Below are 72,089 nucleotides of genomic sequence, written 5' to 3'. Positions count from 1 at the left end.
ACAACCCCCAAATCTTGTGTCTAATTTCATACATTCATCCAACTCGAAATTGCAAAGGAAGGTGATAAAAATCATACCTTAGATGCTTTAAGAGGAAGAATTTGCCTTGGTCCTGCTGTTGCAAGTGAAGGAAATAGGAGAAGCTCGATTGATTTCAATGGAGTTAGGAGGGGTAGGGGTGGCAGTGTTGCGTGAGTGTGTGAGGGCAGTGTATCTGTGTGAGTGTTTTGTGAGGAGTGAAGTGTTTTAGGTTAGGGTTTTATGTTTTTGTTTTGTTTTGGGCGTTTAATTGAGGGAGTTAGAATCAAATATGGGAACAAAAATTAAAATAAGCCTGACAAATACTTACCTGGCGCCACCTGCATGATTACCGCGCCCTAGCCCTCGTGACGCGAGGCCCTACGTGAGCTAGAGGGCTTGTTGCGCGAGGCTTGTCGCTTGAACCATCTGGCCTTTTACCTGGCGAAGCCAGATATAACGCTAGTTTCAGCTCACGTAGACCTATGCGAGGCGAGATCTATCGCCTGTTATACCTCGCCTCAACCCATGCGAGGCGAGCTCCAATACCAGGTTTCCTTCAGGCGACGCACAGTGCTCCGTACGGCATGCCAAAATCATGTACAAACTTGTTAGTACCTAAAAACGAAAAGAAAAATTCTAACTACACTAAAAATCAACTACGAATTTGGTTGCCTCCCAACGAGCGCCTTAGTTAATGTCGCGGCACGACGAATACAACATTACAATGGGTTGCCTCCTATGAAGCACCTGATTTAATGTCGTGGCACAACACAGTAATCACACTTAAGGTTCGCTCAACATTGGTGGCTCGAGCAGATGAGCCACCATCACTACTTTCGCATCATCCATGCCCAAATAATGTTTTAACCTGTGCCCATTGACTCTAAATGTGTGAGAGTCATTTTCTGCAGCAATCTCTACGACACCTGTGGGGTGAATCTCTACCGCACAAAATGGTCCTAAACATCTTGACTTTAATTTGCCCGAAAATAACCTCAATCTTGAATTGTATAGCAATACCATATCTCCGGGTTTAAAACTCCGCTCAAGAATATTTTTATCATGCATCATCTTCATTCTCTCCTTGTATAGTCTTGTGCTCTCAAAAGTGTGGTAGCGAAACTCATCAAGCTCGTGCAACTCTATGACTCTACTTGCACCCACAACTTCTATATCGAGATTCAACTGCCTCAATACCTATAAAGCTCTATGCTCCAACTCCACTGGTATGTGACACGTCTTCCCAAACACCAATTTATACTGCGACATGCCAATTAGAGTTTTGAAAGCGGTACGATAGGCCCTGAGTGCATCATCTAACTTTCTCGCCCAATCCGTTCTTGTCGCATTCACAGTCTTTGTCAAAACGCTCTTTATCTCTCTATTCGAGACTTCCACTTGCCCACTCGTTTGTGGATGGTATGGGGTGGCAACCTTGTGGCGTACATCATACTTTTCTAACAACTTTGCGAAGGCTCGATTACAGAAGTGAGTTCCTCCGTCACTGATTATTGCCTTTGGAGTGCCGAATCGAGTGAATATATTCTATCTCAAAAAACCAATTACCCCCTTTGCATCATTTGTAGGGCACGCTGCAGCCTCCACCCATTTTGACACGTAGTCCACAACTACGATTATGTACTTGTTTTCGTATGAGCTGACGAAAGGCCCCATGAAATCGATTCCCCGTACATCAAACACTTCTACCTACTGAATTGGGTTCATAGGAATCTCATGTCGGCAGGAAATATTTCCAGTTCATTGGCATTCGTCACAACCCTTCACCCATAAGTGTGCATCTTTGAACAATGTCGGCCAGTAAAAGCCCGACTCCAGCACTTTCGCAGCTATCTTTACTCCCCCGAAGTGGCCACCATATGTTGACGCGTGACAATCCTGCAAAATAGAAGATTGGTCTATCTCGGGGATACATCTCCGGATCATGTTATCAACACAAATCCTGAATAGATAAGGTTCATCCCAATAATACATGCGACAGTTACGAAAGAACTTTTTCTTTTGAACAGAGGAAAGGTCATAGGGAACAATACCCCTTGCCAGGTAGTTTGCAATGTCTGCATACCATGGCGCTACCTCAAGGCTTGTGGCTAGTAGTTGTTCATCCGGGAAAGTCTCCACAATCGCTTCCCCCTCAACCTTCTTTTCGGCTCCTTCCATCCTAGACAAGTGATCAACCACTTGGTTCTTCGTTCCCTTTCGGTCACGGATTTTCAAGTCAAATTCTTGCAGCAGTAGCACCCATTGAATCAGGCGTGACTTTGACTCCTTCTTATCAATTAGGTACCTGAGAGCAGCATGGTCAGTATAAAAAATTACCTTCGAGCCTATCAAGTATGACCTGAATGTGTCAAATGCGTACACCACTGTTAGCATCTCATTCTCGGTCACTGTGTAATTTAGCTGCGCACTACTCAAAGTTCTACTTGCGTAATATATTGGATGCATGGCTTTGTCTTTGCGCTGCCCAAGTACTGCTCCCATAACATAATCGCTTGCGTCACACATCAGCTCAAATGGTTGCTCCCAGTGAGGTGAAACTATGATAGGTGCCGTTACTAGCCGCTTCTTCAATTCCTCAAAAGCTACCCTGCAGTCATCAGAAAACACAAAAAGGTGATCATTTTCAATTAATTTACACAAGGGGTTAGCAATTTTGGAAAAATCTTTTATAAACCGTTTATAGAACCCGGCGTGGCCAAGGAAACTTCTTATTGCTTTGACGGAAGTGGGTGGTGGAAGATTTTCGATCACATCAACCTTTGCACGATCTAACTCAATGCCCTTACTCGACACTAGGTGCCCCAAGACTATACCTTCCTGTACCATAAAATGGCACTTTTCCTAATTGAGCACCAGATTAGTCTCGATACATCTTTTCAGCACTCTTTTCAAATTCCTTAGGCAATCATCGAATGAGTTTCCCACCACCGAGAAATAATCCACAAAGATCTCCATGATGTCCTCTACCATATCCGTGAAGATGGCCATCGTGCACCTTTGAAATGTGGCAGGTGCATTGTATAGGCTGAACGACATCCTCCGGAAAGCGTAAACGCCATATGGACAGGTGAATGATGTTTTCTCTCTATATTCCGGGGCAATGGAGATTTGATTATACCCCGAGTATCCATCCAGAAAGCAAAAGTGGGACTTCCCGGCCAATCTATCTAGCATTTGATCAATGAACGGCAAGGGAAAATGGTCTTTTCGGGTGGCCTTGTTCAATCTTCTGTAGTCCATACAAATTCGCCATTCCGTGAATGTTCTTGTTGGTATCAACTCATTGTTCTCGTTTTGCACTAAAGTCATCCCAACCTTTTTAGGCACACATTGGACTGGGCTGATCTAGTTGCTGTCGGAGATGGGGGAAATGATCCCCGTATCTAACTACTTTATCACTTTCTTTTTCACAACTTCCTTCATGTTGGGGTTCAGCCTTCTTTGATGTTCTCTGGAAGGTTTGTGGCCATTTTCCAGTAGAATATTATGCATACAGAAGGCCAGGCTGATCCCCTTAATGTCTGCAATGGTCCAACCAATTACAGTTTTGCACTCACTCAGTACCTGCAAAAGCTGTTCTTTCTGCACATCTAACAAACCAGATGAGATAATAAGAGGTAAAGTTGAGTTAGGTCCGAAGAAAAAATACCTAAGGTGAGGTGGTAGCAGTTTCAATTCCAACTTTGGTGGCTCTTCTATCGATGGCTTAGTTGGAGGAATTTTTCTTTCTTCTGAGTGTAAAGGCTCAAATTCGAGCTCTCTTTTCCAAAACCCTTGGCCTTCAAGAGACAACACCCACTCCACCAAATCCTCTCTATTTACTTTATCTAAGTTCAAGAGACAGGTTGCTAGAGGGTCTTTAGCATTCAAGGTCTCATCTTCCTCCTCCAAAATTACATCCACGACTTCTATTAGAGAGCAGTTAGCAAATTCACTTGGTTGCCGCATAGATTTCTACACGTTGAATGTTATCTCTTCATCATTTAGTCTCATTTTGAGCTCTCCAGTTTCACAGTCAATTAAAGCTCTCCTAGTGACCAAGAATGGTCTTCCCAAAATTATGGGAATCTCCTCGTCAATCCGACAGTCTAGAATGACAAAATCTGTTGGGAACACAAACTTCCCAACCTGGACTAATACATCATCAAGGATACCAAAGGGCTTTTTCACTGTCCGGTCGGCTAGCTGTAGTAACATGGACGTGGGTCTAGCTCTTCCTATGCCTAACTGATAAGTAGGGATTTTAACCTATTATTTGCTATCTTTTACTTGTGTTTAGGGCCAAAAATACGTGAAGGTATTCCCAGAAACTAATGTAATATGCTTGCCTGCATGGATTGTTCAAAATGAGCCAAAGGAGTCATAATCAACTCATAAAGGACTCAAAACTTGAACAAAAGAACAAAAAAACCAAGACTAGGCAAAAAGATGTGAAACGCAGACCGCACAAATATTGTGCGTCCGCGAAAGCTACAACGCGGTCGCGAGCACTATTTCGAGGGCCGCGAAAGGAAGATTCAGAGAGATGGATTTTTGGGCCAAAACATGAACGCGAACCGCATCAGAAAGGTACGGCCACAAAAGTACCTGTGCAGCCGCGATTGGAATTACGCGGACCGCGGTTGCTGAGGTTCAGAGAGATTACATTTTAAGTAAAAACAAGAAGTGCGGTCCAAGTCAAGATTATGCGGCCGCGGAAGTCTCCTACGCGACCGCGATGAAAATTACACGGTCCGCAAAACCATGCTCAACCCAGATCTAGAAATGAAGAACGCGGATTGTGATCAGAATTACGCGTCCGTTAAAGCAAGATTGCAGCTGCGCTCAGAAGTACGCAACCGCGTAACCTCCGCAGGGGTATTTTTGTCCGAAAATTTCAGCTTAGTATAAATAGAACTTTTTGTCATTTTTAGAGAGGGGTGTGTATTTGCTGAGCACGTGAGACAGTTGGAACTTCCCTTTTGGGCAATTTTATATTAGATTCACTTTATAACATTAGCTTTTCATCTTTTAATCTAGTATTATGAATTTTATCTTGTTTTCATCTTTGATTTCTACTATTTCTATGAGTAGCTAGACCCATAGCTAGGGTTGTCACCCAACCCTAGTGTGGGTATTTAATGGGTACTGAATTTTAGGGCTTGAATATTTATGGGTTAGTGATATTTAGCTCAGTTCTTGCTAGAATTGTAGAATTAGTGGTTGCAAACACTGATTCATGCCTTTATGACTTAGTCTCTTCTTGAGAAAGAGGGACTACGTCTAGGAAAACTAGGCTAACAAGGAATTGGGGTGAACTCAAGAAATTGATAGCCCCAATTAAAGGGTTACACCTAGAGATAGTAATACCCGACCTGAGCTAATATCACGTGACTTGTATGAATACCCATTTGGACTTGAGAAAGCCAAATTGAGCAAAATCACTCAAACTATTGAGAGGTATAGAGTGAGTACTTGGGTGTGATAGCTATATTACGACCCCAAATTAATCAAGCTTGTCCTAGATTCTTGCTACCCGTTAGATATCCACCTAGGTGGAAGTCACTACCCTAGTCCTTTTAAACACTTGAAAACCAATATCAAAAAAATATTGTACTTAGCTTTAATCATTGTATACAATATAATAGAATTAGAAATAGAATCAAAACCAAAATGTGTGGAAGCGTAATTAGGAACAAAACACGTATCTAAACTTAGATATAAACCTAATTCCAAATCAATTAACTCACTGTGGATTCGATCCGGACCTTGTTGGGTAAAACTGCATCGACCATCCTCGCTACTCAATAGTAGTGCAGGCTTGGACCCGATCACTAACTTTTTGTAGATAGCCAAGGGCATCAAGTTTATGCTGGCCCCTAAATCACACAATGCTTTAGCAAAAGCATAGATGTCAATCATGCATGGGATTGTGAAACTCCCTGGGTCTGATAACTTCTCAGCTATGGGTCTCGTCATGACTGCACTACAAGTCTGTCAATGTAACAATGGACATGTCTTGGAAGTTAAATTTCTGAGACATTAAATCTTTCATCATTTTGGCATACCCAGGCATCTCTCGCAATGCATAAATCAGTAGAATGTTCACCTATATTTGTTTCAACATCTCCATGAATTTCTTATATTGATCGTCTTTCTGATATTTTGCTAATCTCTGCGGTAATGGTGCTGTAGGTCACTTCTTTCATGTGATTTGAGTTTTATCTTGCTCAGGCACTGCTTCTACTATTGCTTCTTGTGCTACCTCATTCTCCTTCGCAACCTCTTTTTCTTTGCTTGTGCTCTCTTGTGCATGTTGTACCGTCGCCTCAGTTAACCCTGTTAAATAATCGATCTCAATGGGTACTGACACAAATGTTTTAGTAGGTCAACTTTCGCGATCAATCTATTGCTTCAGATCTAGGTCTCTACCATTTCGTAGACTCACTGCCATAAGTTGTTTCAGACCCTGATCTTTTGGATTGATTTGTATGTGTGCATGTAATGTCCCTTGGGGATGATTGTTTAGAGCCATAGAAATCTATCCTAATTAAACCTCAATACCCTTTATCGCTGATTCATGTGAGTCTACTCTCTCTTGCAATTTGAGTAGTAACGGACTCAATGTGATGAATTATGGTATTTTGCTGTTTCAAAATACTATATTGCCTCTGAATTGATCTATTTGGAAACTGATATGCAAAAGTGTTTTTTGCACAAACTGATTTTGTGAAGAAGATGGAATTAGGAGTTACCTTAACTGTAAAGCTTTTATTTTTAACTTAATTTTGGTTATAATTGGATTTATTCAGCGGGTTGTGCATGTTACATTGGCTCGTGCAGCCACTGGATTAAATGAACTTTAGTAGACTTCAGTATGCTAGGGGATATTTGAAATGAGCATGCTTGCAAGGCTAAAGCTTTTCCTGTGTAACTTCTTATTTTGCTTGTTTATAGTATCAAAATGTTACATTTTTTATCTTATTCGTATTCTTCTTTTTTGGGTGTATCGTACAATTTATTCGCTGGTTATCACCAGATAATTAGTTGACTGAAAACTGCTTTAGTTTTTCACTGTATCAAATGAATCCTTCACTATGATTTTCACTTCTGCAGTTTCTTGACCTTAATACACCAAACTTGCTGTTGTTTCCAGATCTTTCCAATCTTTAAAGGAAGGAAGCAGTGATGGCATGTCTTAATTAGTGAGGTTGTTAAAATATTTGGGGTCGGAGATGAAGCTAGCTGCTTTGTTGACTTCTGCTGGTGTCAATACTGCAGTGTGCGTAGTGCTGTTCTCCTTGTATTCGGTTTTAAGGAAACAACCGAGCTTTGTAAATGTTTACTTTGGCGCGAAGATTGCTCAAGTGCGAGCAAGACAACAGGATGCCTTTCGCTTTGATCGATTTGTTCCTTCTCCAAGTTGGATCCTTAAGGCATGGGAGACTTCTGATGAAGAAATATGTGCTACTGGGGGATTGGATGCAGTAGTATTTGTGCGGATGATTGTTTTCAGGTGAAATTGGAATTTTCAGCACTTTATTAGTTGTTAGATTTTCTAGTGTTCAAGAAAAGTCAATTTAACTTCTGATACTAATTTTAATGAATTAGTCTAAATTAGCTTCTACCCAATTTTCTCCCATTTCAAGTATTTTCATCATTTGCAGGGAAAATTTCACCAAGCATGTAATTTCTAGTAAAGGAACTTGCATATTTTTTAATGGACGATTAGTATATATGCATAATTCATTTTTCTGTATTGTCTAGTGGGAAGTTGCTTACCTATTGCAAAAATAGCAGTCAGGGCTTACTCTCATTGCCCTGTCATTATCCCCTTAGAAGGATGGATGATTGGATTTCATTGGGGAGCACCGTAAAGGAAAAATTAACAAAAATAAAAGGGAATCTGTGTTCTGGTCATTAATGATGGCTTAAACAACTGTAAGGATGGCCAAATATATATGTGCTATTTAAGTGATTTTGATTGTCTTTCCTGGTGATAGTGGACCTGTGTAGCTTGTGTAAAGTGAGTCATGCATTTGTGTGCTATTATGGGAATGTAGTGACCGAAGAAGCTTAGTTATACTTTTTGTGAATATATCGAATAGTACTACCTATAACAGTGTTGCACTTTTTGTCTCATTGCCTGTAGAAGTCATGATAAATGTTACTTATAAAAGAAAGTACGGTTAAACATTTATATCTCTGCTTAGTATTTTGTTGTTCAACTTCATTCTCTTGATAATTATTTTTACCTTGGCTTTTGTATCACTGCCAACAGTGTTTAAAGTTCATCTTGAAGAACCACCTTTCTGTTGCACTTTGTTATATCTATGAACCATTGCTCCATTGCAGTAGACTTACTCTCCTGCTGCTTATTGTGGGCAGTTTCCGAATATTCTCCATTGCAGCTATTGTATGCAATTTCCTTGTGCTCCCACTTAATTATTTTGGAAAAGAGATGCAACGTCACCAAATTCCAGCTGAGACATTGGAGGTATTCACTATTGTGAATGTTGAGGAAGGGTCAAGATGGTATGAAACGTGTACAAATTTGCTGATAATGATTTAAATGCAGTTGATTAATCTATTCTCTTATCAATGGACATACTTTAGATACATATCGCAAAAGGCTCTTTTACTCACATTTTGGAAATACAATGAGAACTATAAGCTTCTTGTTTATTGAAGTGTCTACAAGTGGGCAATTTTATATTAGATTCACCTTATAACATTAGCTTTTCATCTTTTAATCTAGTATTATGAATTTTATCTTGTTTTCATCTTTGATTTCTACTATTTCTATGAGTAGCTAGACCCATAGCTAGGGTTGTCACCCAACCCTAGTATGAGTATTTAATGGGTACTGAATTTTAGGGCTTGAATATTTATGGGTTAGTGATATTTAGCTCAGTTCTTGCTAGAATTGTAGAATTAGTGGTTGCAAACACTGATTCATGCCTTTATGACTTAGTCTCTTCTTGAGAAAGAGGGACTACGTCTAGGAAAACTAGGCTAACAAGGAATTGGGGTGAACTCAAGAAATTGATAGCCCCAATTAAAGGGTTACACCTAGAGATAGTAATACCCGACCTGAGCTAATATCACGTGACTTGTATGAATACCCATTTGGACTTGAGAAAGCCAAATTGAGCAAAATCACTCAAACTATTGAGAGGTATAGAGTGAGTACTTGGGTGTGATAGCTATATTACGACCCCAAATTAATCAAGCTTGTCCTAGATTCTTGCTACCCGTTAGATATCCACCTAGGTGGAAGTCACTACCCTAGTCCTTTTAAACACTTGAAAACCAATATCAAAAAAATATTGTACTTAGCTTTAATCATTGTATACAATATAATAGAATTAGAAATAGAATCAAAACCAAAATGTGTGGAAGCGTAATTAGGAACAAAACACGTATCTAGACTTAGATATAAACCTAATTCCAAATCAATTAACTCCCTGTGGATTCGATCCGGACCTTGTTGGGTAAAACTGCATCGACCATCCTCGCTACTCAATAGTAGTGCAGGCTTGGACCCGATCACTAACTTTTTGTAGATAGCCAAGGGCATCAAGTTTATGCTGGCCCCTAAATCACACAATGCTTTAGCAAAAGCATAGATGTCAATCATGCATGGGATTGTGAAACTCCCTGGGTCTGATAACTTCTCAGCTATGGGTCTCGTCATGACTGCACTACAAGTCTGTCAATGTAACAATGGACATGTCTTGGAAGTTAAATTTCTGAGACATTAAATCTTTCATCATTTTGGCATACCCAGGCATCTCTCGCAATGCATAAATCAGTGGAATGTTCACCTGTATTTGTTTCAACATCTCCATGAATTTCTTATATTGATCGTCTTTCTGATATTTTGCTAATCTCTGCGGTAATGGTGCTGTAGGTCACTTCTTTCATGTGATTTGAGTTTTATCTTGCTCAGGCACTGCTTCTACTATTGCTTCTTGTGCTACCTCATTCTCCTTCGCAACCTCTTTTTCTTTGCTTGTGCTCTCTTGTGCATGTTGTACCGTCGCCTCAGTTAACCCTGTTAAATAATCGATCTCAATGGGTACTGACACAAATGTTTTAGTAGGTCAACTTTCGCGATCAATCTATTGCTTCAGATCTAGGTCTCTACCATTTCGTAGACTCACTGCCATAAGCTATTTCAGACCCTGATCTTTTGGATTGATTTGTATGTGTGCATGTAATGTCCCTTGGGGATGATTGTTTAGAGCCATAGAAATCTATCCTAATTAAACCTCAATACCCTTTATCGCTGATTCATGTGAGTCTACTCTCTCTTGCATTTTTCTAGAGGACCCAATTAGTTGTTGCAATATTCTATTGTTGTTGTCCAGCATTCCCTTAAGTTCAGGGAACCCATCATCTTGTCTCACAATCTGTTGTTGTTGAGGTTGTTGATAAGGCAACTGCTGATTTTGCTGGTTGTAACCTTGTTGCCTTTGGTAAGGCACCACTTGACCCTGTGGTCACATAGCTCTAGGATTGTTGATGTTATTGTACTGCTGCTGTGCTGATCTATATTGTTGATTCTGTTGCCCCCATTTCTGACCACCTTGCCTCTGTCCCCCATAGTTGGCCACATAGTTCATATCTTCCTGATAGTGCTGGTTGTCACTTTCCGCACTCCATGAGCATGCATATGGTTGGTTAATGCATGGTGTACATAAGCCCCCATTAGTCGCATCAACTATGTGTACCTACTGCTTCTGGCCTGATTCATCGATCTTCTTAGTGAGGATACTCATTTGTGTCATCAGAGTGGCCATATTTTTGGCTATAGAGTTGTTTGGATCCAAAGCCACAGAGTGAACCACATGAGTGATCGTAGAGTCTCTTGTCATCCATCCTGAGTTTTGAGCCATTTTATCGAGTAGGATCTTGCATTCTCTGAATGATTTGCTCAGAAATGCTCCACCCGCTGATGTATCAACATTGGCCTTTAAGCTGTCTGCCAATCCCATGTAGAACCTCTGCCCCAACATTTGCTCTGGAATTCCATGATGTGGATACTTAACTAACATACCCTTGAACCTCTCCCACGTTTCTTGTAGTGTTTCTGTTGGTCTCTGCCTGAAGCTCAATATCTCATAAATTTGTTTGGCAGTCGTATTGGGTTGGTAGAACTTATTTAAAAATTGCTTGACTAATTCCTCCCAAGTAGTGATGGAGTTTATGGTGAGTGAATTAAGCCACGTCTGAGCCTCTCCCGTCACCGAGAATGGAAACAATAACAACTTTATTACTTTCGATGTCATATTAGGTTGCCTTTGTGTGACACATATCAACGGGAAATTATTTAGATGCTGCCGAGGATCTTTAATGTAAGACCCTGAAAACAGTCCCTTGTTCTGCAACAAATGTAGCATGTTGTTTGTGATTTGAAATGATTCCGCTTGTATTTGAGGGACTGCAATTGCGGTTGCCAGATTTTCGGCGGTGGGTTGTGCCCAATCATATAAGGCTGCTTCTGTCACAAGAGGTGCCACACCCTGATTGTTTGGGTCATTCGCATTATTTCTGTTATTTGGATTTTTTATTACGTTATCCATGTCTAGTTTGATTCGTTCTGTTGAGTTCTGTTGCTGTTTGCCCTTCTTGTTTGCACGATTCAATGCCTTGAAAACTTTCTCAGGATCTGATAATGCTTCGAACAATTCACCAGTTCTTGAGGAGTTCCTAGGCATACACCTGTAACAACCAAGACTGCAAACATTAAAATTTTAATGTATTTGGTTTAAAATGAAGAAACTTGACTACACTAAGAATTCTAGCAATTTTTTTAGCTGCAATTAATACACCGTTAATCCCTGACAACGGCGCCAAAATTTGATCACGCCCAACTATGCCTTATAAAAAGGACTAAGTGGTCGTTGTAAATATATTCCGGCTAATAAGTCCGGAGTCGAATCCCACATGGAATTAACCTATCAAACACAGCTACTAGACTCGCACGAACTCACGCAATCAATCTTCAGAATTATTTAAGTAATAATTTGGATGTTTACTAACTAAATATTACGTAATAAAAGTGCAACAATTAATAACTAACTACTACAAGTTGTAGACAAGAATTGGAATGATCTAAGGTTGTGATTTCCCCTATTATCGGAATCTTTTTCGCTACATTTTCTATAAATTTGCCTAAGTATTCTCTATCGATCATGAGTACTCTGACTGTCGTAACTCTCTCCCGAGTAATTACTATAATTTACTAGACATATTCTCCCGAATTACGCTAGCTGGCATTAATTACGGCTCACTCGGATCACACCAAGGTTTCGTTATCCCTAATCCCACCTTTAAACTCTTCGTATTGATCCCTCATATACGTTAGAAGTGATGTTATTCAACAACTACCTAAATATGCACTCTCTCCCGAGTAATACACACTAAATAAGCACAGTCGATTGAGGGCCCTTCAATCAACAACAATAATAATATAGTTGAACAAATAGAGAAAATATTACGGCAAATCTATATTAACGTAACAGGAAAATCATCCTCCAATAGGTTCCATCAAAACCCTAGATTCTGAGTTTAGCTACTCATACTCATAGTCACAATATCCAAAGTATTTTGCATAATTAAATTACAAATTAAGGATAAAGGGATGTAGAAATCGATGAGTCTGACTCCCAATGGTTGTTCCACGAGCTATCCTTGCCTCCGGTTGTAAAAGTCCTCAAAAGTGGCGTTTTTAGGTCTATTTATATGTGTAGGAAAAGACGTAAACATGTAGGCCAAATCCTAGTCAAACCATGAGACGAAATAAGTCTTTAAAACTAGGAATGTGCACGCCCAGACCTGGCCTCGCGAGGTCTACCGCCGGCTTGAGCTCGCCCCAAGCCTGGCGTCGCCAGCTCCAAAGCCTAGTGGACCTCGCGTTACCCTTCTCCTGGCCTGCTCCAACGCGTGCTAAAGGTTTGGCGTCGCCTGCTCTAACGCCCACTTTAGGCCTGGCTTCTCACTTCTTTCTTTCTTTCTTTCTTCTTTTCAGTTGTTTTCGAGCGCACTTTAGACTTTAAGTATTCCTTTTGCTCTACTTTCATCTCCAATTCACCTACACATAAAATAGACTCCGTTACGCATAATTAAAGTGTAGTTTATCATTAAAGCATATAAAACGCAAGGCAAATAATGTACGAAACTATAGAATTATAGCCATATATCACTTCGCCCCTGCTCTAATACTTCTTCGGTCTACTTCTACCTCTCCTCAGACCCACCATCGTCAATCTCTCATTCTCCTCGCTCACTAGGACATTGAAAAGAAAAAAAACAAAAATAGGAAGAATCCACGTTGCAATGACTTACTGCTACCAGTGAACAGTTTTTCTTTCAGAACTAAAGCCATTATTTTCAAAACTTTAGTACTACTAAACTCCTATTAAAGGAAAATGGTGTTAGCACAGATAAAGGGCCTTTTTATGTATACAGCGGGAATATGTTCTCATAAAGAGAGAACAGTCTATAAACAATAGTGGGACAAGTTGGTCAATTCTTGCTTATCAATGTCCGAAAGCAATAGTGTCCAACTTTTGCCATTCACCAATCACGACTTTGATTTGTTGAATTTCTTAGTTTAACTTGTATTCATAAATTTAGAACCGTTTGGCCCCATTTTAAAGGCCAAAATCATGCATATTTGTAGCATTCCATGCAACACGCATAAAATTATCATACTAGCCATCTATCTCTTACCATATATATATTACGATATTACGTACATTGGTGAAAAATCTTTACACTGTAAGTAAATTTTCAAAGGAAGATAAATCAAAAGAGAGAGATGGCAAATGTAAAATGAGAAAGGCTAGCTTAACTTTTTCGAGGAAAAATATCTTAAAATGGAGTAATAGTTCATTTTCAAGTAAGATCATAAGAGTGCGTCTATCAATTAGACACAGGCAACTTAACAAAAATGGAAATGTACTGAAACACTTAAAAAGACAATTCGACAGTGTTGGTCGGTGTAACTATTTTACTTGATCTTATCCATAGAGTTTTAACTTCTTGTATAAAATAACCTAAAAGACTTTAGATACATTTCCATGACCATGAGTTATCATTTCTAACTTTAGATACATTTCCATGAGTTATCATTTCTAAATGACTTTAGATACATTTCCATGAGTTATCATTTATGTCTCATAACTTAAGGGTACCATAAATTCTACCTTAAATAGAAATAGGGAAAATTATAGAGCAGATAGGAAGATATATAGAAGTACATATTAATTGACTCTTATGCTTTCTCCGAATTTTCTTTTTATCAGCAAACATGATAATTTGGTTATCGATGTACTCACTTTATTACCTCCACAAGAAGCCAATGACAACAAGTTACAATATTTAGAACATGTGGCTGTCTATGTCTGCAGACACGTATGGATGATTTATCCCAAATTCCTAACGTTCTACCTTATCCATATATACAAAGTCAAGTACGCTAATTATTCCTACATTATGTTTAATCAAAGAATTCTAATAATTGTTTCCAATATTTGACATGAAGATATACACGTTCCCACTCTTTACACCCCAGAACATTAGCTATATATAAGAAGAAAAATGGATAGGAATTCCTTAAACGTACTTCATGCATGTGTTCTTTTATTTCCATGTTAGTGCTCCAAGGTATATATGGAAGTCGTTCTTGGACGACAAGAAACACTTAAGAGGAAAAAAAGATATTTACTTTAGATAGATCACATTTTTATTTATAAGAGAGACTTATTGTCGAATGTGTAAAAATTCATTATCAAGAGTTGCAGTGAGACTTGAAACCATGAGCTTTGCGCTTGCTCTAATATCATATTGAATTATGTAGTCATTTAATCTGAAAATTTACAGTATTATTAGAGATAACACAGTTTTATTTGCTTAATAATTATCGTAAGCATATAGGTTTCATATTCATTTGAGCGACCACTTCCAAATATGCTACTAACATAGCAAGAAATTAAGGAAAAACAGGTGGAAAGTTGAAAGAGTACTTTAGAATGAATCAGAAAACTTTTAACAATATTGTAGGTGCTTTTTCCAAACATATTTGCCGAAAACTTGCTGGGAAATCTACTTTTGGATGAATGCATACCAAGAAAGCATTCAATTTTTTTGACTTTTCTTTCACTTCCATATTCTGAAGAGATCTCACCAGGAAATTTCGTTAGTCTTCAATGGTAGAATACCATTTCAGCTGCATGCATACCTAACTGTATATTCATGTTATCAGCATTATTTATTTTCATAATCCATATCAATAAAGGAGCAGAAGTAGGTAAATACATGATCAATTCCTTATCATAAAATTATATTCTCAAGTGTGTGTATCATGTGCATATATGGGTGTGTTTCTTCGTGCATGGTAATTTATAACATTATTTCTCAACAGGATTTAAATAATATACACTAGTCGTGTAAATCGTATATATAAGTGTAGTTTTGCATGTTGTGAGTTGTGACATGTCATTAGACGTAAGTAACAATAACTCAAAAGCAGGTGGCGGAGATTCGCAAAGGTAACCAGATGCCTGGGCATAGGACAAGGAGCATCCGGAGTCTTCACTATGTTTTGGAGCTTATCAACCCATACTTATTTGAAGTAACCTAATAGCGTAAAAAATCTTTACACTGCTTAAAAATATTTTTTCCGGGGGTGGGGGGTGTGGGGTTGTTTAGTAAAGGAACAAAATGTTCCCGTGGGTTTTGTCCTAAGGGTTGGGGTGAACAATGAGTTATGGTGTAACGTGGGCATCACGTTACATGTTACCAAATGAAGTGCCTCTAAGGACCCAAAGATCTTAGAATGATGGTTTTAAGGGTGCATTGAAGGACCATAAAACGATGCTCTCACATGACTATTCTTAGTCTTTGCATTCACAATTGTCACATGATCTCCTCCCTACAACATTTATTCCCAACATTTATATAGGTATTTTGTTGTTTCCTGTGTGACCTATAGGTCACGGGTTTGAGTCGTGAAAGCAGCCACAACTATTTATATTAGGGTATCCTGTTTACATTACACTCCTAGGAGTGCGAACTTTCTCCGGATCTTGCATGAATACCGAATGCTTTATGCACCGGGCTGCTTTTTGGCAATATTTTTTTCACATACTTCTAGAGGATTGTGTTAATTGGGTCGATCATTTAAGTACTAATTCCATCAATTAAACACTAAAGCATATAGTAACAAAGATAGTATATAAACTAGGGCATGTTGCTAACCATGTTCCTAACTAAATATATATACGGCATTGAATAATAATATAGATATATTGCTGAATATGCGTAGTTATAAATGACTTGAAATATCGTGTTAGTATTAATAAACTTGTTTTGTTCAAAGATGGGAAGGAGAGAAAAATGCTGGCCGTTCGTTATTCATTTTCTTCATTTGTTGAAAGTAGAAATTCTCCTTTTCATTATTATCATATTGTATGTGAGTAGGGAAAAGACACTATAGAAACTTGTTGTTTAACTGTAGAAACTTTAAAAGACAGCGACTTGTGAGTTCTCTGCTTTTCTATCAAGTCTTTTATCTCATTTTCTCTATCCCGCGCGCGTTACTATAATTCTGCAAACTTATTTTAGTCATTGTTTCCAAAAATGACAGTAAATTAATTTTTTTTAAAACCCCAAGAACTGAACGTCAAGAATTTGCCAATATTGTGGAAACATGATTTGTTTCCTAGTTCCAAGTGTCAAACGGTGGATAATTTTGGTATATTATCCAGCACCGGCCATTGCGTGGTATCAAATTATCGAGCTGAAGTCTTGTCACAGAGACTTTAAAAACTGATCAGTTTATCAGAGCACTGAGGATAAGAGGAAAAAGAGGCCAGAATTCATTGTTGAATAGTTGTCGTTCCCTTATTTGGGTAGCATTTTCTGGTGTGTTTTGGTGAAATAAAGGGTTTAAATCCATGAAAGAATAATAAGTTAGCTGAAAAAATGGGGCCAACAGGGAAAGTGACACAGTTCTGGTTCAGAGAAAGGCCCTCCCTCTCCATTTAGCCAAAACAGATTATAAGGACCACCATTGGAGCATCCATGGGAGTAGGACACGTCACTCGACAACAACATTATTATTGTGATTTAAAGCTTGTTTGAATGGTTGTTACATGTTGTATTGTATCGTATTGTTACTTTAAATACAATATTTATTTTGATTGTTACTTCAATTATATTAATAGTATCGTATTTTTAAATCCGTCGTTATGTAACGACGAAAAGTGCCACTTTATGGAATGACCGTTTGGTGTGGTCGCATCGTTATCTTATCTTTTCTCTCATCTTGCCCTTCTATATTATTAAATAATCCTATTTTATCATTTACCCTACCTTTTATATAATAATTCTACCTCATACCTTACTTTTTCTTTATAATATTACAATTTTATTCTTCATATTGTTGGTACATGACATTATGAAACGACGGTAAGCAATACAATCTATCCAAATATTGAATATATCAAAACGATATAGTACAATACAATACTTAATTATACGATATATTATGAAGCGATGCATAACAACGTCCATCCAAACAAGTTGTTAAGTTATATATACTGACTAAGGGTGTACATGTACCGGGTTGGTTCAGTTTTTATCAAAATCAAACCAAACCAATTATATTGGTTTGGATTTGTTCGGTTTTGTCGGGTTTTTCGGAGTCTTCGGGTTTTTTGTTACTTAAATATTATTTCAATCTTACTTTGTTAAATTTTTTATAAGTAAATATATGTTTAGTAAAAATTTAAAAACTTGACAAACATATTATCTATTAAAATATTTTTATGGGAGAATTTTCTTAGTAACATATGATAGTTAATTTTTTAGTCGTCTGACAATAATTTTTGTTGATGTACACATTCAAGGTTAACCGAATTTAGTAACTAAACATAAAAATCTAGATGATACCTAAATAATAATAACCACTTCAAATTCGAAAAAGATATAAGAATTTAATAGATTTTGACATATTAATATGGAAGAACAAAGAGATTGACGCATTTCAGTAATACTTGATAAGAAAGTGATAATACAACCCATTATTTAAGATTAATAAATACGGAGCACTTCATATTCTATTTAATACTATATCATGTAAGAGAATCCCAAATATTTCTAGACATTTTTTAAAGAAAATTTTATATAAAATTTTAAAAGTATATATAAAAAATATATATTTATATGTCGGTTTGGTTTGGATTTTTTTACTCAATACCAAACCAAATCAAATCAAATCTAGTCGGATTTTTTAATCGGTTTGGTGCGATTTTTCGGTTCGGTTTATACACCCCTAATACTGACAATACTATTTTTTTGCACCATAAATGTAATATAACGTGTTATAGTATGTTATTTACCTATATATATATATATATATATATATATATATATATATATATATATATATATATATATATATATATAAGTTACCAATTAAATTTACGAAATAAAATTACATGCAATTACCTTTTAAGTGATATAATCGTGTAAATATATATAATTTTTATTGTCAATATATAAAATTTAAACTCTAATGGTTTTAACTTTAGAACTTGCAGAAATACTGTTGAATATAATGAATAAATATATAGCTGAACATATAGTTGATTTTTTGAGTCATATCTTTTTACTATTCCTAAGTTATAGATTATTAATACAATGAAAATCTTTTATCATTGAATTAAAATTCTTCTCTGAAACAGTATTAAATTACTTTTTGAGGTGAGAATATAATGGGTTTATGAATACTGAGGATGAAATATTGAAGAAGGTGAGATTATTTTTATGAAACTTGAATCTTACGCTCAAATGCTATACGACGAGGTTGACGCATTAAATTTTAATTCCAATCTCAGAAACATGTTATATGTTTGAGTTCTCTAGAAAAAAATGGCATGTGGGCCCTAGGTGTTTGATACTTCTTGAGATACAATTATTTAGAAAACAATTTAATTTTTATACACTAATATAGTTTAATGTACCTCGGGGCCTCTAAATTTGGATTCGTTTGTTACTTTATTTCATACATATCTGAGGTATGTTTTATCACGATTATTTTTTATACTTGATTATTTGATAACTCGATCCTTCTGACCATTTTCTTACCTGACTGATGAAGGTAGAGCCATGCGATGTCTTGTGAACCTTTTGTTCATGTGATTTTCTTAAAATAAAACATTTTATTATCTTTTTAAATTCATTATTTTTTAGATCATCTTTTTCCGGGCATAAATTGTAAAAAAGACATGTCTAGAGCTTCATTAATATTTTGGCAAAAACTTTCGTCAGAGGAGGAAGGTCCGTGGTATTATCCCTATTTTAACCTGTTATAGTATGTTACTTATCTTATTTTTTTAGGATACTAACATAATATTTTCAATAGTTATCTTTTAGTTATCCTTATAATGATTATATACTATTAATGTATAAAAATTATACTCATTGAAAAATAGCAAACAAACACATAAAAATTGATCATGTTGTATTTGGCTCCTGTTTTCTAGAGATGTAAATTTAATATAAATCCTGTCAGTCACACGCTGATCATATATTTATGATTCTAAACTAAAATGTCATGTTATCACCTATTAATGACTGCAAGTATAAGCCCAATAGGAAGGTGCTTGAAGATAAAATTCCTTTAATTGGTAATAATAGGCTAAGGACTTGAGAAAGAGGAAATTCTTTTGATGTTTGAATTTTTTTAAGTATCAAAGCAATAGACAAGTGAGACAAGATTAAAAGTTGGACTGTTGGCTATACAAAAGAAGTGCCTGCCTATTGGTTCCACGAAAAGTAGAGAATGTAGAAAAGTTTTCCTTTTAAAAAGAGGGTTACTAATTTCATATACTTCATCAACACTGGCTTTTGTGTTTGGTAGGCACTATACAAAGGCAAATAATGCGCTTAAAAAGATTTGACACTGGCTTTTGTGTTTGGTAGGCACTATACAAAGGCAAATAATGCGCTTAAAAAGATTTGACCTCACATCTTGTACTATAATCCACCTAGTATATAGATAAGGAATTAAGGGTGTGTTTGGTATAGAAATTAATATATTTTCTTAAAAAATAAGTAATTTTCTTACTTATTAGGTAGCAAAAAATTATTATTTGATATATATATATATATATATATATATATATATATATATATATATATATATATATATATATATATATATATATATAAAATTTATCAAATACTATATGAGACGAAATAGGTAAGGGCGGGGAGGATGGTCGGTCGGGGTCTAGGGATCAGAGTATCGGTGGGGGTGGCAAGGGTTATGGTGGGGTGGGTTGGAAAATAGGGTGGGGTAGGTTGAAAAAGAGTTTTGAAAAATGTTTTCCCTTCTTTTGGTACGAAAAATGGAGAAAATTGAGTTTACTAGGAAAACGTTTTCCAAAATATTTAAGCTAACCAAATATAAAAAAAAATTAAAAATATTTTCCAAAAACTATTTTCATGTAAACCAAACACACCCTAAGGCTTCCTACATTTTCCACATTTTTGTTTGTTTGGAAGAATTTCAGTGCAAAGTAGATTGCATAATTGTAACACAGGGACCACGGTAACATAGATATTCGCTATTTAAGTTAAGGGAGCACTATTTGGGAAAGAAGAAATGGTGGGGCTAATTGGTCGCTAAAGAACCCTGACAAGGGGAAATTAATTTTATTTCATTGATTTTTCATAGCTTTCCTTGAAAATTATCGTAAAAGAAGTGTTGTAATGAAAAGAACTTTTCCTTTCCTTTTTTTTTCCTCCTTATAAACTTTGGTATTTCAATTGACACTCATATATTTGACATATGAGACAATATTTGATACTCCCTTTGTTCACTTTTACTTGTCCAATATTTTAAAAATAATTTTTTATTTTTACTTATCACTTTTAGCATATCAAGAAAAAATAATTTCTTTTTTCCTGTTATAGCCACAATGTTAATTACTCATTTCAAATTATTTTCTCAAATTATTAAAAATATGCATCAATTAATATGACTATCATGGTAAATTATACACTTCATTTATTATTTCTTAAAAGGTGTGCAAAGTTCATAATAGAGAAGTAAAAGTAAACGGAGGAAGTAGAAGATAGTAATACCAACCAGTAGACTGTAATAATAAAAGCCATATTGTAACACCACCTTGAAATTTATTGTATGAAGAGTTTGTTATAAATATATTATATTATGGATGTTTATTTAGTACTCCGTTGTAAATAAGTTTTCTGAAAAAACTTATCTATATAAGATTCCGCCGTAAATATGTTTATCTATTTAGTACTTTATTGAAAATAAGTCTCCTGAAGAATATCCTTTTGGTACCCCGTTATGGATAAACATCTCCTCCGGTAGAAGATTATGTATATCTGGTACAATGAGCTTATCCTTTCAGTACCCCATTATGGATAAACATCACACCCGATAGAAGATTATCTATATCTGGTACAATGAGCTTATCCTTTCAGTACCCTGTTATGGATAAACATCACCCCCGGTAGAAGATTATCTATATCTGGTACAATGAGCTTATCCTTTCGGTACCCCATTATGGATAAACATCACACCCGGTAGAAGATTATCTATATCTGGTATAATGAGCTTATCCTTTTGATACTCCGTTATGGATAAACATTACTCCGGTAGAAGATTATCTATATCTGATACAGTAGCAGCTTACACAATAACTTGCTTTCTTCTATAAATAGAGGAGATTTCAGTTCATTATAAAAATAAGTTTGAAGTTTGAATAATATATCAGTTTCTCTCTATACTTGTCTTTACTTTACAGTTTTTATTTTATAACAGAGTTTAACTTTTATATATGTGCTAATAATTTAAATTTAGTTTCATACTATCTGATCACCTAGTCAATAGATAATTATAAGTAATTATTCATAATAAATTGAGCTAGTAATTATTTCGAAAATAAGTAAGATAGATAGTGTGGTACAACATGTAAAAATTCACTGACAATGTAAACTTTTATTATAATATCAATGCATATAAATTAAATCCTTAATATTATGTGCGTGTATACGTAATCATACACATATAAAATAATTTGGAAGGGATTAATGGGAGAAGCTCAAACTAAAAATAGAAAGCAAGCTAGGTTGTATTTAATGTAGTAAAAGTTGGTTGAGCGGTGAAACTAAATTTTGATTAACTATTTTTTTTTATTTATAGAAACTGAAAACAGTAGAAATTTTGTATGGGAGCCAAGAAAGAAAAACCAAAATGGAATTGATCACATTAGTCAAAGTAATAATGAGAACAATCCACCAATAGAAGACTACTGTCGGGATATTTTTTTCCATTTGCAAACTTAGGCGTATAAATATATGCGATCGACATTGCAATACCTACTCAAAGTAGCTTCTTCTCTCTCTAGATCTTCCTTCCTCTTCCACTCGATCATATCAACAAAAAATCCTCTAAATTAACTTAGGCTTATATTATCTGGATAGTGATAGGAGGGATTGCCACTTGAAAATGTTGTCCAAAATGGCTATGTGCAAATCACACGGGCAAGACTCTTCCTATTTCATAGGATGGCAAGAATATGAGAAGAACCCATATGATCCCATTCAAAATCCTTCTGGTATTATTCAGATGGGTCTTGCTGAGAATCAGGTACGTTTAATATATATGACATTTCTTATTATCAACATACACTAAACTCGAGTTTTTTTTTTTCTTTCTAATTTCCTTCTTAAAAAGATATTGTTCGACACACAAAAAGGGTGGTGAGAATACGAATGCATGAATAATTCTAGAGTAATTGTTCGATGATTGAAGAGTTTACAATGGCGTATTATATATACAGTTTAGTATATATCATGATAAATTATGTATGGTCGCCCCAAAAGATAAAGTTAAGGAATAATGTGCTACTTTTGCTAATATCCTATATCTCTTGTTTTAAAAGGTTGGGTTTTGCTTCATGTGACATTGACCAATAGCAACCAAAAAGTGTTCGATTGAAACACTAGGCGGTACCTCATGTCTGGAATAATTAACATGCACAACCTTTTTGTTGTTTATAGTTTTACTTTCGCTTAGGAAACGTGAGTATATATATCTTTTGAAGCTCTAACATAACCTCATATTTTTCCTCTCTTTTTTCCCTAATCAAACACAGCTCTCATTCGATCTTCTTGAATCATGGCTCACAAGAAACCAAGATGTAATCCAGTTTAGAGAAAATGGAGGATCCATGTTCAGATACTTGGCTCTGTTCCAAGATTATCATGGATTGCAGGCTTTCAAGAACGTAATTTTCTTCCTTTTGTTATAACAGTTAAACTTCTCTATAATAAAGTTTGTTCCGATATTTTTTAGCTGCTATAGTAAAATGATATTGTAGAGAATACATAATATAACATAACATGAGAAACTGGTTCCAATATAGTGAAATGCCGTTATAAAAGATGATTGACAGAGGAAAGTTGACCGTATATACATTTTTTTTAACACTACACTTGGACCTTCTCAGAGTTAGGATCTTGTCTTTACTATTTTACGTAATCTGAAGTTATTTTCACGTGCTCCAGATTAGTAGTCTATTATATAAAATCATGGTCTATAAATTTTCAGTGTAAAATGAGAAAAAACGTCATCTTAATAAGCTACTACATTTTTCAGGTACTAGTGGCATTCATGGGTGAGATTAGAAGAAAAAAAGTAAAATTTGATCCAGAGAAGCTAGTACTCACAGCTGGTTCAACTTCAGCAAATGAAACCCTCATATTTTGCTTAGCTGAACGTGGGGAAGCTCTCCTTATTCCAACTCCTTATTATCCAGGGTAACATGAAATTATTTAGTACTGGTCCATCAGTTTCAAATAAATTAACAACTGATTTAAGTTTTACGCACCGCCAATTAATTTTTTTTAATACCATTAGTGTAATTTAACATGTTATAATAATAAGTTCTTTACCATTTATTCTAGATTATCGATAAATGAATATTCAATAGTTACAGATTGAATTAACTAATCTTTTAAATGATCATATGATGTCAATTGTTTTTTTAATGTTAGTGCGTAAAACTTAAAACTCATTAACTAACTCTTTACAAATTCTAAACCATTATTCTGATTTGCATTTCTTTTTGCTATATATGATGACAGGTTTGATAGAGATCTTAAATGGAGAACAAGGGCTGAAATTGTACCCATACATTGCTATAGTTCAAATAACTTCAGAATAACTGAGTCTGCCCTTGAAGATGCATATGATGAAGCCCAACGACTTGGTCTAAGAGTCAAGGGTGTATTCATCACAAATCCTTCAAATCCACTAGGGACAACCATGTCACGAGACGAATTAAACAATCTTATCACCTTTGCCATGACGAAAAATATTCACATAGTTAGCGATGAAATATACGCTGGAACAGTTTTTGATTCACCAAAATTCATAAGCATAATGGAAGCTTTAATTGATAGAAAACTCCAAAAATCCAAAATGTGGAACCAAGTTCACATTGTGTCAAGTCTATCAAAAGATCTAGGACTTCCAGGTTTCAGAATTGGGATGATTTATTCAAACAATGAAACACTTATAGCTGCCGCTACAAAAATGTCAAGTTTTGGACTCATTTCATCTCAAACTCAGTATCTACTATCTAAAATTCTTGGTGATAAAAAGTTCATAAAACGTTACATTAAAGAAAACAAGAAAGAATTGAAAAATAGGAAGGAAATGCTTGTTTCCGGGTTAGAGAATTCTGGGATTGAGTGTTTGAAAAGTAATGCCGGATTATTTTGTTTTGTGGACATGAGGCATTTGCTTAGTTCAAACACATTTGAAGCAGAAATGGAACTGTGGAAAAAGATACTAAGTGATGTTGGTTTAAATGTGTCTCCTGGATCTTCTTGTCACTGTAGTGAACCTGGTTGGTTTAGAATTTGTTTTGCAAATATGTCCGAAAAAACTCTTGACCTCGCGATGCAGAGGATTGATGATTTTGTCAGTTCTATGAATCTTCAACGGCGGTAGCCCTGATCACGGCGGCGGCGGCGGCTTCTAGCTCAAGGAGGAGGACACTTGCGAATTGGGTTGTTAAGTTATCTTCAGGTGAAGGAAAAACAGATCGTTGAATGATGTGTATTGAAGATGCTCTATTATTGTAGTGTTTGATATTTGATAATTGGAGAGTTGTAGTATAGATAGGGAGCATATACAGTTCTTTTCTTATTATATTATATTGTTCTGTAGAGTTATGGTGATGTTTCAGTGATGGTCAGCTCACTTGGTAGCTTTCATGTTTTATGTCCATTATCAAATATTATAATATATTTTCAAAATTTATAGATTCCAATTTCTTAATTTTGACTATTGATTCGTTGATTCGGACATAGAATATTTATATTTTTTGAAATAAAATTTAAATTTTTAAAAACTACGTAAAAAATATTATAAGTCACAATAATTAACAATTTAAAATATTCAAAATGCATGAAAAAATCGCAGTTAAAAAAAATTGTTTGACTCTCGATATCTGAATATTGCCATATAAATTAAGACGGATGGAGCATGTTATTTCATTAATTTCCGGACCTACTAAAAAAGAAGAGGAACAAATCAGAGAGTTGTTGAGATTGAGACATTGATATAACTATAAGGAGGAAAAAGACATTCTGAGCCGGTTTGCATTCAAGTAAAAGAATGCAAGACAAATATCTTAGATATAAACAATTACTTATATATTATGACTAAAAAATTTTATGCAGATAGACTCACAGTTTTATTGTAGAAATTAATTAACTTTATTTGTGGCACATTAGTGGTATTCAACTAACAACTTGTTTGGATGGTTGTTATGTATCATTTCATAATGTATCGTATAATATTATACAGTACTGTACTGTATCGTTTTGATGTATATAATATTTGGATAGATTGTATTATTAGTCGTCATTTCATGATATCATGCACCAACAATATGAAGAATTAACTTGCAATATTATAAAAAAAATTAAGGTACGAGGAAGAATTATTGTATAAAAAGGTAGGGTAAAAGATAAAATAAGATTATTAATAATTAATAATAAGCAAGGGTAAGATGAGAGAAAAAAAATTAGAAAACGACACGATCACACCAAATCGGTCGTTCCATAAAGTGACACTTTTCGTCGTTACGTAACGACATATTTAACGATACGATATAATAAAATTTAAGTAACAATCAAAACAAACATTATATTTAAAGTAACAATAAAATACAATACAAACAGATAATTACAACCGTCCAAACAAGCTGTAACTAAGCATGTATTATAAAAGTAATCATCCACAAGTTAAGCCCAATGCATTAGGTACAACAGGGTAGTGCGGCGGGTCAATTTGCATGAAAAACTTCAATCAAACCGGGATATTGACAGTTAGGAGCGGTTCCATTCTGTTTACACTCTCCTCAATCTTAAATCCACGTGGCAACTCTATTGGGCCCCACAAAATCTCACTTCTACAATTTACGCACTCACTCGCAATCGACGCGCCTTTCTTATCTGGCACTGTTTCCTTCTTCCGAAAAATTAGAGCCCATTCGATCCTTCTTCTCTCCTCTCCCAAATCCTAACGCAACTTCAAAAAACGGACCAACGAATTTTCTAGGGTTTCTTTCTGTTTGAAGCAGTCACTATTTTGTTGCTTTAAGCATTCATCGCTTTTTCATACATATATTTTTTTTTTTTTGCGTTCAGATTCGTCATTTCGGCATTCTGAAATAAAAAATAGTGTTTTGCAATTTTCAGGTGATTGTTAGATTTTCTGGTAACCTTTCATGTTTTTCTGATTTTTAATCGGATTTTTGTGTAGAATCTGCTTCGGCAACGTTTTGCTGTACGTTTTTGACCATTGTTTTGAGTAGTAACGGACTCAATGTGATGAATTATGGTATTTTGCTGTTTCAAAATACTATATTGCCTCTGAATTGATCTATTTGGAAACTGATATGCAAAAGTGTTTTTTGCACAAACTGATTTTGTGAAGAAGATGGAATTAGGAGTTACCTTAACTGTAAAGCTTTTATTTTTAACTTAATTTTGGTTATAATTGGATTTATTCAGCGGGTTGTGCATGTTACATTGGCTCGTGCAGCCACTGGATTAAATGAACTTTAGTAGACTTCAGTATGCTAGGGGATATTTGAAATGAGCATGCTTGCAAGGCTAAAGCTTTTCCTGTGTAACTTCTTATTTTGCTTGTTTATAGTATCAAAATGTTACATTTTTTATCTTATTCGTATTCTTCTTTTTTGGGTGTATCGTACAATTTATTCGCTGGTTATCACCAGATAATTAGTTGACTGAAAACTGCTTTAGTTTTTCACTGTATCAAATGAATCCTTCACTATGATTTTCACTTCTGCAGTTTCTTGACCTTAATACACCAAACTTGCTGTTGTTTCCAGATCTTTCCAATCTTTAAAGGAAGGAAGCAGTGATGGCATGTCTTAATTAGTGAGGTTGTTAAAATATTTGGGGTCGGAGATGAAGCTAGCTGCTTTGTTGACTTCTGCTGGTGTCAATACTGCAGTGTGCGTAGTGCTGTTCTCCTTGTATTCGGTTTTAAGGAAACAACCGAGCTTTGTAAATGTTTACTTTGGCGCGAAGATTGCTCAAGTGCGAGCAAGACAACAGGATGCCTTTCGCTTTGATCGATTTGTTCCTTCTCCAAGTTGGATCCTTAAGGCATGGGAGACTTCTGATGAAGAAATATGTGCTACTGGGGGATTGGATGCAGTAGTATTTGTGCGGATGATTGTTTTCAGGTGAAATTGGAATTTTCAGCACTTTATTAGTTGTTAGATTTTCTAGTGTTCAAGAAAAGTCAATTTAACTTCTGATACTAATTTTAATGAATTAGTCTAAATTAGCTTCTACCCAATTTTCTCCCATTTCAAGTATTTTCATCATTTGCAGGGAAAATTTCACCAAGCATGTAATTTCTAGTAAAGGAACTTGCATATTTTTTAATGGACGATTAGTATATATGCATAATTCATTTTTCTGTATTGTCTAGTGGGAAGTTGCTTACCTATTGCAAAAATAGCAGTCAGGGCTTACTCTCATTGCCCTGTCATTATCCCCTTAGAAGGATGGATGATTGGATTTCATTGGGGAGCACCGTAAAGGAAAAATTAACAAAAATAAAAGGGAATCTGTGTTCTGGTCATTAATGATGGCTTAAACAACTGTAAGGATGGCCAAATATATATGTGCTATTTAAGTGATTTTGATTGTCTTTCCTGGTGATAGTGGACCTGTGTAGCTTGTGTAAAGTGAGTCATGCATTTGTGTGCTATTATGGGAATGTAGTGACCGAAGAAGCTTAGTTATACTTTTTGTGAATATATCGAATAGTACTACCTATAACAGTGTTGCACTTTTTGTCTCATTGCCTGTAGAAGTCATGATAAATGTTACTTATAAAAGAAAGTACGGTTAAACATTTATATCTCTGCTTAGTATTTTGTTGTTCAACTTCATTCTCTTGATAATTATTTTTACCTTGGCTTTTGTATCACTGCCAACAGTGTTTAAAGTTCATCTTGAAGAACCACCTTTCTGTTGCACTTTGTTATATCTATGAACCATTGCTCCATTGCAGTAGACTTACTCTCCTGCTGCTTATTGTGGGCAGTTTCCGAATATTCTCCATTGCAGCTATTGTATGCAATTTCCTTGTGCTCCCACTTAATTATTTTGGAAAAGAGATGCAACGTCACCAAATTCCAGCTGAGACATTGGAGGTATTCACTATTGTGAATGTTGAGGAAGGGTCAAGATGGTATGAAACGTGTACAAATTTGCTGATAATGATTTAAATGCAGTTGATTAATCTATTCTCTTATCAATGGACATACTTTAGATACATATCGCAAAAGGCTCTTTTACTCACATTTTGGAAATACAATGAGAACTATAAGCTTCTTGTTTATTGAAGTGTCTACAAGTCTGAAAATGCCTTGTTCTGTCTTCTTTTCATTTTTGAAACTTATTTAAGTAAATCCTGAAGTTAATCTTACTGAGAATAGAGAAAGTATTACTAAATAGATTGTGTTGTAAGTTGACCAGGGAAGCATATGTAGAAGGTAGTTTCCTGATTCTTTAATTTTATCTTATAGAAAAAGGTAGTTTTCTAATCTGTTGGTCCATTTTAATCCCGGCTCAGTTTTACCTACATTGCCTTTCATCTTCTTCAGGCTTTGGGCTCACTGCTTTGCGCTGTACCTCATATCGTGTTGTGCTTGTTTTCTTCTGTACCTTGTAAGAAATCGCTATTAATTTTCATTTTCTGCTTTTCTTTGAAAATGTATGTATTTCATACTTGATCCTTAGTAATATGCGATAGCATGTCGGTTCTTTTTTCATAAAAGGTCTTCACTTGCTTTTAGGAGTACAAAAGTATTTCAAGGATGAGGCTGGCTTACTTTACTTCATCTGTTTCCAACCCAAGTTACTTCACAGTTCTTGTTCGTGCCATCCCATGGTCACGAGAAGAATCGTACAGCGGAACAGTGACAAGATTCTTCACAAATTTCTATGCATCAAGTTATTTATCTCATCAAATCGTTTATCGATCTGGTTCTGTTCAGAAACTGGTGGTGGGTATTCACTCCTTTTTGGTAGACTCACTATGGAAATTTATCCCTTGCATCTATGGAAATCTTGATGTGGCTTTGAAGTTTCTCTTCTGTACCACATCTATTATCCTCTTCTGGTTCCAACTAAATATTAATATGAGCTGAAAATTTTCACTTTGTAAGGCCATAATGGTGAGAAAATGGCTTCGAGTTTGTACCAGGTGCTATGTATTACTTTTCTGTAGATGTTTGTAAATAAGGATGAATATTTTAAAATTTTTCTTTTCTTGTAGCATCCTTGAGATGTTAAAGCTCAAAATGGTTTTGAAACTGCAGTTAATGATACGGAAAAACTTAACTGCAAAAAGAGTTAGTTTTTGATGCTGGCAATTTATCTTCCACATTGAAAACTAGTAATTCTCCTTAGAAATGTAGAGATAGTTTTCTTCATGGTAGACATAAGGTGCCTGAAGCCTCAGGAATATTATCTAATTTTTCTTCTTGAAAGCACTCTCTGCGATTATTGAAAGGGTCAAGGTTATTTAGTGTAATGCCAACTCCTATGAGTTTCCATGGCCCTAGTTTAAAAGAACTACTACTCGAGTAATCATATTTATGTGAACTAAATAAAGTAAATTATCTTGATCTTGATGAAGACTTCTGCTTGCACTAGTGGTTTGACATTATTCGTGCTCTTTATATATTTCTTCTGGTTGTTAATGTGCCACATGTTGCATGACTTCAGACTGATGCAGGGAAGATGTGCAAGATGCTGAAACTGACACCTAGGGAACTACATTGTGGATCAAGTTCCATGAGATGTGGCCTTTGTGGAACAACAGCATCATTTACTATGCTTCCCATGGAGGCGGAAACTGACAAAGGAAGAAGTGATTTTGATGGTTCAGATTTGAGGAAAAAGGTACTTAATTGATTCCTTTATTCTTGCAAATAAGCAGATCATATGATTGTCATGACTAACACTGATTGCTAGAAAAAGTCATAGCATCTTTAGAGAGGAAGTTTCAATATGCCATAGGTGGAACTTTACCTTCTTCGGATTATATATCTGGGTTCATTTGAGGCTTCAGATGTGCAGCACTATTAACTTCTTAGTTCTCATGCAGCTTGGTAAAAGTTACTTCAATGCACAGTTCTCGGTTTGCTTAATCTTCAAAGGGAAGAACAGTACTAAGTTACTTATCCTGAATTTAACTAGTAAAGAGATTAGAGTGTCATATACTAGAGATTGCTTCTTTGTGCTAGACTGTTTTGTCTTGAAGATTTTGAATTAGCTGCATATTTCGGTAGCCTAGCCAAAATAAGAGGTGAAATGAATATGCAAATTTTTCCTGCAGGAGTCTGCAGCTGCTTTAGTTTTTTTCAGGAATCGCTATGCTGCTTTGGTTGCTTCTCAGGGTCTTCAATCTCGAAATCCCATGTCATGGGTCACAGATCTTTCTCCAGAACCAGACGATATGTATTGGTCAAACATTTGTGTCCCATATAGACTTCTTTGGATCCGCAAAATAGCTATTCTTGTGGCCTCGATGGCTTTGGTGGCATTTTTCATTGTGCCTGTTTCATTAACACAAGGTCTTGTTCACCTCGATAAGCTTCAAAAGACATTTCCATTTCTTAGAGGAATTTTACAGAGGTAGTCCTGTCACTACCCATTTTGGTAAAATTTAGCCCTAATTTTCTATGTTTAAAGATTTTACCATAGCAAATCTATTTTTCACGGAGTACAGGTATTGACCATTCGTACACACACATACACAAAAACACCTATGGGAAATAAATTCCGTTTCTTGACTCAAGGTTGACCTTTTAATTTCAAAATGATTTACCACCTTCCTCAGTCTTTGCACTGTTTTGTTTAGCTACTAACTTTGATGTGTCTTTTTCATTCTCTGTATTAACCTTGAGACTAGAGATCGAATTTATTCCTACAGGTTTGTTAAGTCTGAGCTATATCCATGGGCAACATGGCTATCCTTTTCCTTTTCTTTCTTGCAGGAAAGCAATGAGTCAGCTGGCTACGGGATATCTACCAAGTGTCGTGTTAATAATATTTATGTACATGGTTCCTCCAATAATGTTGTTATTTTCTACAATGGAAGGCTCTATCTCTCGTAGTGACAGGAAGAGGAGTGCTTGCATAAAAGTTTTATGCTTCTTCATCTGGAATGTTTTCTTTGGTAACATCCTCTCGGGGTCTGTGATCGAGAGGTTCTCTAAGTTTTTTAAGGATGTAAAAAACCTACTTGCAACAGCAGTGCCATCAACGGTAAGCTGCCTCCTTTATGTGTATGTGTGTGTTTACCTGCTTTCCCTTCGCTGTACCTTGTTCTCTCAATCCTCAAATACTAAATCGACAAATATTTGATTTTAGGAATTCATCATGTTTCTATAATGCTTCCTTAGAGATAGCAATAACGCTAATACTAGGTTTAAGTTTAGCCATTTTATTGGGTTGATGGACGCTAGAGCTAGTCTTCTTTAGTGTAGTTATTATTTATTAATGTCGTGGTAGGAGAAAGTCACTTCTCAGTTGCACCACACTTCATTCAAGATTAATGGGGTGAGAAGTTATTAGTCCTTTGTGGAAAATACATGTCCTATTTCCTAAATCATTAGATATGATAAAGGGCAGAAACTGCTATTAGTCCAACTTGTGAAGAGAATGTAAGAGGAATTAAAACAAAAACTGCAGAGCATAATGTGTCATCACTGCCTCTAAGCTGTCCAATTAGGAAATGGGAGACCCCGGAAAAACTATACCTACGTCCTCTTTTTCCCTTTTGTTTACATTTCCTTATTGAGTACTTTCCCTTCACAATGAAGTGGTCTATTTTTGATCTCCTAACCTTCACCTTGTGACTTGAAGAATTCACCAAGTGTGATGATTAATATATTTTTTTGCAGGCCACCTTTTTTATGACTTATGTTTTGACATCAGGCTGGGCAAGTCTATCATGTGAACTCATGCAACCATTTGGTCTACTCTGCAACTTATTCTATAGATTTGTTCTCAGAAACAAGGATGTCTCTACATACGGCACATTGACTTTTCCATACCATACAGAAGTTCCAAGGATCCTTCTATTTGGGCTTTTTGGCTTTGTGTATTCCACATTGTCTCCTTTGATACTGCCATTCTTGCTGGTTTATCTTTCCCTTGCCTACCTTGTATACCGTAATCAGGTAAGCATTCCCTTCTGAATTATCCCATTTAATCTGAATCTTCTTTTATTTGTCCAATTTGGATTTATTTTAACAGATGAAACGTATAGGTAGGATCTTAAAAAAAGGAAATCAAGATGTGTCTGGATTATGTAGGGGCAGGTTACTCAAGATACACGTTCTTGCCTTTATATTTTGAAAGTCTGCTTCTCTCTTCTAAATTGCTCATCTCTCTCATATTTCATTTGCGTGAAATTGATGAAAAGTGATACCTTTGGAGATGTTAGCAGCATTTGAATTGTGCTGTTGTAGCTGGATTGAATAAATTTGCCTAAAGTTTTTATGGTTGCACCAGACAATTATGTGCAGTTGGATAGAAAACTCAAAAAAATAAAAATAAACATGAGACCTTATAAATATGATTACCAAGTTATATCCACACAATCAAATTTGGTTCCAAAGTAGAATTACTTCTGGGCATTTAGTACCCCGGTTGTTTTGCTTTGGCCTTTCAGTATTTCGAGATGGTTATTCAACCTTGCCTTAGATCTACTTGAAATAAACATGCAAAAAATATCATGAACAGATTATGTAGTAGAAAGAAGCTTCATTGATTATCTTGGATTATTAGATCTAGTTCTGTGAGAACCGCCAATGTTCTTGGAATTCCGTGACGACACATTTGTGGTGTTTAAAGTGACGAAAGGATCCTACTTGGTTGTTAATGTGATAGTCATAACCAAGGATCTGTTCCTTTGACTGTTAGGAATCATAGATTCATGAGAAAAAATGTGTAAAATGGCTGCTTATACCAGACTTGCACTTGTTGAAATGAGTAAAGATAAAGAGGCAAGCATTTGGCTACACCTTTTGAAGGTTCGACCAACTCAAAAATTGGTGCTTGATGGATCTCAGAACCATAACAGTTTCTTATTCCCTAGTGGAATATTAAAGTGAGGGAAGTACAAAGGGCACAAGTTACATTTGATTTTTCAGGATTGCAAAAAGGAAATAAGTTTATATGACCTGAAGTGTAAATGATGTCTAAAAGGACTCTTCTACTAAAGAAAGTGAATGTTATCTTGAATGGTTAAAAAAAGAAAGGAAAGTCATCCAAGGAGGAGGCTTGGTTTTTTATTAACTTATTGTGCTATTTTTAGTATGATAACCTGAACATCTATGTGCTTATGTACACTTCAATAAGCTTTCCTTGGCATCCACACTTGTAGCCTGTGTTTGTGACACCAATTTACCAAAATTTTCAGATCCTCAATGTATATGTAACGAAATATCAAACTGGGGGAACCTATTGGCCTATTGTCCACAACACAACAATTTTCTCAATGGTGCTGATGCAAATTATAGCCATGGCAGTCTTTGGACTAAAAAAGTCTACAGTGGCATCAAGCTTTGTAATTCCCCTGATAATCTTGACACTCCTTTTCAATGAGTATTGCAGACAGAGGTTTCAACCATTATTCAAGCACATTCCTGCCCAGGTATATTTAATTGCTATGTTCGATTTACAAATATTTTCTGTTGTATGCCTCTTATCCCAGGTGTTCATTTCCGCAGATCCTCATTGAAATGGATCGGCAAGATGAGCAAACTGGGAAGATGAAAGAGATCCATCAAAAACTCACATCAGCTTATACTCAGTTCAAATCCAGTTCCCTCACGCTCGGTGATCCTGTTCCCCCAAATCATAACAACTGCAGGCTTGAAGACCTAGAAATTAATCCAGGTTCAAATTGCTAAATGACTATTATGCAACAATTGTTAAAATTTTTGAATGTCTTTCTAAAAATGTTCTTGACACCATGTTGGTTATAGGAAAAAGCCCTGTCCATCACCCTTCTTAATGGGTTCAACATACGTTGAAAATTGGAGAATCATAATCAAGTAGAGGAATTTCTGGGCATACATACAGCAACATTGCTAATAGAGATTGTTGTAACTATATTTTTGGAGGAAAAGGCATGATGATATCTTGAATAGGGACGTTTAGTATACTCAGGAGATGAATCTTAAAAACTCCTGGGGCTGCAAGATTTTGAGAAGTTATTTAGATTGTATTTTTTATTCTCTCCTTTCTGGATCTCTCTCCGCTTGTCTCACATAGAGATGGGAAGATGAACGTTATTGAGTTTTTGTACAGATGATAGTTCCATGAATGGTGAAAATCTTTTGTTAGAGTATGTTCTCACATGTATAGTTGAAACGCTTACAGGTTAATCTATATGTTCTCACATGTATAGTTGAAACGCTTACAGGTTAATCTATCAGAGGATTTTGGTTGTTCTAGCTTTTTGGCTACTGCCATATAATTTCCCAGCCGGAAAATAAGAAATAAAATGACAAAGTAACTGCTACTATAATACCGGAACTTTCATGGGAAAATCCTCTGTTTCTACGACCACTGATTATCTCTAGCACTAACACGCCGAAGCTAAATACATCTGATTTTATTGAGAAAACACCATGGACATGTAGCCACTGCATCACATATTAAAGAGAAGATAGAATTAGACAGACTATATCATTAGTAACATAAATGTATAGGGGTAGTGTTACATTTCTTACTGTGTCCCAACCACATGGTGTGTATTGGCACCAGTCTCATTCCCTACAATGCTTCTAGCTATGCCAAAATCTGAGATCTTGGGGTTCATGTTAGTATCTAGCAAAATATTACTTGCTTTGAGGTCTCTGTGGATAATTCTTAGCCGAGAATCTTGATGGAAATACAAAAGTCCTCTAGCAATTCCATTGATGATGTTGAAGCGCTTAGGCCAGTTAAGTATCGAGTTTTTCTTTTCATCTGTTAACAGGTTTGTTAGAACACTATAATAATATTGTAAGAAAGTGCAGCTAAAACATGATCAAACTATCAACTTTACTATGTGTACTAATTGAGTTTCATATGTTAAACGAGAGTAACCAGACCAAATATGATAAAATCTAGACTTTTGTTGGGCATGTATTCGTAGACCAGCATTTTTTCTTCTTCAACGCAGCAACCTATAAGCTTCACAAGATTTCGATGCTGAAGTTTGGCAATGCAATTAACTTCATTCTTGAACTCATTGACTCCTTGCGAGGAAGATTTTGAGAGCCTCTTTATAGCTATTCTTGTTCTCCCTCCAGGATTCCCTATGATACCATATCATAACCTGTAGCTGACTGATTATTGAGAGCTAAAGATGTTTTTACTGTGATATCATATAACAAACTCACAATGCTACCTTGTAAACAGATCCAAATCCACCTTGTCCGATCATGTTCTTGTCTGAAAACTTAGAGGTTGCTTTAGTTATTGTTGATAATGCAAAAAGTGGGAGGTCTAGATCATCTTTCAAAGTCAGCTTCATCTTCTTCTTCTTTTTCCAAATATACACCCCTATGGTCATGCCAACGACAGCCACTCCGCTCAACAGTGACAGACTCAGCACAAGTACTTTTGTTTTCTTCTTCGAGCCTGACAAAATAAATGGAGGGTAAATAAACTAAATAAACAGAGAAAAATGGTTTCCTTATAGTAACCAAAGCTCCCCTACTAGACATATACTATGTGAAACAAATAGCGAAGCAAACACAACTAAAGCTGAGAATTGGGAGGTTCAGTTCATTCAGCTAATACTCCATATTGACCAAATAGTAATGAATTTATTGCACAAGTTTAACTTACATAACTCAGAGGTAGCCATCCTTATGTAAATGCCCTGTCCTCCAGGTAATTCTTGAATGTCAGTTAAATAGCCATACCAAAGCAAACAGCCACTGCCACCATTGCGTATATCAAGATTTTAGTAAGCCATACAAAAGCCATTCTTTAAGCAAACTTGCTTAAAGAATACTGTATATCTGGAAGCTTTATACCAGAGTACTTGAGAAATCCATCTCCATTCTGGCAATTAAGGGGTGTCCTTCTAACACACCTGCCGGACCAGTTTGTCACTGACTAATTTCTTGGATCTTTCGGCACAAACTTGTCTAAGCAACTACACACAGGAGAAAGTATGATGTTGCAACTGCCATATCCACCACATGTTCCGTAATTGTCACAGGTATCTGCTGGTGAAGCCAGGTAAACGTGCCATTCATGTCTCTTCTTATCCCACGTCCAACGCTGAAGCATACCTTTACTGTTCAAGGTTAATTTGGATATAACAGAACTATCTAGGAGCGCGTAGCTGCAAAATGCTTTATTTTCATTAAAATCCAGAGTAAATGTATAAACTGGATTTTTTGTCAGTCCTGGTACACCACTCCAGTGGAGACCATTCCATGGTCCGCTGCTGACCAACTTAACTTTACCTTTCCTCACTAAATTTTCTAATCTTCTTCTTCTTCACAAAATTTTCCAGTGTGTTTTATAACTATTGAGTGGTTCGCAGTTCATTAGAGTTTTTTGTACCAATGCACTGGTGAGTTAAATCGTTCTATTCTGGGAGGATAATATTCCAGTACCTCGGATACTTGAGGGGAATAATTTCTTTAAGGACACACTATATATTAAGTGGGCTCGATTTATTCCGATTTTTTTTCCAGATATCATTTCGACATTCTGTTGCTGCTAACTTTCTGTTCTATTTTCTGTTTCAGAAAGTTTACTGTTTCATTATTCATTATAGTAATACAGATTGACTAACAATCTTAAGGAAATTATTTTTTATATTATAATCTGTATTCTCTTTTTGGAGATTAAAACCTGTGTGGTTTTCTACTCCTTCTGAAATTTTCTATTCTGATTTGAAGATATAAAAACTTCATCGGAGTATTAAAATTCAGAAACGATTTGAAGAATATAAAAACTTCATCGTTTTCTGTGAAACAGTATATAAAAACTTTAGTTTTTATTTATTAAACGTACTGTTTATCATTAATTACAATACTGTTTACTGTTCTATTTTTTGCCATTAATTGAACAATTATGTTGTTGACAGTGAGAAATAGCAAATCCTTCTGCGACTGTTGCGCCAGCGATGATAGCATCATCAAGCTGAACTGTTGTGCCACCGACCGAGAAACCGGAAAAATTTTCTGGAGCCAACTTCAAAGGATGACAGCAAAGGGTATTTTTCTGGCTTACCACGCTTGGTATGCAGAAGTTCACCAGTGAAGACCCTTCAGTGCCTACCACCGACATGCCAAACAATGAGAAGTTTATGATTGCTGAGGCGTGGAAATATGCAGACTTTCTTTGCAAAGGCTACATCCTAAGTGCTTTGGAGGATAACTTGTACAATGTCTACAGTATTATGAAAACTTTGAAAGAATTATGGGACGCACTTGAGAAGAAGTACAAGGCTGAAGATGCATGCTTGAAAAAGTTTATGGTTGCCAAGTTTCTAGACTATAAAATGATAGACAACAAGATTGTTGAAACCCAAGTTCAAGAGATTCAACTTATTTTTCACGACCTTATTGCTGAAGGTATGGTAGTGAATGAAGAATTTCAAGTGGCTGCAATGATTGAAAAATTGCCTCATTCGTGAAGAGATTTCAAAAACTATCTTAAGCACAAACGCAAAGAAATGAAATTGGAAGATCTTGTGATTCGTTTCAAGATTGAGGAAGACAACAAAACAGTCGAGAAGAAGTCTCGTGGAAATTCAACGATTATGGGAGCTAATATTGTTGAGGAGACTACTCCAAAAGTAAGAAGAGGAAGAGGTCTTCTGGACAGACTAAGGAGCAGAACAAGAAGAAATTCAAGGGCAACTGCTACAATTGTGGAAAAGCTGGTCACAAAGCCCCTGATTGTCGTCTCCCGAATAAGGATAAGAAAAAGGGACAAGCCAACATAGTGGAGAAGAATGATGACATCGATGATCTGTGTGCAATGCTTTCGGAATATAACCTAGTTGAAATCCGAAGGAGTGGTGGATTGACTCTGGAGCCACTCGACATGTTTGTGCTGTCAAAGAAGCATTTGCGACTTACTCTACTGCTGGTCCCGAAGAACAACTTTCCATGGGAAATACTGCAACAACCAAGATTGAGGGTTATGGGAAGATATTCCTGAAGATGACTTCCGACAAGGTGTTAACGTTCAACAACGTTCTTCATGTTCCTACTATTAGGAAAAATTTAGTTTCAACTTCTTTACTTGTTAAGAATGGATTCAAATGTATATTTGTATCTGACAAAGTTGTTATAAGCATGAATGAAATGTATGTTGGAAAGAGCTACCTCACAGAGGGCCTTTTCAAACTCAATGTAATGATTGTTGACAGTATTAATAAAATTTCAGCTTCTTCTTATTTATTGGAGTCAAATGATTTATGGCATATTCGTTTAGGACATGTCAATTACAAAACCTTGCGGAAGTTAATTAATTTAGAAGTATTGCCTAAATTCGAGTGTAATAAATTAAAATATCAAATATGTGTTGAATCTAAGTTTGTAAAACATCCTTATAAGTCTGTTGAAAGGAATTCAAATCCTTTAGACTTAATTCATACTGACATTTGTGATACAAAGTTGACACCATCTCGAGGTGGGAAAAAGTATTTTATAACTTTTATTGACGATTGTACTCGATATTGTTATGTTTATTTGCTTAATAGTAAGGATGAAGCAATTGAAGCATTTAAGTAATACAAGAATGAAGTGGAGAACCAATTGAATAAAAAGATCAAAATGATTAGAAGTGATAGGGGTGGAGAATATGAATCTCCGTTTGTAAAATTATATTTGGAATATGGAATTATCCATCAAACTACTGGCCCCCTATACACCTCAATCCATGGAATTGCGGAAAGAAAAAACCGAACATTAAAGGAAATGATGAATTCTTTATTAATAAGTTCCGGATTACCGTAGAATTTATGGGGGAGGCTATCCTTACAACTAACCGAATACTCAATAGAGTATCCCACAACAAAACGCAATTTATTCCATATGAAAAATGGAAAGGAAGAAAACCCAACTTGAAATATTTCAAAGTGTGGGGGTTTAGCAAAGGTACAAGTACCTTTACCCAAAAGGGTAAAAATTGGACCAAAAACTGCGGATTGCGTTTTCATTAGATATGCTACAAACGGTAAAGCATGTCGGTTTTTGGTTCATAAATTTGATAATCCCGAAATTCATGTTAATACGATAATTAAATCAGATAATGCTGAATTCTTTGAAAGCATCTATCCATATAAAATTGAATGCGAGTCGTTAAGTAAAAGACCTAAACGACCACGGGAAGAACCAAAGGAAAATACTCCAAGTAAAGAAGATCCAAGACGTAGTAAACGTCAAAGAACATCTACTAAATTTGGACAAGATTTTGTGACATTCTTGCTTGAAAATGAGCCTCAAACTTTCAAAGCAGCTATGTCATCTTCTCATTCAGCATTTTGGAAAAAGGCAGTGAATAGTGAGATTCAATCAATTTTGGATAACCATACATGGGAATCGGTTGATCTTCCTCCAGGAAATAAGCCTTTAGGTTCGAAATGAATCTTTAAATGGAAAATGAAAGCTGATGGCACTATTGACAAATATAAGGTAGGACTTGTTGTCAAAGGTTATAGACAAAAGAAAGGCCTTGATTACTTTGACACTTACTCGCCAGTAACGAGGATAACATCTATTAGGGTGTTAGTGGCACTGGCGGTCGTGTATGATCTTGAAATCCATCAAATGGATATTAAAACAACTTTCTTAAATGGAGAATTGGAGAAAGAGATTTACATGGAACAACCTGAGGGTTTTGTGGTTTCGGGTAAAGAAAAGAAAGTGTGCAAACTGGTTAAGTCGCTTTATGGACTTAAACAAGCACCCAAACAATGGCATGCCAAATTTGACCAAACATATTGGCAAGTGGGTTTAAAATAAACGAGTGTGACAAATGTGTTTACATTAAAAACACTCCAGATCATGAAGTCATTGTTTTTTATATATTGATGACATGTTGATAATGAGCAAAAATATGGCGAATATAAATGCTACTAAGCGCATGTTGGCTAGCAAATTCGACATGAAAGACTTAGAAATTGCTGATGTGATCTTAGGAATCATAATTCACAAGACTCCACAAGGTCTAACATTATCGCAGTCTCACTATATTGAAAAAGCACTTGACAAGTTCAGGTATTTGGATTTCAAGATTGCCAAGACTCCAATTGCCGTGAGTTATGCACTTCAAAAGAATAAAGATGAAAGTAACTTACAACTGGACTATGCAAGAGTATTGAGAAGTTTGATGTATATCATGAATTGTACGCGACCATATATAGCATATGCTATTAGCAAACTGAATCGATTTACAAGTCATCCCAATCAAATACAATGGATGGCAATGAAACGAGTTTTGGGGTATCTGAAACATACCCAAATTTATGCTTTGCATTATAACAAATATCCCTCAGTGATCGAGGGATATAGTGATGCAAATTGAATCACCGGATCATTTGAAGTTAAATCCATGAGTGGATATGTTTTCATAATTGGGGGTGGAGCAGTGTCTTGGAAATCATCCAAACAAACGTGCATTGTCACGACCCAAATTTTCTATAGGCCGTGATGACGCCCAACGACGCTGCTAGACAAGCTAACGGTACACTAACCATGTGTTTATCCTTTTAACATTTTAGAAATTGTTGATTTTTAATCACTAAATAAGTGAGAGATGAGGAAGTTTAATAAAATAAAGTGTAACCAATTATAAGATCAAGTATGGTGAAATAAATACTCAAAATTAATAAGTGTCTACTTAGCAAAAATTTTCAAGACCTGGTGTCACAAGTGTATGAGCTACTAGTAGAATATACAAAACACTAAGCTATTGTCTGGAATAAAGTAGACAGAAAGCAAAACACAAAAAGAAAGGCTTCGGGTGCTGCAGAACGGGCTCGGGAAGCAGCTCACCGCTAAGTCTCGGAGTATCAGGAATGCGCACCGGGATAGCCACCAGATGCACCTGCCTCAGAACCTGCACGGTTAGTGCAGAAGTGTAGCGTGAGTACATAAACAACATGTACCCAGTAAGTATCTAGTCTAACCTCGAAGAAGTAGTGATGAGGGTCGACATCGACACTTACTATGGGCTAACAATAAAATACATGAATTATAAATAAGCATGGATTATGTAAATAACTAATACAACTCAATATCAAGCAGCGAATAATAATTTCGTCACTAATAATAAATTTCAAGTCAATTCCTGTCATTTAAATAATTATAACCGCTCAAGCCATAAATTAATATCAAGTATAAATAGGCTCTGAGTATTATCACGCATGATTTATGTCGAGGTTGTACGGCCCGATCTAGAAATATACTGTGCACTGTCGAGGGTCGAACGACACGAACCATAGATACATCTATTAACCTGCCGAGGCGAACGACCCGCTCCTATGAGAGTAGAGGAATTTACCTCGCTCGCGGAAATACTTGCGACGCGAGTGAACATAGATTTCTCAAAGTTATTATAAAATTTGTTCAATTCTTCCCAAACATACAAAATCCAAACTGGGGATTTTAAATCTAAAAATCCTTAATCTCGGTTCTATTGAAGACAATTAATAAACGTAATCAACATAACAGTGTAAACAAAGCATGATATAGATCTAAGACTACTCGGACATCACATGGAAAAAGCTACGCACGGACTCTCATCACCTAGTGCATACGTAGCTCCCAATACAAGTAATTTACAACAAAAATACAGGGATGGGTTCCCTCTTACAAGGTTAGGCAAGAGACTTACCTCGTCTCAAAGCTCGCTTTCCGGTCTCAAATTTGCTCTAAAGCCTTAACTCGGTGTCGAAGAATCCGAACTAGTCAAATGTTGTATAAATAAATCAATATATATTTCAAAGTTCATAATTTAACTATTAGAGTAATTACCCAACCCAAATTGAAAGATTCTTAAAATTTACCCCGGGCCCACATACCCGAATTCTGGAAATTTTCAAAGAAAGTTGTAACCCATAACCTCACGAACTCAAATATATAATTTTCACTCAATCCCATAACCATTTTCGTGGGTAAATCCCATTTTTATCAAAACCTAGGGTTATTCATCTAAACTCATGATTTTCACAAATTTACATATTAAAACCTACCCATAATCTATGTATTTAACTCACATTGGATAGAAATTACTTACCTCCAAATTACTAGGTGAAGACCCCTCTCAAGAAGCTCCAAAATCTTTCAAAAGCTGAGAGAAATGGGTTAGAAATAGCTCAAGTCCCGTAATAAATGAAGCCTTCTGCCTCCAGAACTTTCGCATCTACGGTCACTAGACCGCATCTGCGACACCGTTTCTGCAGAATTCCCCAGGCCCAACACTTCCCACTTCTGCGGACGAGTCACCGCTTCTGCGGTCCCGCTTCTACGGATGGTCAAGCGCTCCTGCGGCCCAATCGCACCTGCGGGCTAGTCATCGCAGAAGCGAGGCCGCTTCTGCGCGTGCTTCTCTGCTTCTGCGGCCTCTGGCCAAATGCCCCAAAGCTGCTTCTGCCGACACAAGCTCGCATCTGCGGGCTCACACCTGCGGCCATAAGCTCGCAGGTGTGGGCACACCAGAACTAGTGCACCGACAGCCCCTTTGAGCCCCAATTCGATATGTGCATTGTCTCAATTACACCCGAGGCCCCCCGAGGCCTCGTCCAAACATTCCAACAAGTTTGTAAATATAAAACGGACTCACTCGCACCCTCAGAACTCAGAAAACAACATCACAACTAAGAATCACACCCCAGACCAAATCGGATCAACTTATGAACTTCAAGTTCTTCCAACTTACTCCGAACGCGCCAAAATATATCTAAACTACTCGGAATGCCACCAAATTTTTCATGCAAATCTTAAATCACCATACAGAACTATTACCAGGCTCGGAATCCCAAATGGACATCGATAACAACAAAACCTACTCTAAACCAAATATAAAGAACTTTTTAAGCCTTCAATAAGCCAACTTTCAACATTAAGCACTGAAATGCTCCCGGGTCATCCAAAACTCGATCCGAACATATGCCCAAGTCCAAAATCATTATACGAACCTATTGGAACCATCAATTCCTAGTTCCGAGGTTGTTTATTAAAAATGTTGACCAAAGTCAAACTTAGCCTTTTAAAGCCAAACTAAGGAACCAAATATTCCGATTTCGACCCGAACCCTTCCAAATCCCGATTAACCATCCCCGCAGGTCATAAAATAGTAAGAGCACATATGAAGAGTCTTATTTAGGGAATGCAGATATAGAAAGCAAAATGACTGATTAGGTCGTTACATGCGTCGCCCGTTCTACAGTGGAATCTAAATTCATAGCTTTAGACAAGGCCAGTGAAGAAGTTGAATTGCTCCAGAATTTTTTGGAAGATATTCCACTTTGGACCAAACCTTTTGCACCTATATGTGTACATTGTGATAGTCAAGCGGCAATAGGCAGGGCAGGGAGCGTTATGTATAACGAAAAATTCTCGTCACATTCGATGGAGACACAATACCGTTAGACAACTACTCTCTAGTGGTGTTATCACGATTGACTACGTAAAGTCAAGAGATAACGTGTCGGATCCACTTACAAAAGGCCTATATAGAGAGGCAGTTGAAAGATCATCGAAGGAAATGAGGTTAAGGCCTAGGACAAGTCATCATAGTAGACTGGAGATCCCAATAGCTAGGTTTAAAGAGATCAAACAAAGTTATGAATGACGGTTCAATATTTTCAAATAACTCAACCCATTCTCGTGATGAAGACAATGTTCAGAAATCAGGGTAAAGCATTAAGGCTTGTTGATGAGTCAATAAAGCTTAAAGTTTTTTTAATGATTTGCTAAGTCTGGCAGGAAATGTTCAGATAGTGTGTCTATAGGATTACACGATTAGAAATCACGTATATGAGTGTGAAGTGTAAGCTGCTTCAAGGGGAATGAAAGTAAAGGCCCATTCTCTAAGCACTCATGAAACGAGGCGGTGTTCATGGCTGAAACGAACACAACCGTGAGAACCATAGATGGTTAAGGATTGATTGTGTGACTTATGTTGTCTAGGTATACAACAAAGTTTGATGTTTCAAAGATATCAAATCTACCGATTGACCGAGTATATCCGATATAAGTTCACTACGGAAAATTCAAAGGGAAACCTACTTATCCAGATGCAATTAATCCTTGCAGGTAAATCACACACTCGTCAGTGCATTCCTTTGTCTTATAGCCATTCCCTATTCATGTGGGGGATTGTTGGGATTAAAAGATTGGTGAATGGGAAATGGAGGGAAGAAAGTGGAGGGAAAGTGAGCTCCCTTTTGCTTTGGAAAGAGCAAAGTGTCCCTCATTGGTGGTGGAAAGAAAAGTTAATATGCTTATATTAAGAAAGCACTTCTCTTGGTGTTAAGTGGGTTGGAAAGAAAGTAAGCTTCGCGCCATCGCCGTCGTCGCTCACTCGGCTCGGCTTCGGCTTCAGATTTGGTTAAAGATTAATTGATTAATCTTTTTGGACAAAATTTCTTTCAGTTATTTAATTAAATTAATTTACGAAAAATTCAACCCAGAATAACCCAGGACCCGCGACACCACCCCGGTCCGGTTCTTTCTCGGATTATTTTAAATCCTTTTTCCCAGAATATTTCAAATGTGAAATGTTCCCACATGTTCCAACAACCATGGCTGTTTCTGAAAGGTTGTATACTATTTCTGAAACAGTGCCAGAAAATGGCTATAAATATAGCTTGATCCCAGAATCTTTCCTTACAAAATTTTCTGATCTTCTTCTTCTTCTGCACTAAATTTTCCAGTGTGTTTTATAACCATTGTGTTTTTGGTACCAATACACTGGTGAGTTAAATCGTTCTATCCTGGAAGGACAATATTCCAGCACCGTGGGTACTTGAGGGAAGTAATTTCCTTAAGAAAACACTATGCATTAAGTGGGCTCGATTTATTCCAATTTTTTTTCCAGATATCATTTAGATATTCTGTTGCTGCTAACTTTCTGTTTTTGTTTTCTGTTTCAGAAAGTTTACTGTTCCATTATTCATTATAGTAATACAAATTGACTAATAATCCTGAGGACATCCAGTGGGATCACAATGAAATATATAGTCCCATGATGCTGGATCGTATTCATTCTTCCATGAGGAGAGGTAAAATTATTGTCCATTCACGTAATTCTTACCGAGATTCATGCCTGGTAAGAGCGTATCGGTAGGATGATCAAAACTTTACCACAGGAAGTTCTCAGGTTTAGTATGATTTTCATCTTAAGACCTGGTGTATTGTTGAATGTACTTGCTCTATCAGCAACCCATACCAGACTCTTTTCGGGTACTTGATGCTTATACCATATTCCAACATACAAATTATACTTTTCCCTAACATACATGGGAAAAGAATCCCATTTCAAAGCTTCCATCAGATGAAGATGAAGTGACAGCCTTAGCTGTTAGGGATATAGTAGATATGCCCTAGATCCAATCTCATATTTGATGATTTGAACATATTTTTGTGAACACTATTTGATATAAAAATATATGGCATATGATATTCTTTTATCATAGTTATTATTAACTATTTGATTAATTGATAAGGTCCATGATTAAATTTTGAGACTTGACATTGTGATGAAAATTACGATAATGAGAGTGTAATCTAAATTTGTTCTTGATCACACGATTATTAATGTCACGATCCAAAATCTCACCTGTTGTGATGACGCCTATCTTGATACTAGGCAAGACGACAATCTCAATAAAACACCATATCTTTTAAGTTTGAAACATAATAATTAAATTCAGCGGAAGAAATTTTACAAATACATATATAAACACTCTAAAAAAAACCCGGTGTCACTAAATACATGAGCATCTAAATGAATACAAAGTCCGACTGATAAAATCACTGTTTGAAAATATAGAATAATACAATAACTAAAAGGACGGGAGTCAAATCCTGTGGACGCCAAGCAACTATCTTGATAGTCTCCAACAAAATAAACTCTGAAATCTAGCAGATGCCGTATCCGGGAGCATCTGGATGTGCACACGAGGTGCATAATGTAGTATGAGTACAACTAACTCAATAAGTAACAAGACTAACCTTTGGGCTGAAAGTAGTGACGTGCTCAACAGGTACAATCCAGTATAGAAATAACAATACAGAAATGTAGGCATGCTTTCAAGTTCAACAGTTAACCTGTGATGCACCTTTGTGAAAACTCCGTGTACTCACAATCTAAAATACTCAATCACTCAGTACTATATATGGACAATCGAGCCGAGGGAAGATCCATCCCAAATATATATGTGTATCCATTAATTGACAGTCAGTCACTCAGTACTGTATAAGGCCAATCCAGCCCAGGGGGAAGATCCATCCCCGAATATCAATGATTCAGACAAAATCCATGTCCAGGAAAAATCCATCCCTCAATATAAATGCTTCAGGAAAGATCCATACCCAGGGAAGATCCATCCCTTAATATATATCTAAGGCAAGATCCATGCCCAGGGAAGATCCATCCCAGATATATATATATATATATATATATATATATATATATATATATATATATATATATATATATCAACTACGCTCACTGTGGGGGTGCAGACTCCGGAGGGGCTCCTTCAGCCCAAGCGCTATAATAGCCAGGTCCAGGCATAAATAATTAAACATAACTATCACTTAGAATCTCTAGTCCCTCGGGCTCTTAATAACATGAAAAATCAACCTGACATGATGATATGAAGTATCAATGAATGACAACAAAGACTGAGATATGATATGCAAGTGATAGATGTGACTGAGTACAACAATTGTAATTTAAACAATAAATCAACAACAATATGACCCATGTGAGTCCCAAAATATATCAGTGTGTAGCCTAAACATGATCTTTAATATGAGTCTCAGCTCAATTTATCTAACACGTGAAGGATATGCGGATAATGTCATTTATTTAATTATGCATCTCCACAGAATTAATTTAAGTCACATTTTCCATGATGCACGCCCACACGCCCATCACCTACCATGTGCATCATCTCCAAACAATTCACACAACACGAAATTTCAAGGATTTATACCCTCAAAACCAAGTTTAAAAGTGTTTCTTCAAAACCGCATAATTTCTTACTCCGCTATGCCCTTGTCTCATGAATTAGTATCCAAACATCCCGAATCTAGCCACAAGCAGTATAGTACAATCAATATAGGCTAAAGGAATCAATTCCACAAAAAAATACGAAATTATAGCCAGAAATCGGCTCAAACCCAGCCCCTGGGCCCACGTCTCAAAATCTGACAAAAGTCACAAAACCCAAAAGCCCATTCACTCACGAGTCTAACCATACCAAATTTACCCAAATCCGATAACAAAATCCGATTCAAAACCTCAAAATTCTAGTCCAAGAACGCTTCCTCATTTTCCCCAAATTTCCATCTCAAAACACTAATTAAATGATGAAAACAATGATATATTCGTGTATATTGACCAAATTCGAGTTAGAATCACTTACCCCAATATTTTTCCTTGAAAATCTCTCAAAAATCGCCTCTCCCCAAGCTCCAATTTGTCAAAAATGGAAAATGGGACGAAGCACCCCGTTTTATAACTTAAAGTTTCTGTCCAGGCGCTGCCTTCGATTTCCTTCCCTCGATTTCCTGCCTCAATTTCCAGCGTCGATTTCCAGCAGAAATTTCCAGTAGAAAAATTCCAGCAGCTGTTTAAGTCCAAATTTTGATCCGTTAACCATCTAAAACATCACACGAACTTAGTTGAAACCTCAAATCATATAAAACAATGCTAAAACCATGAATCATACCCCAATTCAAGCTTAAGGTACTTAAGAATTTCCAACGTCTACATTCGATGATGAAACCTATCAAATCAATTCCGATTGACCTCAAATTTTGCACACAAGTCATAAATGACATAACGGAGCTATGAAATTTTTTAGAACTAGATTCCGACTCCGATATCAAAAAGTCAACTCCCTGGTCAAATTTTTCAAAAATTCAACTTCCGCCATTTCAAGCCAAATTCTACTACGGACTTCCAAATAATTTTTCGGATACGCTCCTAGGTCAAAAATCACAATACAGAGCTATTAGAATCATCAAAAATCCATTCCAGGGTCGTTTACACATAAGTCAATTGTTTGTCAACCTTTTTAACTTAAGTTTTCAACCTTAAGACTAAGTGTCTCAATTCATTCAAAAATCTCTCCGGACTCGAACTGACTATCCCGAAAAGTCACAATACAACTATAAAGTATAGAATGATCAGTAAATGGGGGAATGGGGCTACAACTCTCAAAACGACCGGCCGAGTCATTACATCCTCCCCCTCTTAAACAAACGTTCGTCCTCGAACGTGTTTAGAATTATACCTGGAGTGGTGAAAAGATGAGGATAGCAGCTACGCATATCATGCTCGGTCTCCCAAGTCGCCTCCTCGACCGGATGACCCCTCCACTATACTTTTACTGAAGCAATGCTCTTCGCTCTTAGCTTTCTAACTTGTCTGTCCAAAATGGCCGCTGGCTCCTCAACATAAGATAGATCCTTATCCAACTGGACTGAGCTGAAGTCTAACACATGAGACGGATCGCCGTGATACTTTCGGAGCATGGAAACATTGAACACTAGATGAACTGCAGAGAGATTAGGTGGTAGTGCAAGTCTATAAGCCACCTCTCCAATTCTTTTAAGAATCTCAAAAGGACCAATATAACTAGGGCTCTACTTGCCCTTCTTCCCAAATTTCATAACACCCTTCATGGGCGAAACCCGGAGCAAGACCCGCTCACCAACCATGAATGCAATATCACGAACTTTCTAATTCGCATAACTCTTTTTGTCTAGATTGGGATGTACAAAGACGATCCAGAATAAATTTAACCTTTTCCAAGGCATCTTGAATCAAGTCCGTACGCAATAGTCTAGCTTCATCGGGCTCGAACCAACCAATTGGAGACCGACACCGCCTACCATATAAGGCCTCATACAGCGCCATCTGAATGCTCGACTGATAACTGTTGTTGTAAGCAAACTCTGCAAGTGGCAAGAACTGACCCCAAGCACCCCCAAAATCCATCACACGCACAAAACATATCCTCCAATATCTAAATAGTGCGCTTGGACTGTCCGTCCATTTGAGGGTGAAATGCTGTACTTAACTCCACACGAGTACCTAACTCTCGTTGTACGGCTCTCCAGAACCGTAATGTAAACTGTGTACCCTGGTCAGAGATGATAGATACCGGTACGCCTTGAAGCATGACAATCTCGTGAATGTAAACCTGAGCCAGTTGCTCCGAAGAGTAAGTAGTAACCACATGAATGAAATGAGCTGACTTGGTCAACCGATCTACAATTACCCAAACAACATCAAACTTTCTCAAGGTCCGTGGGAGCCCAACTACAAAGTCTATGGTAATACGCTCCTACTCCCACTCCGGAATTCCAAGTCTCTGAAGCAATCCACCCAGTCTCTGATGCTCGTACTTCACCTGTTGACAATTTAAACACCAAGCTACAAACCCAACTATGTCTTTCTTCATTCTCCTCCACCAATAGTGCTGCCTCAAATCCTGATACATCTTCGTGGCACCTGGATGAATGGAGTACCGCGAACTGTGAGCCTCCTAGAGAATCAACTCACGCAAACCATCTACATTAGGCACACATAGCCTACCCTGCATCCGTAATACACCGTCATCTCCAATAAGGACTTCCTTGGCATCATCGTGCTGAACCGTGTCCTTAAGGACAAGCAGATGAGGGTCATCATACTGACGTTCTATGATGCGATCATAAACAGAAGAGTGAGAAACCACACAACCCAAAACTAGGCTCAGCTCAGAAATATCCAATCTGACAAACTGTTTGGACGCATAGGCAATCACCCTACCATATTGCATCAACACTGCGCCGAGACCAATGTGCGACGTATACACAGTATAACACCCTGAACCTATAGGCAACACCAATACTGGGGCTGTAGTCAAAGCTGTCTTGAGCTTCTGAAAGCTCTCTTCACACTCATCCTACCACCTAAATGGAGCACCTTTCAGGGTCAATTTTGTCATAGGCGCCGCAATAGACGAGAAACCCACCACGAAGCGATGATAATAATGGCCAAGCCGAGAAAACTCCGAATCTCAGTAGCTGAAGCTGGCCTGGACCAACTCTGAACTGCCTCTATCTTCTTCGGATCCACCTTAATTCCTTCACTGGACACTATGCCGCCGAACTAAGCCAGAATTCACACATAGAGAATTTGGCATAAAGTCTCTCCTCTCTCAGCCTTTGTAATAAAATACCCAAGTGTTGTATATGCTCCTTTTGGCTACGTGAGTATACCAGGATATTATCGATAAGTACTATGACAAATGAATCAAGATATGGCTGGAGTACACTATTCATCAAGTGCATAAATGCTGTTGGGGCGTTGGTCAGCCCAAAAGACATTACGAGAAATTCATAGTGCCCATAACGAGTCCTGAATACCGTCTATAGAATATTCGAATCCCGAATTTTCAACTGGTGATACCCAAATCTCAAATCAATTTTGGAGAATACTATCACAACCCTAAAAAAACCAACCGTCGTGATAGCGCCTATCGTGGAACTAGGCAAGCCACTACTAGACTATCTTAACATAGTAAAATCTTTGAAAATATAGACGGAAGCAATTAATATTTAAGAAAACCCTTTTTGGAAGAGAAATAAACCCGCAACATAATACAATCTATCCCAAAATCGGGGTGTTACCGAGCACATGAGCATCTATGTCAGAATACAGTCTACTAAAATGTCTAAGAAGTAAAAACTGAAGTACAGATAAAGATAATGAAGGAGAGTCAAGGCCTGCGAATGCCATGCAGCTACCACGACAGTCTCCGAGATCCTGTCTCCTCGATCAGCAGCCGCCGTCACCGACAACACCTGAATCTGCACACAAGGTGCAGGGTGTAACGTGAGTACAACCAACTCAGTAAGTAACAAACCCAAACCGTGAGCTAAAAGTAGTGACAAACTCAATCGGCACGATATAATATAGAAATAATAGTGCAGAGGTATGCTTTCAAGTTATTTAGATAACTCAAAATTGTAAAATAGATCAAATCTGAACGATATGAAGCATGAAATTCCTCTGCTTTTACATGTCAATGCACATGTTGTATGTGATGCACTATGCCGACAACCTCATGTGATCACGCTCTCAAATGCTCAATCACTCGGTACTGTATATGGCCTAAACAGCCGAGGGAAGATCCATCCCAGAATATATCAATCACTGACCATCAATCACCCAGTACCGAGTAGGGAAAATCAAGCCCGTGGAGAAGATCCATCTCAAGTTATATATAGTGCTTCGGACAAGATCCATGTCCAAGGAAGATCCATCCCTCAATAATATCAACTGCGCTCACTGGGCGTGTGTACAAACTTCGGAGGGGCTCATTCAGCCCAAGCGCTATCATAATTCAGTATAACCGCTGCGGCATGCAGCCCGATCCCACAACTGACACTCATAATCAGGCTCTCGACCTCACTCAGTCATAAATCTCTTTAGTCTCACTCACGGGCTCACAATATCATGAAAACTAGCCCGAAACAATGATGTGATGTATTAATAAATAACAACTGAGACTGCGATATGATATGAAATGAATGAATATGACCGAGTATGAAATATCAATGAAATGAGTAAGATGACAGCAAGAAATGACCACTATGGGTCCCAACAGTACCGACATAAAGTCTAAATGTTATATCTAGCATGATCGACAGTTCAATTACTTTATCACATGATGAAAACGCGGATATCAACAATATAGAACCACTCTACAGTGCTATGGAGTCAACCAGGTCACAATTCTCACGGTGCACGCCCGCACGCCCGTCACTTGGCATGTGCGTCACCTCAATACCAATCACATAACACAAAATTCGGGGTTTCGAACCCTCAGATCCAAGTTTGAAAATGCTACTTACCTCAATCCGGGCTAAACTCTACTCCAAAATGCCCTTGCATCTCGAATCGGTCTCCAAACATCCCTAATATACCCACAAGCAGTACAATACAATCAATATAGGCTAAAGGAATCAATTCCATAAGAAAAATTCAAAATTCTAGCAAAAATCCAAAATCAGCCCAAACCCGACCCTCGAGCCCATGTCTCAAAATCCTACAAAAGTCATAAAATCCGAAAGCCCATTCACTTATGACTCTAACCATACCAAATATCAAAATCCGACACCAAATGGTCATTCAAATCCCCAAAGTTCACTCTCTAAATCCCTAGCCTCAAACCCCCAAATTTCACCTCAAAAACTCACCAACTAGGTGTAAAATCAGTGGGGAAACGTAATCATTGAAGAAAAATGGACACAAGGATCTTACCTCAAGAATGCAACTTGAAAAGCCATCTCACAATCTCCAAAATCTGAGCTCAAAATGTTGAAATGAAGCCAAAATCGCGAAACTCTCATTTTTAAACATTCTGCCCAGACCCCTTTCGCACGTGCGGCCATTTTACTGCATCCACGGTTCCGCTTCTACAGTGAAACCTCCGCATCTGCGGAAGTCACTTAGTCCAGCTGCCTCCGCTTCTGCGAGCCTTGGACCGCATCTGCGCTTCTGCTGGTGCGGAAAATTCCCTCGCACCTGTGTGCCTGCCCGTATTTGCGGCCCTTTCCCAAATCCTTCTTGGCCGCTTCTGCGGTCACTTTTCTCGCTTCTGCGAGCTCGCATCTACGGTTCCCAATCTGCAGGTGCGATTACACCAGCAGTTGCAAACCTTTAGCAATTCTTCAACTTCGAACCTTGGTCTGTTAACCACCTGAAATCAATTCGAGGCCCGCGGGACCTCAACCAAACATACACACAAGTCTTAAAACATCATATGAACTTAGTCGAGTCTTCAAATCACATCAAACAACACTAAAAACACGAATCACACATAGATTCAAGCCTAATGAACTTTGAAACTTCCAATTTCTACCAATGACGCCGAAACCTATCAAATCACGTCCGATTGACCTCAAATTTTGTACACAAGTCATAAATGACCCCACGAACCTACTGCAACTTCCGAAATTGGAATCCTACCCCGATATTAAAAAGTCCACTACTAGTCAAACTTTCCAAAATTCCAACTTTCGCCATTTCAAGCCTAATTCTACTCCCGACTTCCAAATTACAATTCGGACACACTCCTAAGTCCAGAATCACCCAACAGAGCTAATGGAACCATCAAAATTCCAATCCGAGGTCTTTTACACATAAGTCGACATCCAGTCGACTTTTCCACCTTAAGCTTTCAATTAAGAGACTAAGTGTCTCAATTCACTCTGCATTCTCTCCGGACCCGAACCAACTAACTCGATAAGTCATAAAGCAAATAGTGAAGTACAAAAATGATCAAAAAAAGGGAACAGGGCTACAACTCTTGAAACGACCGACCGGGTCATTTCATCCTCCCCTTCGTAAACATACTTGGAGTCTCAAATATGCGTGGATATCTGGTACGCATCTGCCATTCGGTCTCCCAAGTAGCCTCCTCAATGGGCTGACCTCTCCACTGCACCTTCACTGAAGCTATATCCTTTGATCTTAACTTTCGAACCTGCCGATCCAAAGTGGCCACTGGCTCCACATCATAAGTCAAATCACCATCCAACTGAACCTTGTTGAAATCCAAAACATGATAAGGATCGCCGATATACTTCCGGATCATAGAAACATGAAATACTGGATGCACACTCGACAAGCTAGGTGGAAAGGCAAGCTTGTAAGCCACCTCCCCAATCCTCTAAAGTAGCTCAAAAGGCCCAATGAACCGAGGGCTCAACTTGCTCTTCTTCCCGAACCTCATAACACCCTTCATCGGTGAAACCTTCAGCAAAACCTTTTCCCAACCATGAAAGACACACCATGGATATTTCTGTCGGCATAGCTCTTTTGTCTGTACTGCACCGTGCGAAGCTGCTCCTAAATCAATTTAACCTTGTCCAAAGCATCCTTAACCAAGTCAGTACCTAGTAGTCTAGCCTCCCCCGGCTCAAACCAAGCCACCTAAGATCTACACCGTCTCCCATACAAAGTCTCATACAGATCCATTTGAATGCTCGACTGGTAGCTGTTATTGTAGGCAAACTCCGCGAGTGGCATAAACGGATCCCAAGAACCCCCAAAATCAATGACACAAGTGCGTAGCATGTCCTCTAATATCTGAATAGTGTGTTTGGACTGTCAGTCCGTCTGAGGGGTGAAATGTTGTGCTCAACCCAACCTGAGTGCCCAAATCTCCCTGCATAGCTCTCCAAAACTATGATATAAACTGCGTGCCTCTATCTAAAATGTTGGAAACTGGAACACCGTGAAGGCGAACAATCTCTCGGATGTAAATCTCAGCCAGCCGATCTGAAGAATAAGTAGTACCCACTGGAATGAAGTGTGCGGACTTGGTCAGCCGATCCATAATCACCCAAATAACCTCGAATTCCTCGAAGTCCGTGGGAGCCCAACTATAAAATCCGTGGTGATCCGCTCCCACTTCTACTCTGGAATCTCTAACCTCTGAAGTAATCCACCTGGCCTTTGATGCTCATACTTCACCTGTTAACAGTTAAGGCACCGAGCTACAAACCCCACTATATCCTTCTTTATTCTCCTCCACCAATAGTGCTGCCTTAAGTCCTGATACATCTTCGCGGCACCTGGATGAATGGAATACCGCAAACTGTGGTCCTCCTCAAGAATCAACTCACGTAGCCCATCCATATTGGGTACACAAATCCGACCCTGCGTCCTCAACACCCTATCATCCACAATAGTCACATCCCCAGCATCACCATGCTGAATCTTGTCCTTAAGGACAAACAATTGAGGATCATCATACTGGCGCTCTCTGATGCGATCAAATAAGGAAGACCGAGAAACCACACAAGCGAGAACCCAAATGGGCTCCAAAATATCCAATCTCACAAACCGGTTGGCCAAAGCCTGAACATCAACTACAAGAGGCCTCTCCCCAACGGGAACAAAAGTAAGACTACCCATACTCACTGTCTTCCTACTCAAGGCATCAACCACCACACTGGCCTTCCTGGGATGATACAGAATGATGATATCGTAGTCCTTTAGCATCTCCAACCACCTCCGCTGCCTCAAATTTAGATCCTTTTGTTTGAACAAGTGCTGGAGACTCCAATGATCCGTAAACACCTCACAAGACACACCATAGCGATAATGCCTCCAAATATTCAATGCATGAACGATGGCAGCTACCCATCAAGACACACCCAATACCGATCCGCCAAGCATCACAGTATACTGTATAAGAGCCTGAAGCTGAAGGCAAAACTAGAACTGGAGTTGTGGTCAAGGCAATCTTGAGCTTCTAAAAGCTCTCCTCACACTCATCTGACCACCTGAAAGGAGCACCTTTTTGGGTCAATTTGGTCAAGGGCGACTCAATAGACGAGAAGACCTCCACGAAGTGACAATAATAACCTGCCAAGCCAAGAAAGCTCTAAATCTATGTAGCTGAGGATGGCCTGGGCCAACTCTAAACTGTCTCTATCTTCTTTGTATCCACCTGAATACCCTCACTGGACACCATGTGCCCCAAGAATTCCACTGAACTGAGCCAAAACTCACACTTGGAGAACTTGACATAAAGCTTCTCCTCCCTCAACTACTGCAACACAATTCGCAGATGCTGGGCATGCTCTTCCTAGCTACGAGAGAATACCGGGATATCATCAATGAATACAATAACAAAAGAGTCGAGATAAGGCTGAAACAAACTGTTCATCAGATGCATGAATGCTACTGGGGCGTTGGTCAGCGCAAAAGACATCACAAGGAACTCATAATGAGCATAACGGGTCCTGAAAGCTGTTCTAAGAATATCTGAGTCCCGAATCTTCAACTGGTGATACCAGACCTCAAATCAACCTTGGAGAACACTCTCGCTCCCTGAAGACGGTCAAACAGATCATCAATACGTGGTAAGGGATACTTGTTCTTGATTGTAACTTTGTTCAACTGCCTATAATCAATGCACATTCTTATAGCACCATCCTTCTTCTTCACAAACAACACTGGTACACCCCAAGGAGACACACTAGGCCTAATAAACCCCATATCAAGGAGTTCCTGAAGCTGTTCCTTCAATTCCTTCAACTCAGCTGGTGCCATGCGATATGGTGGAATAGAAATGGGTTGAGTGCCCAACACGAAGTCAATACCAAAGTCAATATCCCTATCAGGCGGCATGCCCGACAAGTTTGCAAGAAACACATCCGAAAATTCCCGTACCACCGGAACATAATCAATACTAGGAGCATCAGCACTAACATCCCTCACAAAGGCCAAGTAAGATAAACAACCCTTCCCAACCATCCGTTGGGCCTTCAAATATGAAATCACTCTACTTGGGACATAGTCTAGATAACCTTTCCACTCAATCCTCGGCAAACCCAGCATCGCCAATGTCACAGTCTTAGCGTGACAATCTAGAACAATATGACACGGAGACAACCAATACATACCTAATATCACGTCAAAATCAACCATACTAAGCAACAAGAGGTCAACTCTAGTCTTCAGACTCCCAATGGTCACTACACATGACCGTTATACATATTCCATAATAATAGTATCGCCCACCAGCATAGAGACATGAACAGATGAAACTAAGGACTCACGAGGCATATCCAGATAATGAGAAAAATATGATGAGACAAAATAAGTTGAACCAAGGTCAAATAGTACAGAGGGCTCCCTGTGGTAAACTGAGACAATACCTGTGATCACTACGTCTAAAGTAACAACATCTGGTATGGCAGGAATAGCATAGAATTGGGCCTGACCACCACCTAATCGGCCTCCCCCTCTAGGGAAACCCCTAGCTGACTGAGCTCTACCCCAAATTGGCTGAGCGAGTGGTGAAGTAACGGGAGCTGAAGTCGTAGGCTGACTCCTCTGCTGAGATAGACCTCCCATAAGGTGGGGACAATACCTCTTGATGTGACCCATATGTCTACACTTGAAATAACCCCTCCCTGCGAATGGCGGTGGGAACTGGAGGGAGCCCCAAGCACCAGAATACCAGCTAGAAGAAACCGGTGCCGATGAGCCCTGAACTGAAGGTGCATGGGACAAACTCTGAGCTGGTAGGGCACTGAGAGATGACTGGCCCTGATGATAACTATATGAACCATGGCTGGATGATGTACCACAGTGAATTGGATGACTCGTCTGAGTATGTCTGTAAAGACGGCCCCTGATGCAGTAAAACAGACCCCCTAAAGGAACACCGCTGAAATCACCTGGTCCACGAGGCCTCTTGGCTCCCTCTCAACCCTCTCCTAATTGCGGACCATCTCTATCTACCGAGCAATGTCGACTACCTCATCAAAAGTAGCACTAGTTACCCTCTCTCTAGTCATAAGCAACTGCAACTGATATGTGAGGCCATCGATGAACCTCTGAATCCTCTCCCTATCAGTGGAAACTAGCCAAACTGCGTGACGAGTCAACTCAGAAAACCTCATTTCATACTACGTCACAGACATGCCATCATGACAAAGTTGCTCAAACTATCTGCGCAGCTCCTCTCTGCGAGACTACGCCACGAACTTCTCCAAGAAGAGAACGGATAACTTCTACCATGTAGGTGGTACTGCACCGACCGGCCTGCGCCTCTCATAAGCCTCCCACTATCTGAAAGCAGCCCCAGAAAATTGAAAAGTTATGAACGAGACCCCACTGGTCTCCAGAATACCTATTGTCCGAAGCATCCGCTCGCACCTATCTAGAAAGCCCTGAGCATCCTCTGACTCAGCACCACTAAATGATGGAGGTCGAATCCTCCCAAATCTCTCAAGCCTCCTTTGCTCATCATTTGCCATAACGGGGACTACCGGGGCTTGAGCAGCTGCAGCCGACTGGGCTGGTAATGACCACGATATCTAAAGTCCCTGCACTACCTGATCTGAAGTATGGGCAATGGAGGTATGAGTACCTCCCCCGACCTTAGAAGTGGTAGGTGCGACCTGAGCCGAAACCACCTAAGCTAGGCCAGTGCAAACAGTTAAAATCTGAGCTAAGGCCTCCTGAAGGCCTGGAATCACAATGGGCACAGCTGGTGCCTGAGCTGGACCCACTGGCTCAACTGTATCGGGTACCTGCTCCTAAGCTGGAGCAACTGGTGGGTCTGCAGGTGCTGCCCTAGCTGTACTCCTGTCCCTACCGCGACCTCGGCCTCTCACGGTCCTAGCTGATGGTACTGGTGGCTGTTCATCCTGCCCAGTAGTACGTGTCCTCACCATCTATGAGAGAATAGAATAACAGAAGTTTAGTTACTGGAATCAACAATCCGCACGACAAGAATACAAGAATGTGAAATTTCCTAAGGTTTCGGCAACCTTTCGAAGATAAATACAGACGTCTCCGTACCGATCCGCACGACTCTACTAAACCTGCTCATGACTCGTGAGACCCATGTAACCTAGGCTATGATACCAGCTTGTCATGATTCCAAAAAAACCAACCGTCGTGATGACGCCTATCGTGGAACTAGGAAAGCCACTACTCGACAATCTTAACACAGTAAAAGCTTTGAAAATATAGACGGAAGAAATTAATATTTAAGAAAACCCTTTTTGGAACAGAAATAAACCCACAACACAATACAATCTATCCCAAAACAGGGGTGTCACCGAGTACATGAACATCTATGTTAGAATACAGTCTACTACAATGTCTAAGGAGTAAAAAACTGAAGTACAGATAAAGATAATGAAAGAGAGTCAAGGCGTGCGAACACTATGCAACTACCTCGATAGTCTTCGAGATCCTGTCTCCTCGATTAGTAGCCACCGTCACCGACATCACCTAGATCTGCACACAAGGTGAAGGGTGTAACGTGAGTACAACTAACTCAGTAAGTAGCAAACCTAAACCATGGGCTGAAAGTAGTGACGAACTCAATCGGCACAATATAATATAGAAATAATAGTGCAGAGGTATGCTTTCAAGTTAATTAGATAACTCAAAATTGTAAAATAGATCAAATCTGAACGATATGAAGCATAAAATTCCTCTACTTCTACATGTCAATGCACATGTTGTATGTGATGCACGATGCTGACAACCTCATGTGCTCACACTATCAAATGTTCAATCACTTGGTACTGTATATGGCCTAAATATTCCAGGGAAGATCCATCCCGAAATATATAAATCACTGACAATCAGTCACCCAGTACTGAGTAGGGCAAATCCAGCCCGTGGAGAAGATCCATCTCCAGTTATATATAGTGCTTCGGACAAGATCCATGTGCAAGGAAGATCCATCCCTCAATAATATCAACTGCGCTCACTGGGCGTGTGTGCAAACTCTGGAGGGGCTCCTTCAGCCCAAGCGCTATCATAATTTAGTATAACCACTACGACATGCAGCCCGATCCCACAACTGACACTCATAATCAGGCTCTCATCCTCACTCAGTCATAAATCTCTTCAGTCTCACTCACAGGCTCACAATATCATGAAAACTAGCCCGAAACAATGATATGATGTATCAATAAATAACAACTAAGACTGAGATATGATATGAAATGAATGAATATGACTGAGTACGAAATATCAATGAAATCAGTAAGATGATAGAAAGAAACGACCACTATGGGTCCCAACAGTACCGGCATAAAACCTAAACATTATATCTAGCATGATCGACAACTCAATTACTTTATCACATGATGAAAACGTGGATATCAACAATATAGAACCACTATACAGTGCCATGGAGTTAACCAGGTCACAATTCTCACGGTGCACGCCCGCCGCCCGTCACTTGGCATGTGCTTCACCACAATACCAATCACATAACACAAAATTCGGGGTTTTGAACCCTCACATCCAAGTTTGAAAATGTTTCTTACCTCGATCCAGGCTAAACTCTAATCCAAAATGCCATTTCCTCTCGAATCAGTCTCCAAACATCCCGAATATAGTCACAAGCAGTACAATACAATCAATATAGGCTAAAGGAATCAATTTCACAAGAAAAATGCAAAATTATAGCCAAAATACAAAATTAGCCCAAAGGCCCATGCCTCGAAATCCGACAAAAGTCACAAAATCCGAAATCCTATTCACTTACGAGTCTAAGCATACCAAATTTACCAAAATCCGACACCAAATGGTCATTCAAATCCCCAAAGTTCACTCTCTAAATCCCTAGCATCAAACCCCCAAATTTCACCTCAAAAACTCACCAACTAGGTGTAAAATCAGTGAGGAAACGTAATCATTGAAGAAAAATGGGCACAAGGATCTTACCTCAAGAATTCCACTTGAAAAGCCCTCTCAAAATCTCCATAATCCGAGCTCAAAATGTTTAAATGAAGCCAAAATCACGAAACTCTCGTTTTTAAACATTCTGCCCAGACCTCTTTTGCACATGCAACTATTTTTTCGTATCCGCAGTCCCGCTTCTGCCGTGAAAACACCACATCTGCGAAAGTCACTTAGTCCAGCTGCCTCCGCTTCTGCGAGCCTTGGACCGCATCTGCGCCTCCGTAGGTGCAGAAAATTGCATCACACCTGCCCGCTCCTGCGCCCGTCCGCCCGCTTCTGCGCAAGCGCTTCTGCGCCCACAAGTCTGCTTCTGCAGCCCCTGCCCAAATCCTTCCTGGCCGCTTCTGCGGTCACTTTTCTTGCTTCTGCGAGCTTGCATCTGCGGTTCCCAATCCACAGGTGCGATTACACCAGCAGTTGCAAACCTTCAGCAATTCTTCAACTACAAACCTTGGTCCGTTAACCACCCGAAATCAACCGTGGCCTCCGGAATCTCAACCAAACATACCCACAAGTCTTAAAACATCATACAAACTTAGTCAAGTCTTCAAATAATATCAAACAACACTAAAAACATGAATCACCCATAGATTCAAGCCTAATGAACTTTGAAACTTCCATTTTTATAAACGACGCCGAAACCTATCAAATCACGTCCAATTAACCTCAAATTTTGCACACAAGTCACAAATGACCCCACGAACCTACTGCAACTTCCAAAATCGGAATCCGACCCCGATATAAAAAAGTCCACTACCGATGAAACTTTCCAAAATTCCAACTTTCTCCATTTCAAGCCTAATTCTACTCCCGACCTCCAAATCATAATCCGTATATGCTCCTAAGTCCAGAATCACCCTACGGAGATAAAGGAACCATCAAAATTCCAATCCGAGGTCGTTTACATATAAGTTGACATCCGATCAACTTTTGCAACTTAAGCTTTCAATTAAGAGACTAAATGTCTCAAGTCACTCTAAATTCTCTCCGGACCCGAACCAACTAACTCGATAATTACAAAAGTGAGCAGAAAAGAGGGAACATGGCTACAAATCTCGAAACGACTGGTCGGGTCGTTACAAATACCCTCGCTCCCTGGAGCTGGTCAAATAAGTCAACAATACACGACAAAGGATAATTATTCTTGATTGTAACCTTGTTCAGTTGCCTGTAATCAATGCATATCCACATAGTACCATCTTTATTTTTCACAAACAAAACCGGTGCACCCCGAGGTGACACACTAGGCCTAATAAACCCCTTATCAAGGAGTTTCTGAAGTTGCTCTTTCAACTCTTTCAACTTAGCTGGTGCCATATGATACAAAGGAATAGAAATGGGCTGAGTGCCCGGCACCAAGTCGATACCGAAATCAATATCCATATCGGGTGGCATACCCGGTAAGTCTACAGGAAATACATCCGAAAAGTCTCACACTACTGATACTGAATCAACAAGAGGAGTATCTGGATCAACATCTCTCACAAAGGCCAATTATGACAAACACCCCTTCCCAACCATACGTTGGGCCTTCAAATAAGAAATTCAACCTTCGACAACCCCGACATCACCAACGTCACAGTTTTTGCGTGACAGTCCAGAATAACATGATATGGAGACAACCAATCCATACCCAGGATTACATCAAAATCAACTATACTAAACAATAAGAGATCAAATCTAGTCTCCAGTCCCCCAATAGTTACCACACACGACCGATATACACGCTCCAAAATAATAGTATCGCCCACCGGCGTAGATACACGAACATGTGAAACTAAGGACTCACGGGGCATATCCAGGTAATGAGTAAAATACGATGATACATACGAATAAGTGGAACCAAGTTCAAATAATATAGAAGCATCCCTGTGGCACATTGAGATAATACCTGTGATCACTGCATCTGAAGCAACAACATCTGGTGTGGCAGGAAAAACATAGAATCGGGCCTGACCGCCACCTGATCGGCCTCCCTCTCTTGGGCGACCCCTAGCTGACAGAGCCTCACCGCGAGCTGTCTGGGCAGGTGGTGGAGCTACTGGTGCAGAAGTCATAACATGACTCCTCTGCTGAACTGGACCTCGCGTAAGGTGGGGACAATATCTCTTTATGTGGACCAAGTCTCCACACTCAAAGCAGCCCCTCTTTAAAAAGTTTGGTAAGTTCTGAGGCGGACCTCGAGAACTAGAATAACTACCAGAAGAACCTGGTCCAAAATAACTACCAGAAGGAGCACATGGCGTACTCTGGGTTAGAAGTGCACTAAGAGATGACTGACCCTGATGAGAACTGTACGAACCATAACTGAATGATGCATCACGGTGAACCGGACGACCCATTTGAGCGTGTCTATAAGGACCACCCCTGCTGTGGTAGGACTGCCCTCCAGAAGGTACCCCACTAGAACCGGCCGAACCTTGAGGCGTCTTAGCCTCCCTCTTACCATGCTCCTAGCTACGGACCACTTCTATCTGCCGAGCAATGTCAACCACCTCGTCAAAAGTGGCACCAGATACCCTCTCCCTAGTCATAAGTAACCGCAGCTGATATGTGAGACCATCAATGAACCTCCTAATCCTCTCACTATCAGTGGGAACCAACCAAACTGCGTGACAAGCCAACTCAGAAAATCTCATCTCGTACTGTGTCACAGACATGCCATCCTGACGTAACTGCTCAAACTATCTGCGCAGCTCCTCTCTGCGAGATTGCGGCACAAACTTCTCCAAAAAAGAGAACAGAGAACTCCCGTCATGTAAGTGGTGCTGCACCGATCAGTCTGCGCCTCTCATAAGCCTCCTACCATCTGAAGGCAGCACCAGAAAACTGAAAAGTAGTGAACGAGACCCCACTGGTCTCTAGAATACCCGTTGTTCGAAGCATCCGTTGGCACTTATCTAGAAAACCCTGAGCATCCTCTGACTCAGCAGCTCTAAATGATGGAGGTCGAAGCTTCCCAAATCTCTCAAGTCTCCTTTGCTCATCATCTGGCATAACGGGGACTACCGGGGCTTGAGCAGCTGCAACTGGCTGGACTAGCAGTGCCCCCAATATCTGAAGTCCCTACACTACCTGATCTGGAGTACGGGCAACAGGGGTATGAGTACCTCCCCCGGCTTGAGAAGTGACAGGTGCGACCTGAGTCGAAACCACCTGAGCAAGGCCAGTGCAAACTGTCAATATCTGGGCCAGAGCCTCCTGAAGGCCTGGAATCACAATGGGCACAACTGGTGCCTGAGCTGGTCCTGTTGGCTCTGCTATATCTGGAATCTGCTTCTGAGCTGGAGCAACTAGTGGTGCTACAGGTGCTGCAACTACTGTACGAGCTACACCTCGATCTCTACCTCGGCCCTAGCCTCTATCACGGCCCCGACCTCTCGTAGCCCTAACTAGTGGCAATGGTGGCTGACCGTCCGATCCGGTATTACGTGTCCTCACCATCTGTGAGAGAATAGAATAACAGAAATTTAGTTTCCAGAATCAACAAATTCACATGACAGAATACAAGAAGGTGAATTTTTCCTAAGGGTTCGACAGCCTCTCGAAGATAGGTACATACGTCTCCGTACCGATCCGCAAGACTCTACTAAACCTGCTCATGACTCATGAGACCTATGTAACCTAGGCTCGAATACCAACTTGTCACGACCCAAAATCTCATCTATCGTGATGGCGCCTATCTCGATACTAGGCAAGCCGACAATCTCAATAAAACACCATATCTTTTAAGTTTGAAACATAATAATTAAATTCAGTGAAAGAAATCTCACAAATACATATATAAACACTAAAAAAAAACCCGGTGTCACTGAGTATATGAGCATCTAAATGAATACAAAGTTTGACTGATAAAATCACTGTCTAAAATTATACAACATTACAATAACTAAAAGGAAGGGAGTCAAAGTCTGCGGATGCCAATCATCTACCTTAATAGTATCCAACAAAATAAACTCTGAAATATAGCAGCCGCCGTATCCGGGAGCACATGGATCTGCACACGAGGTGCAGAGTGTAGTATGAGTACAACCAACTCAATAAGTAACAAGACGAACCTTTGGGCTGAAAGTAGTGACGAGCTCAACAGGAACAGTCCAATATAGAAATAGCAATACAGAAATGTAGGCATGCTTTCAAGTTCAACAGTTAACCTGTGATGCACCTTAGTGAAAACTCCGTGTACTCACAATCTAAAATACTCAATCACTCAGTACTGTATATAGCCAATCCAGCCCAGGGAAGATCCATCCCAAATATATATGTATATCTATCAACTGACGGTCAGTCAATCAGTTGTATAAGGCCAATCCAGCCCAGGGGAAGATCCATCCTCGAATATCAATGATTCAGACAAGATCCATGTCTAGGGAAAAATACATCCCTCAATATAAATGATTCGGGCAATATCCATGCCCAGGGAAGATCCATCCCTCAATATATATCTATGGCAAGATCCATGCCCAGGGAAGATCCATCCCCCATATATATATATATATATATATATATATATATATATATATATATATATATATATATATATATATATATATATATATATATATATACCTACTACGCTCACTGTGGGGGTGCAGACTCCGGAGGGGCTCCTTCAACCCAAGCACTATAATAGCTAGATCGAGGCATAAATAAATAAACATAACTATCACTCAAAATCTTCAGTCTCTCGGGCTCTCAATAACATGAAGAATCAACCTGACATGATGATATGAAGTATCAAAGAATGTCAACAGAGACTGAGATATGATATGTAAGTGAGAGATGTGACTGAGTACAAAAATTATAATTTAAAAAATAATTCAACAACAATACGACCCATGTGGGTCCCAAAATATATCGATGTGTAGCCTAAACATGATCTTTAATATGAGTCTCAACTCAATTTATCTAACACGTGGAGGATATGTGGATAATGTCATTTATTTAATTATGCAACCCCACAGAATCAATTAAATTCACAATTTCCATGATGCAAGCCCACACACCTACCACCTAGTATGTGCGTCATCTCCAAACAATTCACACAACACGAAATTTCAGGGATTTATACCCACAAAACCAAGTTTAGAAGAAATCGCGTAATTTCTTACTCCGCTATGCCCTTGCCTCGTGAATTTGTCTCCAAACGTCCCAAATCTAGCCACAAGCAGTACAATACAATCAATATAGGCTAAATGAATCAATTCCACAAGAAAATACGAAATTATAGCCAAAAATCCGAAATCGGCTCAAACCTGGTCCCCGGGCCCACGTCTCAAAATTCAACAAAAGTCACAAAAATCGAAAGCCCATCCACTCACGAGTCTAACCATACCAAATTTACTCAAATCCGTTAAAAAAGTCCCATTCAAAACCTTAAAATTCTAGTCCAAGAACTCTTCCTTATTTTCCCCAAATTTTCATCTCAAAACACTAATTAAATGATGAAAATAATGATATATTCATGTATATTGACCAAATTCGAGTTTGAATCACTTACCCCGATGTTTTTCCTCGAAAATCTCTCCAATTTGTCAAAAATGGAAAATGGGACGAAGCCCGCACTTTATAAATTAAAGTTTCTGCCCTCGATTTTCTGCCCTCGATTTCCTTTCCTCGATTTCCTGCCTCGATTTCCAGCCTCGATTTTCAGCAGAAAAATTCCAGCAGCTCTTTAAGTACAAATTTTGATCCGTTAACCATCCGAAACTCACCCGAGGCCCTCGGGACCTCAACCAAATACACCAACAAGTCCTAAAATATCATACGAACTTAGTTGAAACTTCAAATCATATAAAACAGTGCTAAAACCACGAATCATACCCCAATTCAAGCTTTAAGGAACTTACAAATTTTCAATTTCTACATTCGTTGCCAAAACCTATCAAATTAATTCCGATTGACCTCAAATTTTGCACACAAGTCATATATGACATAACAGAGCTCTGAAAACTTTCAGACCTAGATTGTGACCCCGATATCAAAAATTCAACTCCTCGGTCAAACTTCCCAAAAATTTAACTTCCGCCATTTCAAGCCAAATTCCACTACGGACTTCCAAATAATTTTTCGGACACGTTTCTAAGTCCAAAATCACCACACAAAGCTATTGGAATCATTAAAACTCCATTCCGGGGTTCTTTTACATATAAGTCAATATCCGGTCAACCTTTTCAACTTAAATTTTCAACCTTGAGACTAAGTGTCTTAATTCATTCTGAAATCTCTTCGGACTCGAACTGACTACCCCGGCAAGTTACAATACACCTATAAAGTACATAATGAGTAGTAATTAGGGGAATGGGTCTACAACTCTCAAACGACCGGCCGAGTCGTTACAATTAATTTGGACATTAGTAATCTGATTAGATCAATATTTATGTGATCGTCTTTATGGGATAAAGATTAGTTGATCTCATTAACTAAATCATAAAGATATATGATGCATATGGAGATATTATCATTGAACCGACCCATTGGATAGTTCCTAATGGTTAGAATTACCGTAAACTGTCAATATGATATTCTCTTGAAGAATGTGATGTAAAGTTTCCTTTGACCTGATATCGTCATAGTAATTGACAAATTATTTATTGTGCTTTGATACTAGACACCTATGACCCTACGATGATAGTTGAAGGGATATTGGGTACGATTAAATACTTGTAGAATTGGTGATTGATCAAGATGGAATCTGTCAACTCTTGGTAATGAGTTTAAGCTCCATGTTATCATGAATTATAAACGACCAAATTAAGACATTGGCCAGGGCAATTGAATGAAAAAAGAAAAGAGTTTCTTAAGTCATTCAATGGTCGATTATATTTGACATGAACACAAAGTTGGTCGCCTATTAGGATTTGACAGTTGAACTATATCCTAAGGTGACCCAGAGATATAAGGACTAAGAATTACTATATTATTCTTCTACTGGTTCTTGAGAGTATATTGTGTACTTCATTCTATCAGTCATTAAGGAGTGTTTCTAGACTCCACCTTTGATTAGTACATTGATGTGATCAATTTACTACCGGCTTAGTATTGAACCTATGTGGTCGCACACTAACGAGTGTTTTGATCTTTGCTCAAGGATTAATTACTTTATTATTTGATAATTAAATTAAAGAATTTAATTATCAAATAAATTTAGTTATTAGTCCAAATTAAATATTACTATATTCTTTGCTAGCACAAATGATATAATTAATATTGTGAATAAAATTGAAGTTTTTTATTTAGAATAGATATATATATATCTATATATATATATACTAGTATCTATGAACGTGCGTTGCACGTTAATAATGATACGTGATGATTTAAATATTTGTTTATATGAAGGAACAATAAAATTTAATTAACGAGATAAATTTTATGTATAATAATACAACAATCATCTAAATGCCGAAAAGAATTATTACATTAGCATAATACTTAAATTTTTAAAAAAGGACATCGTCAAAACTTACACAAATGATCAATTTTGTCATGTTAGTTAGATAATTATGTATTATAGTTTAAAAGTATTTAATGTGATGGTATCTTAACGAATACTTCTTTGTGGACAATATTTTTTTTGTGTATGTTTCCTTCTAATGCTTTGGTTGCTCTGCCTTAACCAAAATTCTTATTGTCGATCTTGATATCCCTCTTGAAAGTGCAACATACATTTGTTCGTGCAAGAAAATATATTACGGTAAATATAATTCAATATTTAGGATGTAACGACCCGACCGGTCATTTTGAGCTCTAGCACGTCGTTCAGCAGTTTAAGGCCATGAGCAGCTTCACTTCAGGTATTGTGACTGGTACGCGTAGTCGGAATTGAAATTTCAGAAATTCAGAGTTGATTTGAATTTTTTTTTTTCATTTTGGAAGCTTTAAGTTGGAAGAATTGACTAAGGTTGGATTTTTGAGTAAACGATCTCAGCATCGGTATTTGAAGGTTCCAACAGGTTCGTATGATAAATTCGGACTTGGGCGTATGTCCGGATTGGGTTTTGGATGACCCGGGAGCGTTTCGACGCCTATTGTGGAAGTTGGCATTTTGGAAAAATTTCATAAATTTAGGTTGAAGTGTATTTCAATGTTATCAATGTCCGTTTGGGATTTCGAGTCTTGGAATAGCTCCGTATGGTGATTCTAGTATTGGGAGCACGTCCGGAAGTGGATTCGGAGGTCCGTAGGTCATTTTGGAGTCATTTGGCTAAAGCTAGAAATTTAAAGGTTTTTGAGAAGTTTGACCGGAAGTGAACTTTTTGATATCGGGGCCGGAATCCGATTCCGGAAGTTGGAGTAGTTCCATAATGTCAAATGCGACTTGTGTGCAAAATTTGAGGACAAACGGGCGTGATTTGATAAGTTTCAGCATCGATTGTAGAAGTTGAAGTTTCAAAGTTCATTAAGTTTGAATTAGGGTGCGATTCATGATTTCAATGTTATTTGGTGTGATTTTAGGTCTCGGTCAAGTTTGTGTTATGTTATGGGACTGGGTGGTATGATTGGACGGGGTCCCGGGGGCCTCGGGTGTGTTTCGGGGTGGTTTCAAATGATTTGGAGCTGCTTGGGAACTGCTGTTGCTGGTGTCTGGTATCCTTCTTCGCGAATGCGAAGGAAAATTGTGGGGCTGTTGAGATTGGCCTTCGAGAACGCGAAGGCCGAGGCGCGAACGCGGCGAAGAACTTGAGGAACCTATGTGAACGCGAGTGGGGAATTGCGAACGCGTAGAAGGAAAGAGGGGCCTGGGCATGGAGCCATTTAGCCTTCGCAAACGCGGAGCTCCAACCGCGAACGCAAAGAGGTGGAGCCTGGATCTTCGCGAACGCATGGTTTGGATTGTGAATGCGAAGAGGAAAATTGAAGGCCGTTCAGGTTTGGCCTTCGCGAACACGAGGGGATTTCCGCGTTCGCGAAGGAGGGTTGGACTGGGCAGTGAGTTATTTTACAACGGGATTTTTGGCCATTTTCACTTCATTTCCTCCATGGGAGCCAGTCTTGGAGCGATTTTGGAGCTCCATATTCGTCATCTATGTCAAGGTAAGTGATTCCCACCTATTGCAAGTTAAGTACTTGGATTATATATGGATTTAGACATGAACATTTGTAGAAATTTGGGATTTTGAAGAAAAACCTAGAATTTGGTATTTTGGATTTTGACCACGAATTTGGGCATGGAGTTGGGAATAAATCATATATTTGAGTTTATCAGGTTATGGGTAATGATTATCTTCAAAAATTTTCGGAATCCAGGCACGTGGGCCCGAGGGTGATTTTATCGACTTTTCGAACGGAGTTAGGAATGGTTGTAAATTGAATTGTTATGAGTATTAGAGTATATTTTCATTGGCTTGCAAATTGTTTGGCTAGTTTTGGAGCGTTGGGTATCGGTTTGAGTTTTTGAAGGGATCGGAAGCCGGTTATGGAGCTTTCGAGCGAGGTAAGTCTCCTTTCTAACCTTGTAAGAGGGAATTTACCCCATAGTTGAAATAAATCACTGTGTGCTCCTCTTTGTGGGGGGGCCACGTACGCACGCGGTGATGAGAGTCCGTGAGTAGCTACTATTATGCCTAAGTTCGGGTAGTCTAGGACCCAAAAGCATGATTTACTTGTAATATTTGAAATCTTGTTGTCAATTTAAAATGCTTAAATCATATCGAACTGTGTTAATAAATTTCTAAAAGGCTAGACATCATTTTCTTGACTTTTAAAAGAGAAATTGCCTTTTCCTTGGATAATTGCCCCTTGATGAATTCTTGATTGATTATTTGAATGTGTTATCTTTTGTGGAACGGGCCGAACGCCTCGGTAGATTAAATAGATGCATCTATGGTTCGTGCCATTCGACCCTCTGGCAGTGCACAGTTTAAATATTTGTTGGATCGGGACGTACGACCTCGGCATGATTTGCGCATGCTTGTATTCCTTGCCTTGAAATTTATAAATAATGATATTGCCTCCTCGGCCTGAGTTAAATTGTTAAATAATGGGAGATAAATTTGGAGATTTCTTAATTATGAAGGAACTGCTTACTTACTTCAAAATATTGAGCTTGCAACCGTCCATATAATCCATGCTTAATTATATCATTGATATCCCATTTATAGCCCATAGTAAGTGTCGGAGTCGACCCCTCGTCACTACTTCTTCGGGGTTAGGCGGGATACTTACTGGGTACGCGTTGATTTACGTACTCATACTACACTTGCTGCACATTTTTGTGCAGGTACACATATGTTTAGCAGCCTTGTGGGTGCAGAGGCGTGATTATGGCAGGGACTTAGGTGAGCTGCATTCTATACGACGCACCGCAGCCAGTAGAGTCTCATTTAGAGTATTGTATTTTCTTTCCTGTCCATGTTTTATTTCGGACAGTTATTTTATTTTATTTTAAATTTCTAGAAAAGGCTCATGCACTTGTGACATCGAGTTCTGGGATGATTATGGGAAGTTCACTATTGGAATTGGAAAACATTGTTATTTATTCTGTAAATTCATCTTTTACTAGATAAATTGAAGTAAATTTTTACGATTTCAAAAATATTAAAATGAGAATTTAATTAACTATTTAGTGTTGGCTTGCCTGACAGCGGTGTCCGGCGCCATCACGACCTTTAACGGATTTTGGGTCGTGACAACATGGTATCAGAGCGCTAGGTTCACTTAGGTCTCACGAGTCATGAGCGAGTCAAGTGGAGTCTTGCGGATCAGTACAGAGACGTCTGTACTTATCTTCGCGAGGCTATAGGGCTGTTAGGAGCACTTCCCTTCTTGATTCCTCATCGTGCAATTTGATTCCTTTGAGGCTTATGCTTTCATCTCTTTCTCATTCAATCTTATGCGACGTGAAGCGCTGGTTATAAATCGGGTATTGAGGAATTTTA

General features: G+C 38.3%; 2 protein-coding genes, 1 long non-coding RNA gene, 1 other non-coding gene and 1 pseudogene across 6 annotated transcripts; 4 read left to right on the top strand and 1 right to left on the bottom strand.

Moving 5' to 3' along the window:
• Nucleotides 1–6,724: 6,724 nt before the first annotated feature.
• Nucleotides 6,725–8,479, top strand: LOC104103552 (uncharacterized). The gene is made up of 2 exons (XR_011415827.1): nucleotides 6,725–7,537; nucleotides 8,410–8,479. It is a non-coding gene; the product is annotated as an uncharacterized lncRNA (long non-coding RNA).
• Nucleotides 8,480–11,052: 2,573 nt separating this feature from the next.
• Nucleotides 11,053–11,159, top strand: LOC117275988 (small nucleolar RNA R71). The gene has a single exon (XR_004506211.1). It is a non-coding gene; the product is annotated as a small nucleolar RNA R71 (small nucleolar RNA).
• Nucleotides 11,160–22,490: 11,331 nt separating this feature from the next.
• Nucleotides 22,491–25,328, top strand: LOC104111313 (1-aminocyclopropane-1-carboxylate synthase 3-like; annotated as a pseudogene).
• A 1,258-nt stretch (nucleotides 25,329–26,586) lies between these two features.
• LOC104111314 (CSC1-like protein RXW8) lies at nucleotides 26,587–35,171 on the top strand. 3 transcript variants are annotated; one of them, XR_011415596.1, is made up of 13 exons: nucleotides 26,587–26,847; nucleotides 27,507–27,866; nucleotides 28,739–28,885; nucleotides 29,301–29,364; nucleotides 29,493–29,702; nucleotides 30,427–30,603; nucleotides 31,040–31,338; nucleotides 31,701–31,971; nucleotides 32,610–32,888; nucleotides 34,133–34,366; nucleotides 34,443–34,611; nucleotides 34,701–35,097; nucleotides 35,141–35,171. XR_011415596.1 is itself a non-coding variant. In XM_009620988.4 (12 exons), the coding sequence occupies exons 2-12, from the start codon at nucleotides 27,586–27,588 to the stop codon at nucleotides 34,727–34,729; spliced, it is 2,160 nt and encodes a 719-aa protein (XP_009619283.1). In that variant the 5' UTR covers nucleotides 26,587–26,847; nucleotides 27,507–27,585; the 3' UTR covers nucleotides 34,730–35,171. The 3 variants fall into 3 exon arrangements, 2 of the variants coding, with proteins under 2 accessions (XP_009619283.1, XP_018631507.1); XM_009620988.4 differs by having other exon boundaries at nucleotides 34,701–35,171; XM_018775991.3 differs by having other exon boundaries at nucleotides 27,467–27,866; nucleotides 34,701–35,171.
• A 161-nt stretch (nucleotides 35,172–35,332) lies between these two features.
• LOC117280317 (G-type lectin S-receptor-like serine/threonine-protein kinase At4g27290) lies at nucleotides 35,333–37,862 on the bottom strand. Its single transcript, XM_070201597.1, has 8 exons — nucleotides 37,741–37,862; nucleotides 36,857–37,060; nucleotides 36,710–36,805; nucleotides 36,556–36,647; nucleotides 36,136–36,345; nucleotides 35,889–36,020; nucleotides 35,451–35,688; nucleotides 35,333–35,363 (listed from the first exon to the last, which is right to left on the bottom strand). The coding sequence occupies exons 1-8, from the start codon at nucleotides 37,860–37,862 to the stop codon at nucleotides 35,333–35,335; spliced, it is 1,125 nt and encodes a 374-aa protein (XP_070057698.1).
• Between the last annotated feature and the right edge of the window lie 34,227 nt (nucleotides 37,863–72,089).

This window comes from Nicotiana tomentosiformis, chromosome 4 (genome assembly GCF_000390325.3).
Source record: "Nicotiana tomentosiformis chromosome 4, ASM39032v3, whole genome shotgun sequence".
NCBI lineage: Eukaryota > Viridiplantae > Streptophyta > Magnoliopsida > Solanales > Solanaceae > Nicotiana > Nicotiana tomentosiformis.
This window is presented reverse-complemented; position numbering and strand designations above follow the sequence as displayed.

What these genes read in the sequence shown, in the direction of transcription:
- LOC104111314 (XM_009620988.4), top strand. Translation starts at nt 27,586, where the DNA reads ATGAAGCTAGCTGCTTTGTTGACTTCTGCTGGTGTCAATACTGCAGTG. An exon ending in GTTCTGTTCAGAAACTGGTG is followed by an intron (nt 29,703 to 30,426) that starts GTGGGTATTCAC and finishes GCATGACTTCAG; the next exon opens with ACTGATGCAGGGAAGATGTG. An exon ending in GTTCAGATTTGAGGAAAAAG is followed by an intron (nt 30,604 to 31,039) that starts GTACTTAATTGA and finishes TTTTTCCTGCAG; the next exon opens with GAGTCTGCAGCTGCTTTAGT.
- LOC117280317 (XM_070201597.1), bottom strand. Translation starts at nt 37,862, where the DNA reads ATGCTATCATCGCTGGCGCAACAGTCGCAGAAGGATTTGCTATTTCTC. An exon ending in ATTGTAATTAATGATAAACA is followed by an intron (nt 37,061 to 37,740) that starts GTACGTTTAATA and finishes AGCATTTTGCAG; the next exon opens with CTACGCGCTCCTAGATAGTT. An exon ending in GTGTGTAGTTGCTTAGACAA is followed by an intron (nt 36,806 to 36,856) that starts GTTTGTGCCGAA and finishes CTGGTCCGGCAG; the next exon opens with GTGTGTTAGAAGGACACCCC.